At 34.6% G+C, this 72,089-nt stretch overlaps 3 protein-coding genes and 2 long non-coding RNA genes across 5 annotated transcripts in view; all 5 read right to left on the bottom strand.

The window, feature by feature from the left end:
- The window catches only part of LOC136974951 (RNA helicase Mov10l1-like), a 15,559-nt gene extending 10,633 nt beyond the window's left edge, over window positions 1-4,926 (bottom strand). The window contains exons 1-2 of the mRNA XM_067269947.1: window positions 4,912-4,926; window positions 960-1,205 (exon numbers count right to left, since the gene is read on the bottom strand). Of these exons, the coding sequence (XP_067126048.1) occupies window positions 960-1,205; window positions 4,912-4,926 (261 nt within the window). The remainder of the gene's footprint in view (window positions 1-959; window positions 1,206-4,911) is intronic.
- Window positions 4,927-11,644: 6,718 nt separating this feature from the next.
- On the bottom strand, window positions 11,645-12,058 carry LOC136974925 (uncharacterized). The gene is made up of 2 exons (XR_010880718.1): window positions 12,009-12,058; window positions 11,645-11,836 (listed from the first exon to the last, which is right to left on the bottom strand). It is a non-coding gene; the product is annotated as an uncharacterized lncRNA (long non-coding RNA).
- A 3,555-nt stretch (window positions 12,059-15,613) lies between these two features.
- On the bottom strand, window positions 15,614-44,354 carry LOC136974915 (RNA helicase Mov10l1-like). Its single transcript, XM_067269913.1, is given in 22 exon segments — window positions 15,614-15,865; window positions 15,937-16,077; window positions 16,154-16,261; window positions 18,409-18,549; window positions 18,615-18,788; window positions 18,878-18,994; window positions 18,996-19,043; window positions 19,156-19,221; window positions 19,339-19,494; window positions 19,562-19,639; window positions 19,722-20,161; window positions 20,240-20,298; window positions 25,955-26,046; window positions 27,822-27,968; window positions 28,046-28,144; window positions 28,231-28,342; window positions 28,413-28,616; window positions 28,729-28,899; window positions 28,983-29,117; window positions 33,058-33,194; window positions 33,266-33,424; window positions 44,158-44,354. Coding segments are annotated over 22 exon segments (2,940 nt in total). The 5' UTR covers window positions 44,209-44,354; the 3' UTR covers window positions 15,614-15,760.
- Window positions 44,355-48,999: 4,645 nt separating this feature from the next.
- Window positions 49,000-66,339, bottom strand: LOC136974982 (uncharacterized). Its single transcript, XR_010880726.1, has 3 exons — window positions 66,272-66,339; window positions 66,078-66,194; window positions 49,000-49,504 (listed from the first exon to the last, which is right to left on the bottom strand). It is a non-coding gene; the product is annotated as an uncharacterized lncRNA (long non-coding RNA).
- An 858-nt stretch (window positions 66,340-67,197) lies between these two features.
- LOC136974950 (general transcription factor II-I repeat domain-containing protein 2-like) lies at window positions 67,198-68,742 on the bottom strand. The gene is made up of 2 exons (XM_067269946.1): window positions 67,802-68,742; window positions 67,198-67,291 (listed from the first exon to the last, which is right to left on the bottom strand). The coding sequence occupies exons 1-2, from the start codon at window positions 68,740-68,742 to the stop codon at window positions 67,198-67,200; spliced, it is 1,035 nt and encodes a 344-aa protein (XP_067126047.1).
- Window positions 68,743-72,089: the final 3,347 nt, after the last annotated feature.

Here is a 72,089-nt window from a genome sequence, read left to right as displayed (position 1 = left end):
GTCTTCATTTTCCTTGTTAGGTTCTAAATCGTCACTGGATTTAATGCTCGTATTTAATAAGCGATCGTCGTCGGTGCTCTTTAAAGCATCACAAATGCAAAACCTCTCGAAAGAATACTGCATAACTTTTTCTGGGATTTTCATTCAAGTATTTATAATGTCACAGTAACAGACTAACAATACAAAGCTAAGATTACCTCTTAAATATTTTCTATTAGGAATACCGTATTTTACGGACTATAAGACGCACTTTTTTCTTCGAAAAATTGCCTCCAAAATTCAGGTGCGTCTTATAGGTATTTTTTTAAAAAACTGTTTAAAAATTAAGGTGCGTCTTATAGTCTGCAAAATACGGTATTGGTCTAATGAAATCATTATAACAATACAATGGAATCAGTAAGTTCTAGTAATAGAAAAATAAGACCCATGGCATTAGAATTTCCTAATTATCATGTATCAAATCATATCTAAGACAAACAATTTCCAGAAAACTTGAAAAAAGTCTCTTACATTCAACTAGATACACTTTACTTTGGGCTGCAATTTTAAAAAATTATACGCCTATAAATTCCCATTGCTGTCCATCCATCTTTCATTAATCTCGAGAACAGAGTTATATAGACGAAATGCGAGACCTTACGGGAAAGATTTATCTACGTTAGAACTTCCGACGCAAACACGAAGTGGTGTTATTTCAATTCAAAATTTCTCCAGATAGATGACCGGCACGACTTTATTCTTAAAGGAAAAGTGTGACGTACAGTAGCAAGCCACTACTAATTTGAGGTAGGGAGCAAATTGCAACCTGGCATAATTCCTCGTTGTCTTTACCCAACCTCATACATCACAAATTTTAATTGATAAATCTTAAAGTTGATTATGTTATATATTTAATGAAATATAATATTTTTCAAATGCTATTCATACACAATACTACAAATATATAATAAAAAACTTACCTTAACAGATATTTCAAGGGTATGGTTAAATATTACTTTATATTTATTCATACGGGTAATATTAGCAGTAATAGTTTTCTTTTCTTTTAGTTCGGTTTCAAAGCACTTTATTTCAAACGTCGAACCGCTCCCCTTGCCGGTTTCCGACTCGGAACTTTTCGAAGACTCTTCTTCGTAATTTTCATCCGAGCTTTTCGAATCAAAGGATTTAATGTCCGACAATAATGCAGAGAATGTCTTATCGATCTATTTAAAAAACAAATAAAATGATATTTTTATATTGTTAGTTACAAAAGCAACAAACATTTTAAAACTTCATTAAAATTTTACTCAAAAATCAAATTTTAATTAAAGAGTTGATAGATTCTCAGAAATTTTGTTTCACTTTAATGTATATAATCAAACCTCTACTTAGCACCACTCTTTGTTTGCTTCTGAAATTAGAACTGAATTGAGTGTGACGACAAATTAAAGTATTTCAAACAATAAGAATTACAAATGGTAACAAACTCCACACACAAATTTCAAATATGATTTGATAATAACAGTTTGGTTTGATACAGTTTGAGTTATTGATAGATTGATACTATTTCCTTTCTTCGTCAACATTTCCGAAACATGTTTTAAATAGTCACAAAACTCTTCTGTTAAAATTCCAACCACAAATGTTTCAAACTTGATAATAAAGGCAGTTTTTGCTATTAATACTAAAATATCAACTGCATTATGCCAGAACACAGATATTCTTTCAATTTACAATTAATGGACCTATCACTAATTAAGAATAGACTAATCACTAATTAATTAATCATTTCATTAAAAAAGAACACTTCAGCTGTTTTCGTTGAATTCTAGAGTCAATCTAGTACGTTTCGGCACAGGAAATGTTTACCGCATTAATTCATCACAGTCATTTAATAACAATCTTACTTAACATCATCTTATCGCAGCAGCAATCTGTAACAATAAATTGTTCCACCTTGTTCATAAAATGTGCTATTTATTAATGATTACCTGACACTACATTTCTTTTAAATCACAGATAAAAGAACTGGATCCCGAACTGGATTTGAAGTGTTAGCTAACAGTGTAAAGATTATTTAAAATGAAAAAGAATTAATATTAAAACACAATTACACAAACACTTCGTGACTACAAAAGTTCCTTTATACAGTGGAATAAATTTAAATAATGAAATAAAAATCGATGGCATGTGGAAACTCATAATACACAAGCAAATTTCTGAAAACAACAGTACTGTATCCCTTTAGTGTTTAGTGTAATGTTACTTTCCCTTCAAGGTGGAGTGCTTTGCAGTGAAGTGACGGTGATGAAATGCATATTGAAAGACGACCATGAAAGAAAGTCAAAGTATTACTACGGAAGAAGTGTAGCATCGCTTTTCTTATTAAAATTCGCGGGTTTCGTTGTAGAATGTTACGGTATTACCGAAAACGTAACAAATGCAATATTTATCAAACTGTGGTTCGCGGTCACATCGACGTCGGAAAAGGTGCGGGAAAACACGTCAGAAACGTCACGTGACCCAGATGAGCCACATTCCCGGGCAGTCACGTGAACGAGTGAGCCTTTCTACGCTTCCGCCATCGACGCGATACTCCACGACGAAAACCGGCTTAAGCAATGGCGGGCCGAACGGTGCACGGCCGATAAGTAGTCCCACGGCGTTTTTTATATGGATCGGCGTCGAATAATTCTGTGTGTTTTGCAAATATCACATAATATATCTGGTTTAGAAACCGAATTGAGAGGAAAAGCGACGCTCTACTTCTATACTGGTTACATCTTTTTAATAAAAAAACATTTGAAAAGAACTTTATATTTTAGTTAAAGATTCTTATATTTAGACCGAATGTGTTAGTTGCGTATTGTATAAAAGCTACAGCAAAAATCTTCAAATTTACAAGGCGAATATCAATTGCAAAATGTCTGTAAAAATATTAAAAGCAAAATGTTCCGTCGCTGCCGCACAGAAATAACGTAAATTTAAAAATTAATTTCATTTACAATTTGGAAATTTCAAAACAACTTTTAAACTTTTAATCGTTCTTATTTTTAATATTTATTAATTATAAGCGATTTCACATCCATTGAACTACCGGGCTTCTATTGTCTAATGTTATAACACGCATTTCCAGGTGCATTTATCGACACAACTTTAACAAAGAGTTAAATTGTTTCTTCCGTGTAAAAAATCTAGCAACGAGTTGCATTATTTTCCATTACTTTATAAAAACTGACTTTTATATTACAGAATTAGTCGTAATAAAATAGTGTGAAAAATTCCTAGGGTCAAATTTTATACAATTCCAATACTTTTCCTTCTTATATACACACAACAGCCGTGAGAGTAAAATACAATGCGTGTAAAGAGGGATAGGTCTATTTATAAGTGAGAACTAACGAGGGGCGTCACACCCGAAATGCATATTCTATAATATATAAAGTCAATTTTTTACTCTTTGTCTGTAAAGTTCCTTTATGATAAGCTCGTGATAAAAGCAAATTTATGTTAAATCCAGCAGATTGTTAATTTACTGGTATTTTATTACTTAGACAAATAATAATGATATTTACTACACAACATTGATAACTATAGATTTTTAACTAGAAAAAAATAAATATATGGAGATAAATATAATAATTTAAATAACATAATACAGTGGTGCCTCGCACTTCGAATTCGATTCATTCCAGGTTGCCCATTTGAACAACTTATCAAATTTTCCCATTAGAAAATAACGGTAAGCGACGGCCAGATACTAAACAATAGCCATTTCGATAAACTTACGGCAAAGACACATAAATTGAGGCAAAAATTATACAATTAGATGTCCTAATAACAAATTAATACTCGAAAATAATCGTTGTAAATACGACGAAAATTTCATTTAGACTATTGGTGGACGCGGCCACTTTCGACATCTTAAACATGGCCGCCATGTTGGCCTTTGTCGAAACGACAACCTTCTTTTTAGGCTTCCTTGTTTCTAAACACCTGGCGGATGCCATGATTAATAAGTAAAAGTTATATTGGGTCGGACGGATAGATTTTGCGTATTTTAGCAACTGTCGTAACACAGAATCTGTGAAATTTAAGATGTTATTGCTATTGTAAAATTATATTCTATGGGGCACCCAAAAGCTATCGGTGAAGTAAAACTACGTCAAGAAATTGTTTAAAATCGACGAATAACGCAATCAAACACTCCAAAAATAAAGTTAAACAGGGATTAGAAACAGGAACGTAACACTCCAGCAAGAGACGACTTGAATGCACATAGAATGGAAAATCCTGTCGTTCTTCGAGAACATTCTTTCCCCTCCAGACGAATTTTTGTGGAATTCGTCGTTCGAAGTACGAGGTACCATTATATATAAAATACGGAATGCGGCCCTCAGTGGCGTAGCGAACATAACTGGCGCCCGGAGCCCGACACTTTGTTGGCGCCCCCGTCCCCTCCCCCGCCACTGGAGGCCCTATTTCTGACCGCGATACACGATTTCATCGAAAGAAGGCTTGACCATACCAAATGTGTGATTTCAATAAGAACAAAAAGGAAATTCTTATTACTCATTAATAAATCGTTATGTCCGTTACAAAAGTGTTAGTTGATTGAATTTTTCCCTCGATAAATTTCACAAATTTTATTAAATATTAATAAATTGGAAGAAATACCCTTTCGTTATTCGATCAAAATTACTAAAATAAAAATTTAACCATGATAAATGACACTATTGAATGCGCGTCTGCACTTTATAGTGTTTAGGAGACAATAAATTACAACTAGTTGAGGTACCGTAGCTGGCTTGACTCGACAAAGTTATATATTAAATAAAGCTATTGTTTTATCCGAAGTCAATTCTATATTCAATGTTCTTCTACGGAAATACAGACGCAAAAATGTTTATAAGAAAAAAATATACTTACCATTTCCACAACCATTTTGCAAAAAATTAATTTCGTAGTAGAAGAACGAGCAATGAACTTTACAAGCAACACTGACGAGTTAAGGAATGAGAATACTTGTGTTTAGCTCAAATAACAAACTAGCCAATCAAATTTCACGTTACCAGCTCTAACATCCAATCAGCGACCAGAAATTAGCCTATTGTGTTTAAATTTCACGTTCCGCTTCACAATCCATTAGCAGAAATTTTACCGGATTTTGTTTTACTGGAATTGCAGGTTCGGGGACTGAATAATGGGTATCATTTGTCTAAATACATTTTCTGTTACTTAATTTTCGTGTTATTCAAAGAAAGGGATTAGGACCGTTTAGCCTCGGGAGATTCTCGACACATTTAAACAAAAAAAAATTTTAATAAATTAATAAAAATTATTGTAAAACAGAGGAATGGATTTTTTTCTAATAATTAATGTAATATATATTAATATAATATATATATAGTATTCTATATACTGTATATATAAATATTTGCCTGAGAATAAGCAAGGCTACTGAGGTAACGTTTGCTCTTTGCCGTCCGATTTTTTAAAAAAATTCCCACGTTAGATTTTGACGATTTTGGTGTCGAAATGCTTAGCAGAACCCTGGCGTGTCGATAAATTACTTTTTGGAAAATATAATTTACTCTGAGGAAAGATATATTCAAAAAACGAAAGTGTCGACTATCGCCACTTTGACGCTTAACACAAAAAAAGTAATTTGACATTTTTCGGTGCTGTTTTCTGAAATATAAAGCTACACAGTTGCTTGATATTTTTTCAGAGGTTGGTTTATTTTGGTTCAACTACGGAAAAGTAATCCGCGTTCTAAGAAAAAGAACCAGATTTACGTCCCTCGTCCCCACTAGATGGACGCCACGTTACCTTAGATCCTCCCATTGCTTCTGCTATAAACTCCACGGCCAGACCTTTACCGATTTAAAGGAAGTGTCTTTTTTTTATCTGTACTTTTCATCATATTTTTTTCTTTTCTCAACAATAAACCACCTTTAATCGTTTATTTGTGACATACTGCTCAAACTGGTCGCCCAGGCTAATTGCATAAACATGGTCTCCAGTTTCTCCATGTCACCTATCTAATATATACACAGTGAAACCTGTTTTTGTGCGGTCTTTTTCTGTGCGATTTTTATTTGTGCGATTTGTTTTGTGCGGTATATGAAAATTTCAAATTGAAACATAATTGACTTCTGTAAAATTTTTAAAAACTCTATTGGTTGTATTCTATGACATCAGCAGGTTTTTTCATTTTTTATTCAGTAAAATTTTTTTCTCATACGTTTATTTCTATCCCCTCTTATTTTAATAGCATAAAAACCATAAATATTATGTTATATTTGAACAGATACGGTAAGTTAGCTCCCCTCCAGCTTTAGACTGCAGGTGTGAAATTTTACGCCTTGTTAAATGAAATAACACTTCCTGCAGCTATATTTATCAAATAAAATCATTATTTAACGATTATTTTTAACTTTTTAATGTTAGATTGGTATTTAAGTGGAAATAATTAATTAATATAAAAATTAAAATTCTTAGAGGATTTTTTTCCCATTAGGTGTTGCAGAAAAAGGCCCAAGGAGTTAAAAAAGCAATTCCTAGTTATTTCGTAGGGTTTCGAGTTATTTTCTACGTGAGACTTTTTTATGTGGTCCCTATTCACCGCATAAAAAATATTTTTTTAATTGTGTTGCGAAAACTATTTTTTATAGCCACTCGTGAAGTTTCGCGCGATTTTTTTTATGCATTTTCTTTTATGAGGTCCCTATCCCCCGCATAAAAACAGGTTTGACTTTATATAGTATAATACTAAACACTAAAATAGCGTGATTTGTACCTCTAAAAAACAAAATAATGAACAAATATACTGACAACGAGATGCTCAAGTTTCTCAACAACAATTAAATTTTGGTAGGACTAGTACAGGTGGAACAGGTGCACCCGCACAGGGCCCACTTGAAAGGGGGGCCCAAAATATGCATGTATTCGTTTACTATTTTTTCCAAACCTAATTAAGGGGCCTAAATGAAATTCTTGCACAGGGCACGGGAATGGCTAGTTACGGCACTGGGTGGGACCATCTGTAACATTTTTTTTTTTTTAATTTTTAAACTTTTAACATTATAAAATGGCAAAAGCCTTAATTCTGAGTTTAGAGATAAGTTTTATAAAAAAAAAACTGTAAATGCTAATAAGCAGTAAAACTGTCATTGTGTCCGATCTTACTCTTCCCTCCCCTCGGAACAGGTGTTGTTAACCGCGTCCCAATGTTGATGTCATTTATGTACACCCCATAAGGGTTCTTGGAAAATAATTGTATTGTAGATCAGCAATGAGGAAATTGCCGCGGGGTAGTTTTCGTTGCCTAATTTATTATTATACGAAGTAAAAGTAATTTTCCCCTATAAAACTGTCTAGCGAAATTATATAATCCAGAACATTATTTTCTGGTACAACTATCATATAAAATTAATTTCGATTCGTAAACAGCATACTTTGGGACAGCTGTTTGAGTGCTGTCTGCGGATCAACGTATAGAGAAAGTATCAGTTCTAATGTTAGCTGTACAATTGGCTCAAAGAAATCAAAGAGAAACTCCTTTTAAGCTTTAACTGGCTATCTACTGTATTTGTTGACATTACTTTAAAAAATCACAGACTTGTGAAAGCAATAAATTGCCGCTGAAAAGCCCAGCCCCGCCTCCAACTGTCCAAGTGAAATGTAAATAATTGCTATAAATTCGCTTCTTTAATCGTTTTCTTATCTCTGATTAACTAATTAATGTTTTTAGACAGTATTTAGGCGAGTAAACATCATTTTAGAACCGTCAAGCTATAAATTTTCCGGGAAAGTCAATTCCCCCCGCCGTTACGTAATACGAGAAAATATGTAAATAATCGCATAAAACATTACGTATTATACTTGAACATTGTAAAAATAGTCGAAATACTATAAAAGCAATGTATAATACATATTATCGCGAAGAAAACTTGCGTTAACTTCGACCCTCTCACTCCTCTCCCAGGAGAGTAAATAGATGGTGGCAATAACTTCTCCCCTGGTCTAGCTAGAAAACTGCCGTTTGTTTTGTTTAAAAGTAAACAGACGTGTGTAAGTGATTAAATCGGTAAGCGTTGTAAATTCCAAGTGTGCAGTTGAAAAAAATCGCAATCGTTATGTTTCCTGCGCTTCATTATAAAAATGTCGGGGGAATTATTTCCTTTAAAACACATTTAACAATATTGGAAGAAAAGATTAAAAGTTCCTTTCCTTCCTTAAATATAGAAAATTACGACTGGATACGAAATCTATTCGGCACAATTGGTACTTGGAATTGTGAATTTTCGTTACAAGAAGAGCAGTCCGTTACCTTCTCAACGGATCGTAGTTTAGAAATGAAATTCTCGGTAAAAGTCTATCCTGTGACGGAACATTTTGCTTTTAATATTTATATAAATTTTGCAGATGATCCCGGCATTCCTCAGGCAAACAATAACAACAGTAAAGATTACATTTATTAGATTATTTCGTACTTCTGTCCCTTCTACTATACTATATTATAGTATTTGATTTATATTTAGAATTTATCACACCGAGTGCCCAATCTGACACATTTAAAAGGTTTTTTAAACTGTGTACAGTAGAAGAATAAAGCATTTTTAAAATGTGTTAGATTCGGTACTTGGTGTGATAAACCCTTATCTGAGATGACCTTTGTAGTTACATCACGCAAATACTATAATATAAGAAACACTAAAACGAAAACTATATAAAGAGTTTGGTTATTTTAGCCTATCATTGTTACGTTTACCGCCATACTCGGATGATACGAAATGGTACAATTTCATTGGTCAAATGGACAGATTTTTTTCTAACGTCGAGCTTCTGTCTGTTTATTTCATTAAATTTACACAATTTTACAATCAAACTTCCACGTTACGATCTTCTATACAGCGAATTTCTCCATATAACGAATTTTTGCATCGTACAGGTACACTGCTCTTTCAGCCAAAAAATATATGTAAAATTGCTTCTAAATAACAAAGTTCCGGATTTAGGTTCAATTTCAGATCTCAATCTGTAAACCCTTTGTAAAATGGCGGCCCAGGTGTGAGAACTAGTCGCTAGATTTTAAAACAATTTTGTTATCCGCTCCCTGCGGCTACCAGTTGTAAAGAAGGGATTATCTGACAATGAGCACATTTGCACTTAAACGATTTACAGTATTTATGTATTAAAATAAATAAATTTAATACAATATTTCTTAGTAATACTGTACTAAACGTTACTGTATTAAATTTATTTATTTGTTTTAATACATACATACTTCAGTTGTTATAGAAAAAAAATTATTGTACTGTAATTTAATTTTATCTATATACATTTTAAATATATTAAACTTCATATTTATACATACATTTCATTTATAGTTGAGTACGTTTGACACTTTGATAGGCTAAACATTTTTATACTCTAGTTTATCTTCTTTCTATTATAATGTCATTGGCGTAGCCAGGGTTTTGTTATGGGGGCTAGTAGAGGCTGTAATTTTCTGGTGAGGGGCACTGTGTTAACTAGGGGGGGTCGGGCTGTAATTTTCTGGGGAGGGGCACCAGGTTAACTGGGGGGGGAGCATGCCCCTTCCTGGCTATGCCCATGCATAATGTCTAAATAATATATACTATTTTGTTCTTGTTTATTTCAAACTGTATACTTTCTTTTATTTGATTTGCTTGTTTTTCATTTGTTTCTGTATTGTCAAATATAGTAATAGTCATCTACATACCTATTATAAAATCGAATTCCTTTTATATTTCTTATTTTTCTATCTATCGGTACCATAAATATTTCTGCCAATCTGGGACCTATACATGTTCCCATCGGTATACCTTCTATTGGGTGCAATATCCTTTGTCAAACTGAAAATAATTGTTTTCTATTAATATCATACATAAATTAATTATCCATTGAGGAGCGTTTGCTCTTATTAAATTAAGCAATTTTTAACACTTCTTTTATTACTTGTTTTGTCTTATCCCCTTGCAACAATTCTAAGTTATTTTGTAATAACAATGTTTTTACATTATTTAATTGCCTTTTATAAGTTCTTACCTTATCTATTGTTTTTTATTTAGTTTTTGATTTTTTTTACTATATTTTGCATACCTGATCTTATTGTTTCTCTTTCTTCTTCTGAAATTTTCAACGACAAATGTTCTGTAAATACTGAAAAATCTTCTATTTTCATTATAGTTGGCCCATTAAACCTTATTCCTAATTCTAGTGTTCTTTTTATTGGAGTAGGTATTTCTATATCTGCTGTGTTTACTATCAGTTTTTTCTCTATTCTTTTTCTGTAAGAGATGGATATCCTACTTGTTTTTTTAAACAAATTTTCAATATTTATCTACGAAAACTTACCAGGACTTTCTTTTCTGTTTCTGTTTTCTTTGTTTTCTTAAACAATTTCTTTAATTTGTACTTATTACTATTAATACACAAAGTTCATTAATAAAAAATAAAATGTATGCTTAATTTAGGAAGACAGAAATCTACTTTTGCTGCACAGCATAAATGGTCTGAGATAGAAAATCTTAAAAGGCAAGATTGAGTTGTTTGTGATACTTTGAACCATTTGCCCGATACTTATATTCTATTAAAAACTTATGCACTTGTACTTCTGTCAATTTTCAGATCGACATATTTTTGTGAACAGGCATTTACAAACACGAATTTTATCAAAAATAAACTAAGAAATCAGCCGAACGATGCGAGTCTGCCGTCTTGTATGAAAATAAAAATAATGTCGTACTTACCAAATTTTGACAAACTTTCTCGAGAAATTGAGCAACAAAAATCACATTAGAAACTATATATTATTCTTATTTTTTATGAAGTTCTCTATTTTAATTTTTTTATTCGTACAAGTTAAACATATTATAAAATATTTGAAATCCCAGCATACTGTTTGACCAAAGAAAAATGTTAATTTATATGTAAGGATGTTTAAAATGATTTATTTTTTACTTTAAATTAATAATTATATTTTATAATTATCACTATTGTAACATTGATAATAAATAATTGAATTGCAATGTATTTCATTACAGTACCTTTAAGCAAAGCACAAATAAACCCATTTTAACAAAAAAGAAAGACATTTTAGGCTCAATTTTCAAGAATGTATGGTAAGTATAATTCTTAAATGGCTCTTTACGAAAAAAAGGTTGCCGACCCCTGCCCTACACCTTCAATCACCAAAATTTAATAGCATCAATTCCTCTAAGAAACAAACCTCCCTGCATAATTTCAAAAATTTTCAACCAAAAGAACAGGAATTATTATTAAGCTTCAAACAGGGTGAACAAAATCATGCCCCCCACACACTAATACCCATAGAAAGAAAAAAACTGATTTTTTAATCTATGGATGTTAGTTTGTGAGGAGCACGATTTTGATCACCCCGATTGAAGCTTAATAACTCCTGTGCTTTTTGTCGAAAATTTCTGAAATTACTTAAAATAATGGAGTCAGATTACTTATCCGATTCTTACTTAACTGTATTATAGAAAATTAAAAAAAAAATCAATTTTTCTTTCTTTTCTGACTTAAGGAAAGTAAATAACTTAAAAATTCTAAAACATTATATCAATAATGAAATAAAAATTAAAGTTAAAAAAGATAAAAGCAAACCCAATTTACAGAGAAAAACACTTTATTACACGGTTAAAACCCCTAAATGCATTATGCCAAGAAAATTAGGCCTCCTCGGTAGGGTTATTAACATACAGTTCAAACTCCGACAATATTCCGTCGCGAGTTTCCATTACGAATTTCCATCTATATATCCGACAAAACTTTCCCAGCATGCATGCAGCTGTCAACACACCTGTATTTAAATTAACTGTATTATTTTGCATAATTATGGCAAAATGTTCTTTAACTTTTCTTTTTACATTATTTTTTTACTTTTAAACAATTTTTACATTATTAATGTTAATTTCACAATTATTAATACTACAATGATGAAAGATGGGAGAATTATTAATTTTTAATCTTACAGCTGCTGAATGTTCCAACAAACTGGTCTTCGGTTTTCTCTTCGTTTCACCAATATAAAAACTTGAAATATTACTTGTGCATTCGAGTCTGTAGACCACGTCGTCTTCTTCTTATGGATACGTTTTTTAATACTTCTTATAACCGTCAGATTGGACAACCTATTATTTTGAGTTGAAGCCAGTTTAATTAAATTTCGATTGAAAATTTTATTATATTTTTTATATAAGGAAATAATACGTACTGTTTTGTTTCCTGTTTCTCTTTCACTTTATATCTTCTTTGGATACCCGTTTAGAATATACTTCTTGTGCATTGCTTTTATTTCCTGTTCTCTTATATCCATTTTTGTTGTCTGGAAAGAAAAATATCTTTCTTATTTCCATTAAATATACAATATGTTTTTGCAATATGATTTAAAGTTAATAACATTTTTAGCACGACAATTCAAATTTACAATATTTGAGACAATCTATAAATTGTGTAATCGTTATATCTAAATAATTTATTTCATTATACTTCTCAGATTCTTAAGTGAATTTAATATTTGAATTAATTTCATTGGATTTTTTCAATATTTGAATAGGTGTCGTCGTAACACTATTATATGTAATCAATATGTCATCAACAAACCTTTCAAAAAATATAACGTCCCTTAGGTTTGATAAAGTTTTGTTCGTATCTAACATGCAGATTTCTGCTAGTTTTGGTCCAATTACCGAACCCCGTGGAAATGCCACCAGTTTGGCAATAAAAGTTTTCTTTTACTGTAAAATAATTATTAGCCAGAGCAAAAAATAATTTGAAACTCCATACTTACTTAGGCTCTGCGTAATCACATCATTATTGATAGAAGGGTACACCGACGTTATATCCAAACTCATTAACTTATATTCAGGCAAATTTCTTCTTTTTCTAATTTCGATATTAAATCGTCTGCATTTTTCAACTCTGTATTCTGAATTTCAAATAACCTGTAACGACTTTTTAATAAATACTTCTACATTATATAATAACGTAAACTTAAACAAAATAAGTTGACCGACCAATTATTGAATTTGTGTGTTTTAATTATAATGTTCGACTTAGGAATCCTTACATTTTCCTTAGGGAGTATTTCTTTACTTTCATGTATTGAGATGTAGCCTTCATTTACTAATTTCGTCAATTTTCTGGATACCATTCGTTGTATTTCCATAAACAGATCTCTTCCAAGTTTTTCAAAATTTCCTGTTTCCTGTCTTCTAAATCTTGTAAGTTCATTATTACTATTTGATGTGATTTGTCTGCTTTTATTAGGTAAAGGTTATATTTTAAAAAATTTTTTATTCTATTATATTTACCTATGTAATATCTTGCTTTATATAACCTTTCTTGGTATTAACCCTACTGAGGAAGTCTAATTTTCATGGCAAAATGCATTTAGGGGATTTATAAATGTAATAAAGTGTTTTTTCTCTGCAAATTGGGTTTGCTTTTACCTTTTTTAACTTTTATTTTTATTTCATTATTGATATAATGTTTTAGAATTTTGAAGTTATTTATCCTCCGTAAGTCAGAAAAGAAAGAAAAATTGATTTTTCGTGTATTACTCTACAATACAATTAAGTAAGAATTAGGTTCTGAAATTATGCATGTATGTTTGTTTATTAGAGGAATTGATGTTATTAAATTTTTGTTTGTTAATGGTGGAGGTGGAGAGATAAATGGAGGTCGTGTATCATATCTCGAGTATGGTCAGTCGGTCTTAATGACGATTTTACTCATTAGCATTTACAATTTTTCATAAAACCCATCCCTACCCTCAAAATGAAGGTTTTTGCCATTTTATAATAGTTAAAAACATGATGTTTTTAATATTTTAAAAGATGGTGCACACGCAGTTTTAAATGTTGCTGAGAAAGTTAAGCAACTCATTGCTCGATTTTTCTGTCGTGTAAAGAGATTTGATAAACTGATGAACTTTGTTCCCAGCATAGCAACATTCGGGAAAGAAGGAAAATCATTTTTTTTATACAAAATTAACCGATATCTAAGCATCATTAGGTTTAAGAAAATGTGACCTATTGTAAAAGGTATTTATTTTGTTGCATACCATCTATCTTTTGTATCTTAAAAACTGGTCATTAGTCCTTCCTATCTCTAATTATTTCCAGTAAAAAACTACTGAATGGCACCAGTCAAACACCCTATACAGCAGTGTGTCTACAATTTATTGTCAGATTAACATTTTTAGTTAAACAAATCATAACAGATAAAGGAAATGATTTTTTGTAGCAACTCAAAAAATTGTTTTGTCACAAAGCCGTGGGCATCCAACAAAATTTAGTAAACTTTCTCATAGGCACCTTCAGAAGCACACAAACTATCCAAACTGCAATTGATTTCTTGAAAGTTTTTCAAGCATAACTTTATGAAAGCATTATTTTCTTTCTCCCATCTGTTTCATTACTGCAATGTCAGTAACCTTCTTTGCATATACCTCAGGCAGATCTACATGGGGACTAATAGGGCATAAGCCCTGGGCCCCCAAGTGTCAAGGGTCACAAAAATTGAATTGTCATAAATTTTTAATACTTTTTCATTAACAATGAGCACTTATCATATAATAAATAGTTAATATTAATAATATTACTAGAAATTATCATTATTATTATATTTGTTTTATTGTAATCAATGTAACATAATTGATCAGTAATTACTCAACGTAAATATTTCTTTATTTCTTTTGTTTTTTATATAAGATATAAAGTTTGTCATTCAACACCATTTCATAAATAAATATATTTCAACTCTGATTTTGATGTTATTAAAAATGAATTTTTAATCCCAATTTAAAGATTCTTAATCTAAGAAAAATTGGGGCCCCATTGGACTTCAATAAGCCCTAGGCCTCAAAAATCCTAAATCTGCCCCTGCATATACCCTGTTCCTTTAAATAACCTTCCCAAAATAAATCCAAAAGTGTCAAGCCATGAAATAGGACTACTTCAATTATCCATCAAGCAAAAAATCTAGCTAAGAATTTATTCACATTTAATCCCAGTAGGGTGATAATCTGTATTCCTGGAAAAACAGATTGGGTTGTGTTCCTTCTAAGTGAAAAATACCATGATGAGTCCAGCATATTGAGTAATTGTTTTATCTGGAAGGAAAATGGTCCAAAAACTTCCTCATGGAGTAGTGTGCCCCCACACACTTGCCTTGGGACTGTCTCGCTCCTGCTCTCATAAATTCACATCTTTTCAGATTCCAATCATGTGGGTTAATTTTGTCCAACACATCAAAATGTGGCTTTGTTGCAAAAGACATTGTCTGGCAACAGATGGGCCTCTGAATATAGTCAAGAATGTTAACTGTAAATTTCAAAAAATAAATATACAGGTCTGACCAGACTAACTTATCAGAACACACTTTAAACACTGCCTATCCATGTAAAAAATTAAAATATATATTTTATGACTTACTTCTTTGTAGTGTTACTCTATAAATATATGTTGTTTTGTTTTATGGTAAAAATTAGATTTTAAATTAATTACCTCATTATATATATAGAACAAATTTATATTGCACCAATCAATTCATATAAATACATTTAAAATACAAATTCATTTAACAATTCGATTCATTTGTCTGTAAGATTTTTACAAAATTTACATATGCATAATGTATAAAAGGCATATTAAAATGATTATTTACAGATGAAACTACATCTGAAATGAGAAATATTAAAACACTATTGTCCTACAATTAATTATTCTTCTAAAGGTATATCTTGTATTTTTCCCAGGGAGATTGCAGAACCACAGTACGATTTTTCATCCAAACAATAAGAGATTAGTTCCCTCCAGTGTTTATCCTACCAACACAAACAAGCAATTGTTAAAGTTTAAAAACCAAATTGATAAATAAACTAAAGAAATTACTTACATTAGACAGGAGGTACGGATCTCCAACGATGATGAGCAGGGCTTGTGCTCGGGTGAGTGCGACATTAAACCTTTTTGGATTGGTCAGAAAACCTAAGTTGTGTCTGGCGTCGAAGTTCAGCTGATCTTCTGAAGTTCGAACCTACGGCATTGAAAATTAATATACACAAAAAGGACTCTCTACATTAAAATTAATCGTACAACAAGAAAATAATTACCGTAGAAATAATTATCACTAATCTCTCCTGGCCTTGAAACTCTTCTACAGAACCCACTTTGCACATTTCAATTCCATTCGTGCTCATCATAAATTTGATTTTTTCCACCTAAATAATGTGATATTAAACATTTTAGGCAAATTTCTTGATACAAAACTTTTCTTTAGTTATTGTATTAATATATGTAATGACATTTATAAATACAAATTATGTCTTGATTTTAACACTATAGAAACTTTTTCCCCGCTTTGCTCCAGCAGACACAAGATCTTATTTTATAACAATTTGCATTGGTCCAAGTATGATTACCCAATAAATAATTCATGGTAATTCCATCATCAAATTAAAATTTCTAGGTAATATTTAAAAATCATCAATAAATAGAAAATTTAAATCAAATGATAGATAACATAGAATAAATAAGCCAAATACTAAAGTTGCCTTATATTTACAGGGTTTCTAATAAATATTTTAAACTAATTTACATACACTGGTGGACAAAACTTCAGGACAGATGCTATTTTCAACAATTACAACTAGAAATTGAACCACAGCAGCCTGTTGAAATATACTTGAAATTGCGATGTACTCTGTTATATAAAACTTATGCAAATATTTGAGTTCTGCACATGATGATGATGCGAAAACGTGGGTAAGAGATTTCAGGCAATCTGCAGCACATATGGTCAGTTTTCGTTGCATGTGAAATTTGAACAGGAACGAATGAAGTTACAATAATGAAATTCTGGACTTGTCTTCCAGTCATCATTTAAATGATTTTACTCATGAAAGAATAATTGGAAATCTGGAAGAAGGGTGGCAAATAACAGTTGTTGTCTATGAATTTAACATTGTGCACAGTATCATTTTCTAGGCTATGGGCAGCATTTCAAACTAGTGGAATGTGCAGCGGTGTAAGAGAGGAGGTCATTCTAGCAGTATGATGCGCCAAGATCAGTATATTGTTCTTTCAGCAAAAAGGAACCGACGCAGCACAGCTGGTGAGCTGGCAAGTCATTTACAGGCAGCCACAGGAACCGATATCTGCGAAGACCTTGCAATCGTTTGCGAAAGGAAGGACTATACGCCCAAAGATCTGTTGTAAGTGTCCCACTCTCGAGAGTTCACTGAAGCGCCCATTTGCAATGGTGCCATCACATCACAATTGGACTAATGACAACTGGGCTATCATACTCTTCTCAGAGTCTAGAGTCAGATGAGAGTAGATTCAGTCTATCATCTGACTCTAGACGGCAACTGTTATGGCATGAGGTTAGCAATGCTTATCATCCCGAAAATATTCAGGAAAAAAGATTGATATCGGACTTGCAGTATCATGGTGTGGGCAGGCATCATGGTCAAATGGCCATACGGACTTGTATGTGCTTGATCGAGGAACCATGACTGGCCAATGGTACATTTACGGAGTTCTGCTCTCATATATTTGATTTTTCCGAAGGTGCTGTCAGTGAGAAGTTTCATTTTATGGATGATAATGCATCTTGTCATCGCGCACAGACTATAGAGGAGTGTCTTGACAGCAAGGATACTCATCGCATAGCCTGGCCAGCCTGTTCTCCTGACCTGAATCCGATTGAAAATGTATGGGATGCCTTGGAGAGACATATTACTGATCGACAATATCCACCGACAAACCAGGAGATCCTCATCTGTGCAGTGAAAGAGGAGTGGGACCACTTGCCTCAACAGCTCCTGGATCATGTTGCTCTGAGGATGCCATGTCGTGTACAAAGTTGCATCACACTTCATGGTGACCATATCCCTTACTGTCATGATGCTCAGGATAGCATGTAAGTAAGTATTGTGCATTTTTTGTACAACCATGTCTTTGGACAATATGCACCTTTTACAAAAACACCCTTTTTTGACATCCTGTGTACTTCCTTTGAGCATAATTATTATATTAAATCATGTTGAATATGTTGTCAATACTATTGTTCTCCTCTTGTCTACAACCACATGTAGTTTTTCATATACATGCCCATTTCTTCTTCGTCCTTAAGTTTTGTCCACCAGTGTATATTTAATATGACAATCGTGTCATAATATGGTTCAATTACTACTATCTATCAGAAAACAATAAAAACTTATTAGAGACAACACTGGAAATTGAAGTATATTATGATAAGATTGTCATATTAAATATATGTAAATTTATTGATAACATAAATTGAGTAATTTTTCTTATCATACCACCATAGGTTTATACCTCTTCAGATTATTTTCCAACATACCTGTTTGCGATATGGAGTGATGATACCAATGTCATCTGGTGAAATTCCCAGGATATACAAATTTTTTAAATATTTAACCACTTGCAGAACTTCGTATGGATTAAACCAAGAAGGGCTGTCACCTTCTCGAAAGTTCTCACCCTATTCATACAAAAACTTTTAGAATTCTGAATATAAAATCATTTTTAATGACAACTTTGACTTACCCTAATTCCGCAGAATATCATTGGAAACGTCCTGTTCGGTAATTCTTCCCAGTTGCAAAATGTATTCTGTAAACTTTCGGGAGCAGAACAGACGAGTTCGGAGTCGTAGAAAATTCGTGACGATAACGAAATGATGCAAGAATGGGATCTATAATTATCTACAAGTTTAGTTACCTATAAAAACAAAACAGTAAAAAGTTATAAACGTGAGCCTTTGGTACTTTTCTAATTCAAGATGTGAATCTGACAAGTAACTATCGTACTAGTAATGGATTATAGTTTCCTTGTTCTCGATACTTTTCTGGATTTCTCTGATACAGAGGAAGAGCCATTATCCTTTCTAGAAACGAAATCTCAAGTCCATTTTCTTTAGAGTGGAAAGGAGCGTACGACCGGTCCGAGCTGCTGAGGATCTCCAGCTAGGACAACCTTGAAAATTATAAAAGCATACATTTGTCATTAAGACCCAACAATATTTCTAATAAAAAAACTACAAGAAATCCTGCATTTCCTTTGCCATATCATAGAAAAGCCCGGTTACCTGTCCGTTGCCTGTTGCAACTAATTCAATCGCTAACATCGATTCTGGTTCGGTAGCCTGTCCAGCCTACAAATAACAAAATAAACAATAAGTAAACTCATTTTATGCAAACAGAAAACACTTACTCTTACATTCAGTGAAATAAACAGTGTCATTAAATAAGAAATACAAAACTCAAATTACCTCATCTAAAAATAAATGAGTGAAATGGTCTACTCTCAAACCTAGACTATAAAAGTTTCCAGCAGTTATACAAGTACAAACGATAATACGATGACGAGAAATCGTAGACATATCATCTACTTTTTTACAGAATGGTTTAACGAGATCGGGAATAACCTGAAAGTAATCACCACCATTAAAAGATGCTACAGCATAATCATTATTCAAATAAACAACGAGAAACCTCATCAGATCTGTGGAAGGCATTGAGTCTAACAAGGTCAGCTTCGGTGAATAAGTTACTTTCTGCCAGACGTTGAACCTAATATTTTAACATGTAGAAATGAAATTATATAAAGAGTTCGAATATAAATTTTACTTTTTGAAATTAATATTTCACTTACAATTAAGTCTGCAGCACTATTTGATGGAGTACAAGCTAAAATTCTACTAGACTTTACACGACTGAATATTTGAATAATACACTCTACCACGGTCATCGTTTTACCCGTTCCCGGAGGTCCAAATATAACATAAGGCATGGGTCGGCAAGTTCCGTCCAACACTCTTTTCACCGCAATTCTCTGTCGATCGTTCAGAGACTTGTTATGCCACTTAATTGTCACCGACTTTCTGTTAATTGGTGACCGGACTCCCGTCTTTACCACGGGACAACAGAATGTGGCATTATGGTTACAAGGAATGAAATTTGCATTTTTGTATTCTGGCTCTTCCTTCTTTTCCAATTCTTCTTTCTGTATACAAGAAATTGAAGGCATTGATGCCTCCACTTCCACAAGATGAACTTGAGGTGTTTTACAGACTATTTTATTTGGAAAGAGAACTAAAAAAAAAAAATCAATAACAATTATAATAATATAGATCTTCACAATTTCCTTTCCCAATGTAACCTATCACTCACCATTTTCAGGAAGGTTTAATGCCTCTTCAATAGCTTGATGACATCTTCTCATAGGCACTCTGAAATTTGGAATAATTCATCACACAATTAATATTAATATACTTTTTGGGCTGCAATTTGAAAAAATTGTAGACCTATAAATTTCCACTGTCATCTATGTCTGTCCTTCCTAAATCTTGAGAAAAGAGTTAGATACATTAAAGACAACATGAGTTACGGAAAACTTAGGAGCAGTAGGCCTCAATTAACTATATATGAACTTCCAGTTTGTACCAGAATGTCACGTTATTTCAAAAGTTTTCCCTGAAAGGTGTCAGATAGGTGACTGACATGACTCTGTTGCTAGCAGGAAAAGTATGATGTACAGGGGCAAGCCACTACAAATTTGATATTGACATCATATATTTTAAATTAAATAAATTCAAAATGATTAAAAATTGCAGCCTGGCATTATGTTGATGTCACAATAAATACTTGCTCATTTGTTTTTATTCTTTCTGCCTATGGACACTAATAAGCCTCTTTCTCATGCCAACTATAGGTCTGACCATGATTGGCAAGGGCAAGGTCCAACTATGAAAATTTGCAAATCAACCCAAACCCAGTTTCCTAAAATGAGCAACTAATGTCATTACTGCTTTGGCCAACTGGCATTAGCACATTAACATATACAATCATACCTGTCTGTAATGAAACCTGTATATAGCAAACACTTGTCGTTAACTAAACATTTTTTCATTCCCTTGAATTTTTCTGCAAAAATCAATATAAATTAACCAGTGTAATGCAGAATCAGAAATGAAAATCAGAGTGTTTAACAGAAAATTCGGTATCCTCTTCCATGCTCAAAGGAAGAGGATACCAAGTTTTTGCATGTATTTTTAACAGTTGTCTTTACTTAACATAGATTTAATTATAACAGTTGTGAAATTTAACACATTATTGCAAATGTAAAATTGTATTCTTTGTAGAGAAGACTATTTAAAATTTTTTACATTTTATTTTGTTTGAATAAAATAAAGTTGAAATGTCTGCAGATAAAACGCATATTGGAAATATTATGCTTTTTAAGCTTCATAACAGATATAATGTTATATAAACAGTACAAAATTCTCATAGTGTAAATGGGGAAGATGCTCCTGAACTTCAAACATGTCAAATGTGGGTTTGAAAGTTTAATTCGGGAAATTTTAAACTAAAGGATACAAAACATACTGGCTACCTAAAAGCTGTTGACAAAGAGAAATTGCAGAAAGAAATTGTTAAAAATTGATGCATAATAATTCTTGTAACAAAGCTTAGTGTGTCACAGACACTTATTGTTGATACACTTCATCCACTTGAAATGGTTGTAAACTACAATGACGATTGTGTTACGCATGCATGAAGTAAAAAAATGAACCACATTATGTACAAGTTTGTGTGTTGAAGGTAGACAGCTGTAACGTTTTCTTTTATTTTTAAATTAGTTACTCGTTTTTATCATAGAAAACTTTTTTCATGGATGAAAAATTAACATCAAAATATTTATTATTAATGGTTTTTGTTCTAGCGGGTGGCAATTGTTCTATCAAGTACTGAAGCATCACTGTATTTGATTAACATGATTTTGATGTATATGGTAGCATAATTAACTGCATCAATTAAAAGATACCTGTAGTAGGTAACCTGTCTACTACAAAAGACTTGGTCAGTTCCATGGGATTTTGTTACAAACAGGTTTGACTGTAATAATAATAATAATAACTCTCTCGTGGTCACCACCTGGTCGTGGTGGGAGAGCCCAGTAATTTTACTGATCCATAGGGCAATGCAGGCTGGAGCACAAGCTCCTGGTAGGGACACCCATGCCAGTAAGGTCTATGGGGAGAAATGAAGCTAAGAGTGACCACACACCCACATTCTGTGGAGATATGTATCATGGTAGTAACCAGATCTAAATTTGATACCGGCTCGGATGTTGCCCGGGTTAACAAGGTCCGCGTTCATGAGTTAGGCAGAGGCTCACGTTCGAAAAATAGGCCACAGTCTCCCTTGGTTACCGGTGGCGAAAGCAGCACTGGCCCAAGCATGGCTACTGCAATGCCCTCAACAGATGTGAGGAACCAACCTAGCCTTGGTGTTTCTGTGACAATGCATCCACAGACCACAAAGGCTGGAAAACCACGCCAACGAATGAAATGGACAACGAGAAATGAACAAGTTTATCATCTGTACTTATTACACCATCACAAAACTCGAAACAAACATGACAGCATACAGACAACAACTACACCATAAATTCACACAACAATATCCTCACCTCACTGTCACCGAACAAAGGGTTGTTGATCAAAAAAGAACAATTATACACAACAACCTTATCTCACAAACAACACTTGAACTTATCAAACAACAGGTTGCTGATCAAATACATCAAGAAACAGAAACATTTAACATTAATGAAGATCATGTAACCTGTCAGAATAATCCAGCAACAAGTACTGATTACAGCACACACACAACAACTACCACTATTGATACTACAAACACTTCCTCATTTATCACTGATAACATAGACATAGATTTAGTTAATACGCTCTCACTTATATTTCAGGAAACACTCACAAAATATACAGGCACAGATCCCACACAACGACCACGAATACCAAAAATCAACACGTCAAAGGAAGTAGGAAAAACACTAAATTATGTAAACACTCACTTACTACCACACTACATTCATTCAATTTCTACACTCTCAGACATTCATACATTAGTTTATGCTGGGGCAGTCACAGTAGTGACACACCATGGTCTGAAAGTACAATCACAGACAGATACACAGAAAACACAATTCTACAACAAGCCTGCCTGGCAGAGAAGAATAGAAACACAAATAAATGACATTAGACAGCAATTAGGCAGGCTGACACAATACACTAAAAACAACATAACACCCAAATTAAAGAAACAACTCAAAAACATTTTCAAGAAAATAAAAACACACACAAAACACGAACATCACAATGCACGCATTACAGAATACATCGATACACTAAAACAAAAACTTGCTGCCAAATCATGTAGACTCAAACGATACAAAACATGTACACTACGAAAACAACAAAATAAACTGTTTACAAACAATGAAAAACTCTTTTACAGACAAATTAATAACAAAGCAAGCACTGATACACAGTACAGTGGCACACCAACAGAAGAACTCACAACATACTGGTCTTCTCTTTGGTGCAGTGCTGTCACGCACAATGCTGATGCAGGCTGGATCGAGGAGGAGAACAGAAACTTGCACAACATACCAACTATGCCCTGTGCTGAAATAAACATACATGATTTCCAATACACTGTTAACAGAATACACAACTGGAAGACACCTGGTGTAGACAACATTCACAATTTCTGGTACAAAAAGTTTACATCACTGCACCAGGAACTAGCTAAACACCTAACACACATCATCATCAATCCACAAGACATGCCAAATTTTCTTACTCAGGGCATCACCTACATGAAACCTAAAAACAACAATACCACAGACCCCACACAATACAGACCAATTACATGTCTTCCAACACTCTACAAATTATTGACATCCTGTATTGCAAACAAAATATACAAACATGTTGAAGAACATGACATTCTAACGGAACAACAAAAAGGTTGCCGTAGAAATCACAGAGGTTGCAAAGAACAGTTACTCATACATTCAGTCATTCTACGGCAAGCACACAAATAACACAGAAACATACACATGGCATATATAGACTACAGAAAAGCATTCGACAGTGTTCCACACAGTTGGCTGCTACATATTCTACACATGTACAAAATACATCCATCACTCATTGCATTCTTTCAAAACACTATGCAGCACTGGAGAACAACACTACATCTCAGGGTTAGTAACACTTCCATACAAACAAACCAAACATTTATTAGGCGAGGAATTTTTCAAGGAGATTCCTTGAGTCCTCTCTGGTTCTGCTTAGCCCTGAACCCATTATCCAACATGTTAAACAACACGCAATATGGTTACAATATCAGACATGAAAAAACAACACAGTTTACACTGTCACATCTCATGTACATGGATGACATAAAACTTTATGCATCCACTCAAAAACAACTTCATCAACTCCTACAAATCACACATTCATACACCAAGGACATACAAATGGAATTTGGCCTAGATAAATGCAAAACACTTCACATAGAAAAAGGAATCCTAAAGAAAGAAGATTTTGCACTTGGAAATGGAGACGTTATTGAATCCATGAAAGAGGGAGAGTTCTACAAGTATTTAGGATTCCAACAAGCCAAACTAACAGAACATACACAAATAAAGTAAAGATTAATTAAAGAATACCAAGGTAGGTTAAATGCTATTCTCAGAACACAGTTAAATGCAAAACACACAGTTAAAGCAATAAACACATATGTCATCCCAGTACTCACATATTCTTTTGGAGTTATACATTGGACTCACACAGATCTTGAGCAACTCCAAAGGAAAACAAGAACAACACTTACTAAGCATAAACAACATCATTCTAAATCCGCCACAGAAAGATTAATCCTTCCATGTAAAGATGGCAAACATGGCCTGATTGACATAGTTAACCTTCACTACAAACAAATACAGTCACTGCAAGAGTTTTTCTATAAAAAACAAGAAACATCACAATTACATAAAGCAGTAACTCTAGCAGACTCAAATAACACATCCATTAAACTTACACTCACATCATATGGACACAACGCAACATATAAAAAGCATAGACACCATTAAGCAATCGTGGGCTCGAAAGGCACTCCATGGCAGGCATCCTTATGATCTGGCCCAGGATTTTGTTGACAAAACTGTGTCAAACAGCTGGTTAGCTCGGGGATGCCTCTTTGGAGAGACGGAAGGATTCATGATCGCCATACAGGATCAGGTCATAAATACTAAAAACTACAGAAAACGCATACTCAAAAATGCAACACTCACAAACGACACATGCAGAAAATGTCACATCATGCCAGAAACTATACAACACATCACCTCTGGTTGCAAGCTCTTGGCACAGACAGATTATTTACACAGACATAATCAAGTAGCAAATATAATACACCAAGAGCTTGCAAAGAAACACAAATTAGTAGACATTCACAAACCATACTACAAATACATTCCACAGACAGTATTGGAAAACAACACGCACAAAATGTACTACGACAGAGCCATAATCACAGATAAAACAATTTACCACAACAGACCAGACATCACACTCATTGACAAACACAATAAAATCACATACATTATAGACATATCCATTCCAAACACTCACAATATACAAAACGCATGCACTGAAAAAATTAGCAAGTACACAGAACTTGCCCAGGAAATAAGGCATCTGTGGAGGATGGATAGGGTGCTTATTGTACCTGTTGTTCTCTCCTCTACAGGTGTGATACCACACACACTACACAAAAGCCTGGGCACATTACAATTGAATAGAAACACATACATCACACTACAGAAGGTCACTATATTGAATACATGTCATATTGTGAGAAAATTCCTGAATACAGACACACACACACACACTGATACACTTCTTTAATTTCTGTTTTGGTTACTATGCTTTGACTTTGGTCTGGCATAGTATACAGCCACTGGTATTAACCGAGTATATCTCACTTAACCCAACATAATAATAATAATCTCACCTGTTAAAATGAAACTCTACATCATAACTTTCCCCATTATATTTACTGTGAAAAGTGTTATTGAATTTGACAAATATCCTTTCTTTATGAATCTGAAATAGACAAATTTCAGATTATCTTTAAATTTAATTATTCCATATAAAATATATTAAAGACAAAAATTATACTTTGGTACCAAATTCGGTATATAATTAATATATATTTATTTAAATATATGCTTAAAATTTATTTAAAGTGACATTGTAACTCAAAATTAGGGTTTGTCAGTTTTTAAAACCCAGTTTTTAAAAACTGGATTTTATAAGAAATTTATATAATTTGAAAACAGTTTTTCCAGCTAAAATACCAGTTTTTGAGCCTAGACTTCAACATAAAAATTAATTAATTATTTGATTAAAAACATCAACATTTTGACAAAAAATCATCTCTGGCATAAAACAAAGCTAAACAAACTAAACTTTATGAAACTTAGTATTTAACTAGTTTCATAAAGGTAACTACAAAAACAAAAAATCCCTCTACACCTAAAAAAGCATCCAATTCTCCTTACAATAGAGAGAAATCTTGCAATAACAGAAAAATGGTAGAAAGATTTGTGCACTTAAAAGAATGTGTTGTTTTAGTTTTGAATGACATTGGTGCTTCTCACACGTGGAATAACGCATAGTATTGTAAAATTGTAGATCTTCCTAAAGTTTTAGGACTAATACATTTAGCAGCTGATGCTTTAGATCTTGTCATTCTAATTATTAATAAAGAATGAAGGCATATTTGAATTTCTGTTATGTGAATTGAAAAGTTTGAAAACTGAAATTAGTTCCAAGTTGTTACATGCTGTAGAGGTACAAATTCAAGAGCGAAGACAATCAGGATTAGTAACACTTCTCCTTTATTTACAAAATCCACAGAACGTTTGGACAAAGTCTTCTATCATATTTCTTCCACTAATTGCAAAATCTGATATCTTTAAGTTATCTGGACAAATATTATCAAGATTATATCCAAATTATTCTACAGAAGATGACTGTGATGATGAAAACTGTGGTGAAAAAGAAAATCAAGCCATGGCTTTAAAAAATGCTATGGAAAAATCAATACATGAATATCTTTTCAAGACATAGCTAAAAAATGCTATGGAAAAATCGATACATAAATATCTTCAAGAACCTGAAAAAGTGCCTTCATCCAGCCCTAAGACACTAAAAAGGGAGTTTTTAGTATTAGAAGGTACAAACAGAAGAACGAAAAATTTAGATTTATTATTTCATGCTTTAAAGACGATTAAACCCAGCTCAGTAGCAAGTGAGAGTTTTTTCTATTTCTGCCAATTTTGTCTGCAAAATAAGGACACGGTTGAGGAACAGATCCATAGACGTTCTTTGCTTTCTAAAATCATATTTTCTTAGGAAAAATAAAAAATAAAATAATATTTTGTAGGCATTCATTATTATTTGTTTTTCTTTATGGTTTTATATGGAGTAAATTTTATAGTTTAATGTGATAATCTAGCATTTTATTTTTTTTGTTTTGTGTAGATGTTTATCAATTTTATTTTGTTATATTTTTTAAAGTACAGTATTATACATATTAAATAAATTAAAAAGTTTTAAAATATTTAAAATAAGTTGTAAATATCCCTTATCCCTTTATCTCTATTTGGGAGTGTGAAAATTTGAAAACCAGTTAAAACTGGTTTTGTAGAAAGGTTGAGATTCGAAAACTGGTTTTTGTATAAACCCTACTCAAAATCTTTTAACAAATAATAATGGTAACAAAAAAACAATCTGCTTTGGTTCCATATCAAACTATTAATTTTTGATTTCTAATAAACAAATCTCTTATAGGTTTTTAATACTGTAGCACATACCTCGTGAATAAATCCTTCATATATGGGATTGGATTTCTCTACTGGGTCACTGGCTGTAATTCTGTCGCCTATCAACAGTGATGGCCTGTTTTCTGCTAGTCCTGGTACCTCTAATGTTAAATAATCTTTGCAAGGTTGAAAACAAACCTAAGGATGCCAAAAACTGTTATTTCCAGAATAAATTTTAAAACTGGTGTTACTGTTTATCAAACAATATATCATACCTGATCCATACTAAAGTCTTTCATGTCAATATTCATTTGTATTTCTTCAAGATAAAGCAGTGTGTGAAATTTCTCTTTATAATTTGTTACAGATAACTCCTAATTTTTTAAATAAAATGAATCAATCACAAATAACTTCATGTTAAATAAGATTAAATAATGTACAATGTATTTTCATAACTAACCTCCGTGAGAAAGGATAAAGTACGCATGACGTGTTTTTGTTCGAGGACAATGTTCCACAATTCTTCCGGAATGGGAAATGGTGGCAGTGTTCGAGAGAATCGACTTTTAACCCTGTTAAGCACAATGATTAATATCAAATGGTAATCAAATTCTCATGTAAAAATTAGACAGTATTATAAACCTCCAAGGTTTCTCTCCTGGAATCACACAATTGGAAGCTTCTCTACAATTTTTCAATCTATTAACAAGCATATTTCTAGGTATAAAAAGTGCTTTAGGTAAAAGTGAATTCTGATTTGAATCTTCGACAATCACTTTCAAAATTCTTCCCAAGGTAAATCCTTCAAATTCAAAAAGCAGAAGCTGTTCAGTCAGACCTAGTTGACTATAGAAAAATTTTTTTTATTAAAGTTTCATGTCAGATAATTATTAATTCTATTAATATCATCAATGTTTCATAAATCAATTGCCATAATATATTTAATAAGTTAACTAACCTTGCATTGCAGATTACATTCACATAAAATGACTTATTTGGAGAAATTAATATTGGATAGTTGACTTCTTTTCCTTTACACTGTACTTTGCCCACATAAAATTGGTTAGTACCATGGGAATTTTCATTCAGCCTGCACATTAGCAACTTGCAAGATGAAGTACCCGTATTACTGTAAAATTAAACTGATTTTAAATGTAGCCGCAATAAAATGAATAAACACGATCATATTTTTTAAAATTTTGATTCACATACCTAATCCAAACTGTTAAATATTTCCTGTCACCCAAATTAACGGTACGAAAATCTACATCGAAAGATATTTTTATTCCATTTTTGTCACAGAGTAATGAGCCAAAATGTTGGTTTGTCCACAATGATGTAATGACCCTTTATAAAAATTTAAAATATTTCATAATTTGAATTCAACTTAAATTAATCTAACATAAATTATTGTTTCATAAAAACAGTTGAATTTTTTGTCAGCACATTTTTCAAGCTAACTGGAATGCCAAATTTTCATATTCCTAATTAATAAATATAATATAATTATAATAAGAAAACTAATATGGCAACAATGCCTACATCACTCATCTTTCTAATCATGTTGCACTTTAATTGATGAATTCTAAAATCAGCCATATTGTAAAATTAGTCATTTTTATATTTACAGCGACTCAAAAAAAATGTTGGCATACTTTTAGTTTTTACTTTTTAAACTATAAAATCCAAATATACACGTAAATGTGAAAATTTTAATATATATTAAAATTTGCATACTGTAAGCATTATTTTCACAAGTTAGAACATTAATAACTTGTGGTTAACACACAATATTAGGATTTTTACGATCAGGGATTTGAACATTTTCTTTGCTGTTCAAAAACGTCATTTTCAAAAGATGAAAAATTATCTTAAAATAAACAACTCTATGCAAACCCGATACATTATAAACATAAAGCCAACCACTGACATATTCCATTGGGCTACATCAGTGTTTCCCAAAGTGTGGTACGCGTACCCCCAGGGGTACGGGAAGAGTTTAGTGGGGGTACACGCTGCACCGTGCTTCAACTGTTCCTGGTCAACAAGCAGTTTACTTTTTTTCGATTACAAACATAAAAAAATAATAAAAAACTTTGTTACTTCTTAGCGGTTTTGCCGGGTGCTGTGATTCTGTGTATTCCTCCACCCTATGGCCAAGACAACAGTGTCACACAAAAACCTCCAGTGTCTACACATTAGGGGCCTTTTTATGCTCTCTTTTGAGTGGTAAAGGGCCTTAAACCACAAAGAAAAAAAAAAGGATCTACACATTGAATTGTTACAATGTGCGCGTGCGTATTTTTAGCTTTTGTGTGATTTTTCTAACAGGAAAGGTTCGTTATGTGCTTTAGCATTAATAAAAAGCTAAAAATGCCGAATAAACCAATTTTTCTGTAGCTAGTTACTACAACTAACAATTCTTAGCAGAGACTTACTTTGACAGTGCTTCTAGAAAGACGAAAATGAGACCTAAAGTCCATATCACTATATCTAGGAACAATATTTTCCACATAGTCTTCTATTTTGGCTTTTTCGATTTTTAATTGCAGCAGCATATAGAAATGGAATATCCTCATTATCTTTGGTTTTTGATTTAAAGTATATGCAATTTTTTTGACGAGGGGTACTCAGCATTAAGAAAATTATACAAAGGGTACACAGATGTCAAAAGTTTGGGAAACACTGGGCTACATAAATAATAAATTACCAAATAATTGCAGGTTCGAGTCCTTGTCTGGACTAATTCTTTTCTTCCATTTTAAAAATTTGCTAGGATGAATTTACTTTTACAAAATATGTATTTCTTGAGACTATACATACAGGATGAGTCAATTTCATTCAATCCCTTCATGTACTGGTGAATGAGTAGCCTACATTAAAAGGTCGACTCCGCCGTGGAATTGTTATTAACTCAACGGTGCATGAAGGGACCGAATGAAATTTACTCATCCTGTATGTATAGTCTCAAGAAATAAATCTTTTATTCCAGTTTAATCTAAATTATTTAATTAAAATTATAATTACTAAATTTAGTATGAGATGAATAGTAAGATATGGCCTAACACCATATCTTACTATTTCCAATAATTTTTTTATTCATGTTGAAGAGTGTTAAAAAAAAAAAAAAAAAAAAAAAAAAATGGTACTGTAATAAATGTTCTATTTTGAATAAAATAGATTTTCTTAGCCAAGTAAACAAAAACAGGTTTGGCCTGTGATTGTAGAGCAATTCAAACATCTGATTTTAGTGGACCATTCTACTGTACTCAGAAAATAGGGGTTACAGTTTAATGACTCCTATCCATTTAAATAAATGTGGTCTCATGCAAACATGTGCTATTTTGCATATTAGAGGTGCATACAGTGATGCATGTTTGGCTATTTTGCTAACCCTTCATCACTGTATGCACCCCAATATGCAAAAAAAATAATAATAATAAAATAAAAAAACCAAATTTGGCTCCTTTTTATTACTCTTTTAGTGCCAAAAAATATTTCCTACTTTCCAAACAATCTTCAGCAGAAAAACAAAAAAAAAGAAATCACAGATTTCTTCTAGCTTTGTTTTTGTCTGATATACAGCTCCACACTTAAATGGAAAATACTGTCTCTCCTCATCTTGATTGATTTAAAAATCATTTACATCATTAATTTGTTTTCTAAATAAATTTAATTTATCTTTATTTAGTAAATTAACTCAAAATGTTAGAAATTAAAGATTTCAACTGCCTATTAATCCTTAAATTATACAATGTTTACCTTGACCCTGAAAACATATTAATACATATTTTTGATAAAGAAAACTTACTACTGTTTCCCTAGTGATTCATATTAATGTGAGTTGACTGTACAGTACTTCAACAAAGAAATTAAAAACACAAAATGTTCTCCGTTGAGATACAACCCCTTGACCACACAAAATTTAAATATTTTTTGTATTTTGATTCAGAAAATTTTTCAACTAAAACTTTATTTGTTTAGTTGATTTCTTAAAGTTTGAAACCAATTATCTTTCCATTTTGCTAAAAATAAATTTAATTGACAATACACTCTAACATTCAATTCTTTGATGATGAAGCCATAAAATTAGAATCACTGTTATCAAATTACCATCGTGATTTATTAACTTATGAAATAGCATTACATTAATATAAAAGTTATTCACATTTGCATTTTTTTTCAATTACAGTTGTCCCTTGATAGTCTGACGTTTTGTAACCCGACATGCTCAGTAGTCCGACGCACCTCCCGTTAAGGTCACTGTAGTCCCCGTCTTCAAAGTGTGAGCACAGTATGTATACATATGTAAATATATACAGGTAAACCTCCTACAATGCGGTACCTTTACAACACGTTTTCACTCCGACGCGGTTGGAAAAATGCGAAAATTTTCTTACAATGCTGTACTTTTACAACGCGGTTTAGGGTATTTAGAAACGAATTATCTTTCACATAACAGAAAAATCGCAACAGATCACATAAGTGCAGCGGAACTTGATGGAACAAGCTCAGATCTTGAAATAAGACCAGTCAAACATTCTCGAACAACTATAATAAGTGATGATGAGGACTGAATTTGAGCATAACATTATGTTTCTTTTTGATTTTGACTTGAAATCATAATCTTTTTAGTTTTTATATGATGTTGAATTTTATTTAAGTTTTTTATGTACATAAATTTAAAAAATGATGAAAATGTTACACCATAAAAGGCAGTTTTTCTCTTTTCAGAACTGAATCCCAGTTTTTGTATTAAGTTGGTGTCTCCTATAACACGATTTCCCACAACACGGTATTTTCAAGGAACGCATCTACCGTGTTGTAGGAGGCCTACCTGTACATAATTAATCTACCTACGTTGTAGCATTTAGTTATAATGTTTATAAATTATTGTACATACTGTATTATTTATGCCTGTACATACTGTACATTTATTGGCTTCCATATTTCTTTTAATAAACATGTTTTAGTTAACCGAAATGGGCGTTTCATTTCCATATTCACCTAGGCAGCATTTTACTCATAACACGTAGGAATATTATAGGCTACTGCTAGCAAAACAATGCCAAATATGTAATCACTTTCGGTAATCTGGACACCCCTTTGGTCCCATACCTGTTGGATTATCAAGTGACAACTGTAGTCATAATTGAAAATGCAGCCCTAAAAAATGACTTCAAAATATTCATTTTTAAAATTGATTGATTTATTGCTTTTCTTTAACAAATATTTCTCAAAAGGAAACAATATCTATATATAAATAATTAACATCAAAAATTCTTACCGTTTCATTTCTACTTTCTTTACACTAATTGCTCTCCACTCAAAATTCATTTGGTTACTTTCTACAGCTTCTATGTCGACAAGATCACCTCGTTTTGGAATAAAATCATCCAAACAGACGTCTTTGGTAAAAAATATCTACAATATGAAAAGTATTTGCATAAATAAATAAATCTCTTCTCAAATAATATCTCATTTAAAATAATTACCTTATGGTCGATGATTCCGCAATCGCTGCGTATAAGCCTAGTAATTTTACCCTCCGATATTTCTAATTTTCTTAGAGGACGAATAATATATTTTTCGTCGTCTATCAATTCTACTTTAACCCAATCGCCTTGCTTTGCCAAATATTCTTTGGTTATTTTCTGTTGAAAATTTAATTATATTAATAAAACTATTAGTAAACGTTAACTGTACAATTTCACACAGAAAAATGTTTGTGAAAATGCACATATTTTAACAAATTTAAAACAGTTTCTCCTTAGTCACACAATACTTTAATGTATTTTTAGTCAGACAATTTAGTTCTTAATCTTAATCACTATTATAGATAACATATCAAATAATAATAGTAAAACAAATAATTCTATTCTGATATTCTGATTTCTGTATTCTATATGATATTCCGATACCTTTATCTATCAATAATATTCAATTCTTTTTGATTTCTTGTAGACTTAATCATCTCTAACTACAAAGACATCTGCTCTATATTTTCTCTCTAATACAATGATTCTCAAAGCACAGTCCATAGATCACTAGTGGGTTGCAAACATGCACTAAGTGGTCTACAGAAAAACCGAATCAATTAGAATTCTATGCTGTTTAGATAGAGAAATGAATGCTTTCATGCATCATACATTTCTAACATTAGTTTACCAAATAGATAAATTATTCTGACACACATCTAATGTGATATTTACAAACTGAAAAGTGGATAGCAGTGTGGCCGCCAGCGCCAGAGATCCCGAACACTGCCTGGCAACACTTGCCAACGAGATGTTGGCTGGCAATGTAAAAAAAGAAGCGTGAAAGTTCGCGGGTTTTTGCCTGGATGTTGGCCGAGGATGTCGGTGACAGTTCTCACCTTTTTAATAAAGTTTTTTTGTTACTGTTCATGTTTGTCTGCTTAGTTCTAAAGATCAGTAGGATCGAATGACAAAGTGGTGACCCGAACGTGATGCGATTAACGAACTACCTGGACTTTCGACTGAATTGGATAGTGAACAACTCTGTGTCTATGAAGGAACATTTTTAACAGGACATGCAGGTATGATCAGTTTCTGAATCGTAAATTCAATAAGACGACTAAGAGTGCGTGACTCGCGCTAAGCCTAATCAAAGACTATCCCGCTTTCCTTCTACCCGCATAGTTTGGCGCCCGAAATGGCGGAACAGAACGAGTTGGAAATCGGACGTGTACAGGCAAAAATGCCTATCTTCACTAAAACCAACATCAAATTATTTTTTGTGCAGCTAGACGCAGCTTTTGCCATTAATCGGATTACAAGTGAGAACACTAAGTACAACTATTTAATCAATTCCCTGGACGCGGAGATTCTATCTAACGTCAGTGACTTAGTATTTGACCGTCCAGCCGAGGCTCCGTTTACTAAACTCAAAGATCGACTCCTCGAAATTTTTCAGAACTCCGCTGCCAAAGAGACCAAAATTCTGCTTGAAGATCTGGCATTAGGGGATCAGAAACCCAGCGTTTTACTCCGTAAAATGAGGGAGCTTTCAGCGGGCAAGATTACCGAAGAATTTCTTAGAAACTTGTGGCTCCAATGTCTCCCCAAAAATATTCAGACGGCCAGTTCTGGCTGTTAGCGGTGGTGAACTAGACAAGCTAGCCATCCTTGCTGACAAGGTTGCTGAACTTACAGAACCAACCCAACTGGCCAGCATCAACTTAGAAGCCGGAAATCCCGTAATCAAAAATCTCGAAATGCAGATTTTAGAACTCACAATGAAGGTTGCAGAACTTAATGTATCGCATACTGCTCGTCCCCGTTATCGTAGTAGAGAGAGAAACCGACATGACCCGAATTCGAGGTATCGCATTAGTTCACGCCCTCGAGGAAGAAGCCTCAATCATCAGGAATATTGTTATTACCATGCTAAGTTTGGATCAGCTGCTAGGAAATGTCGTTCGCCGTGTTCCTTCGACCGAACTGCTGATCAGGGAAACGAGCGCAGCCAGCCGCAGTAACGGCCTGTGGGTCTAGCCTGGCTCCTAAATATAGCCGTCTGTTTGTGTATGACAACAAAACTGGCCTAAATTTCTTAATTGATTCTGGAGCAGATTTATCGATCATTCCCAATCGCACTAAGAATCAGCCTACAAAGGTTGAATTGTATACTGCCAACGACTCTAAAATCTCAACGTATGGAACAAAGGTGCTAGAACTTGACCTCAACTTAAGACGTTCTTTCAGATGGGAATTTACCATAGCTGATGTGCAGAAGCCTATAACTGGTGCAGACTTTTTGGCCAACTTTGGACTCATTCTCGACATCAGAAACAGATTACTGGTCGACCCCCTGACTTCCCTTACTACACGAGGAAGATATTATACAGGACCACCTATTTCAGTCAAAACTATAATCAGCAATTCCCCAATGCAGGATATTCTCAAGGACTTTCCACATCTCACTTGTCCTCGACCGTTTTCAGATAAAGTCAAGCACAACACAGTGCATTATATCGAGACACACAGTCCACCCGTATTTGCTAAACCCCGTAGATTGCATCCGGCTCAGCTGCAAGTAGCAAAGCAAGAATTCCAGCACATGATGGAGTTAGGTATATGCAGACCATCAAAGTCCAACTGGGCTTCTCCCCTCCATATGGTGCCGAAGGGCTGTAACGATTGGAGACCTACTGGAGACTATCGTGCCCTGAATAGGATAACTGTTCCCGATCACTATCCAGTGCCACACATCCACGATTTTGGTCAAAGTCTACACGGAGCCCGAATATTTTCCAAGATCGATTTGGTTAGAGCCTTCCATCATATACCAGTTAACCCAGATGATGTGCCAAAGACAGCCATTACAACGCCATTTGGGCTATTTGAATTCGTTTTCCTCCCTTTTGGTCTCTGCAACGCAGCCCAATCATTCCAACGATTCATGCACAAAGTTCTGAAAGGCTTAAACTTTTGTTTTTCATACCTAGATGACATCCTCATTGCTAGCACTTCGTGGGAGGAACATAAGATGCACATGCGGCAAGTGTTTCAACGCCTTGACAAGTACGGTCTGCAAATCAATGCATCCAAGTGTACTTTTGCTGCCCCACATGTATCATTCTTAGGATACATGGTGTCTCCCCACGGCGTTATGCCACTTCCAGAACGTGTATCTGCCATAACTCAACAGAAGCGACCACAGACCCTCAAACAACTGAGAAGGTTCTTAGGCATCTTGAACTTCTATCGTAGGTTCCTACCCCATGCGGCCCATCACCAAGCTCCTTTACACGACCTACTTAAAGGAGCAAAGAAAAACGACCAGCGCGAGATTAAATGGACTGACAATTCGATTCAGGCATTTGAGTCATGTAAGTCACAATTAGCAGATGCCACCTTACTACATCATCCTTCACCAAGTGCTACCCTTGCACTTCACGTCGATGCATCCGATTCTGCTGTGGGCGCTGCCCTTCATCAAGTTACAGCACAAGGTCTCCAGCCACTAGCGTTCTTTTCCCGCAAACTGAGTAACTCTCAGCGTCAGTATTCTGCATACGACCGAGAACTTCTGGCTGTGTATTTGGCTGTGAAACATTTCCGGTTTATGCTGGAAGCACGACAGTTCACCATTTACACAGACCATAAACCATTAACGTTTGCCTTCCAGCAACGACACGATAAGTGTACACCCCGTCAGTTGAGACATCTTGATTTTATAGGACAATTCTCAACAGACATCAGACACATAAAGGGGATCGATAACGTTCCAGCTGATGCTCTTTCCCGTATTGAATCAATTAGTAGCCCATCTATAGATTATAGCAAAATTGCAAAAGACCAACAGCAAGATCCTGAGCTCCAGTCTCTCCTGACTTCAAGTGACTCATCACTTGTACTTAAGAAGTTTAAACTTCCTGATAGTGATGTCGAAATTTACTGTGATGTATCGACAGGTCGCATTCGTCCATACATTCCGCCTAGTTATCGTCGCACTGCTTTCAACACTGTCCATAACCTGTCCCATCCAGGTGTAAGGAGCTCAACAAGATTGGTAAAAGCAAAATTTGTTTGGCCATCCATCAGTAAAGACTGCCAGACATGGTCTCGCACCTGCATTTCTTGTCAACGATCGAAGATCCAGAGACATGTCGCTAGCCCTTTGGGAACCTTTCCTATTCCAGACGCTAGATTTTTAAATATTCATATTGACATTGTTGGTCCATTGCCACCTTCCAACGGCTCAACATATTGCCTCACAATCATCGATAGATTTTCTCGTTGGCCTGAAGCAATCCCGTTGCCAGATATAGCAGCTGAAACAGTAGCTTCAGCCCTGTACTCAGGCTGGATATCTCGCTTTGGAGTGCCTGCCCAAATAACATCTGATCAAGGACGGCAATTCGAATCTGGCTTATTTAAATCCCTCACTCAACTTCTTGGTACCCAAAGAGTTAGGACAACAGCATACCATCCAATTGCAAATGGCATTGTTGAACGCTTTCATCGTTCACTTAAAACTGCCATCAAGTGTCACTCTACTGAAAGATGGACGGAAGTGCTACCTACAGTCTTGTTAGGATTGCGAACTGCGCTCCGTGAAGACACCAATACTACCGCGGCTGAGATGCTCTATGGCACCAGCCTCCGACTGCCAGGAGAGTTTTTCGTCCCAGGTTCTCAGGACGTCAATCCATGTTCTTTCGTCGAAAAACTCAGGACGATGATGGCAAACTTAAAACCAGTGCCTGTGGTGCACCACTCCTACCGCAACCCATTTATCCACAAAGAACTGCAGTCATGTTCCCACGTATTTCTTCGCAATGATGCTGTACGGAAGCCCTTGCAGCCTCCATACGATGGACCCTACGAAGTCGTGTCACGTGGTAGCAAGACATTCACTCTATGCATAAAAGGAAAAGAAACTGTAGTTTCTATCGATCGACTGAAACCGACTTTTATTCTCGCAGCGAGTGAGTCGGACCAGTTACCCCCAACATCTCCAATGCCAAGACCAGCGCCAACTAGACGTACCACAGACAATCCAGCCCCAACGCGACAAACTACCACACGCTCTGGCCGAACGTGTAACCTTTCTCGCTCGTTTCGTGTCGCAGACACTGGTGGGGGAGTAGCTGTGGCCGCCAGCGCCAGAGATCCCGAACACCGCCTGGCAACACTTGCCAACGAGATGTTGGCTGGCAACGTAAAAAAAGAAGTGCGAAAGTTCGCGGGTTTTTGCCTGGATGTTGGTCGAGGATGTCGGTGACAGTTCTCACCTTTTTAATAAAGTTTTTTTGTCACTGTTCGTGTTTGTCTGCTTAGTTCTAAAGATCAGTAGGATCGAATGACAAAGCAGCATAGATTATCCCCAGGTCATATATGACTCAGTTTAAATGGTCTGCAGATCAAATAACTTTGAGAACCGATCTCTAGCACATTGTTCTTGTTAAAATCTTTCTATTCAAGATAAAAAAATTCACTTTTACTTGTACCTACCACTGAACAAGTTCAAAATAAGGCAACTTAATGATAAAGAATAGGGCCTAATATATCTGAGTGAAATAATCAATAAAAATTTCTGAAGATCATAGGATCCAAATTCACCAAAAAACAAGTAAAAGTTTACCACCTTAACCAACTATCAGATGTATTTTCTTGATGCATCAGCCACCACTTGCCAAAAGGTTTCTTTATATAATAGATTTGAACTGAGAAGATAATTTGAACTAATACAATGCAATATGAATAGAAAATACCCTGTTACTGTGTTTCTACTCCTTCTAATGCAAATTAGCTCACATTCAACTCAATGACTAATAAGAGCCTACAATATTCCATAATTGCAAGTTTACAGCCAATGAAGAAATTAAACTGAGAGATAAGAAAATGACAATTTTGAATATAAAATTTATTAGAATTACAACATGTAAAGAAAGGCAAATAAAATAAAGCATTAATTTAGTTATAACACAGTAATGTATAAATTCAATAAAATAAATGAATGACACAGTTTTAAGCAAAAAGATGATCACAAATTAAACTAATTATCTTTATAGTACAGAAGTATTTTCTTTTAAATGCAATGGCAACTAACAAATGTTCAAATCTCTTAATTGATTATATTTTGAGACTGAATAGACTACGTATTCTCTCAGCTCATTGTGTAGTGTAATAATATATTTACCAGTATGCTTTTTATAATGAACATAATAATATATTAAGTATGTTATTATCATATTTACTTGAATGTAAGATGCCAACAAAACTAAGATGCACCTTAATTTCTATATGCTCACCCATGGGACTTTTTATTTGAAAGTAAACAATTTGAGACAAATTTAAGTCAACAGAACTGATTCTTTTGACATAAATTTGTTCAATATAAATGTTTTGCTGTATAGTAGATATCATTACAAATTTAGTCTCTGTAATCCAAAAACTATTGGTAGACCAATCTCAGCAATATCATTAGCAAATTGATTTTATTTAGAACTAGCAAGTAGGCCCGGCATTGCTCGGGCAAAAGTAACGATAGCTAAGATTAAGATTATTACATCATAGTCACAAAAAAAAAAGAGTAATTTCATCGACAAACTAAATTTTTCTAAAGAAAGGTCGAATTTGAAAATCGAATGTTCTAATATTGTTCAATTTTCACGACGTGTTCTGATTATATCCTTCGATTTTCATTGAATGTTCTAAAAAAGAAAGGTCGAGAAAAACCGAACTAATCTGTTTAAATTTGAAAATCGAATATGTTCCAACATATTACTCTTTTTCTTTTTTTTTTTTTTTCCAGCGCCCGTAAATCTTGCACGTCGCTTTCTCTTGTTCTCCATTGTTACTTAACACTTTGGAACTTATATCTGGTACCCTAACTGTGCACCAAATTCCAACTTTCAACTCCTAATCATTTTAGCGAATATTAAGATTATTATGTTAGAGTCAACCTTAGCCGTTTTCACAGAATGCAAGAATTGGGTCCTTCTTGTTTCCAGACTAATTACAGAATTTTTAGATAAGTCTAAAAATATGTTCGATTTCGAAAAACTGCATCTGCGTCTTGCACTTCGCTTTCTCTTAACACTTCCATTGTTAGGTAACACTTCCATCAAAGATGTTCCATTGTTATGTAACACTTCCATTATTGACTCTTCCATTCTTAACGCTTCCATTGTTGACACTTCCATTGTTACTTAAAACTTCCATTGTTACTTAACACTTACATTGTTACTTAACATTTCCATTGTTGATGGAAGTGTTAAGACTTAATCCTGTCCCTCTCCCCCGTGGGGAGGAATTTCGAAAAATCCCTTCTTAGTGTGCGTTCTCATGACGTACCCTAACTGTGTACCAAATTTCAACTTTCAACTCCTAACCATTTGGGCTCTGTGCTAATGATGATGATTATTATTATTATCATCATCATCATCAACTCGTCTCAATTATATATGTAGATTGGATCATATGCATTTCGGGTTGGTCTAATTTACTCCAACCCCTCTTCAGTGAATATACATTGGTGTAAATTACAACATTATATGTATTATTATTATATCAATAATATAATAATAATAATATAAATTTGTTCAGTGTTTATTGTACAGTAAAGTAAATTATATATCATCATTTTCTGTGGTATCAAAGTCACAAACGTCTTCATTTTCCTTGTTAGATTCTGAATCATCATTGGGTTTAATGCTCACATGTTTCACAAACAATCGTCCTTAGTGGTCTCTAAAGCATCAGAAATGCAAAACCTCTTGAAAGAATACTGCATAACTTTTTCTGGGATTTTCATTCAAGTACTTATAATGTCACAGTAATAGACCAACAATACAAAGCTAAGATTACCTCTTAAATATTTGCTATTAGGAATATTGGTTTAATAAAATCATTATAACAATGCATTGGAATTAATTATAGTTCTAGTGACAGAGAAATAAGGCCCATGGCATTACAAGTCACTAATTATGATATATCATATCAATCTGACCAGGGAATGGCATTGTGGGGCCGAGATTTCGCTCCCCCATTTGGCAAAGTGGTTGTCGAGCTAAAGTCGTTAAATCGGTGATTTATCCGGTAAACAAGATCGAGATGGCCGAGGAATGGGTGCACGAGACGATTTAATTGTCACATTCCCGACCTAATTGACAGATCCCCGATCGTACATCTTGGGAACGACTGAGAGATCGTCCGTCAGGGTAATTTTGGGTCATCGGGTTACACCGGGATCAAAGTGGAATTTGTCTGGCTCTCCATCAGAGGGGGCAGTAGTCGGGGCTGAATGGTCCCGGCTGCACCTTCTCCGAGTCAGAAAAACACATTTAGAGTGAAATTTACGGGCCCGTCGTCCGGGGAAGGGCTTGAGCCGACTTGGACGGGGAGCGGCCCGGGTGGGGAAGTTTGGGGATTTTCAGTGACCCCGCGACCCGAATCGCATCCCTGGCAACAAACGAGGACCTATGAGATAGAGGTTAGACCCTCATTCAGACCAACCAGATCTCCAGAATTTCGGAGGAAAATTTAGGATAAAAACCCGGAGTCCCCAGGACCCGGGGAGGAAGAAGTTGAAATATCGAGTGCACGATCGGACAACCGGAGATTTCGCTACGAACACTTTGGATTAAACTCAAATGTAGATTATCTCAAAAGAAAGAGAAGACCTAGAGATTACAACAGACAATCCCAGAACGAGTCACCACCTGGACCTTACTGAGACAATCTCCACTGCCTCGAGTCCAGCGAGACCTCCCGCTTCTGGATCTCCTGACCACCACCGGAGGGGACCGAAGACGTTAGCAGCAGATCATCCCTGCGGACCAGTTTGCGGTAGGAAACAAACTTTCCCCCGCAGAAATCACATCAACGGATCGACGTTGACCTCATCCACCAGGACAACTGTCAGCTGTGATTGTAAGCACGTTTAGTTAAAATAAATGCGGAAAATTAATGGAAAATACGGTCTTTGTGTGAGTCTCTCTCTGCGTCCGTCTAACCACTACCCCCATACGGTAAAGGCCCTTTCGTGACATCCTGACAAACAGCGAGAGGAGCGAGTCGGGTCAACTTAGCCCTTTCAACAAGGGCAAAATCCTTACACATTATGTCAGGGTTACTGATTTTTATTAAACTCAATGAGGATATAATGCATCCTCAACAACTGATATGTGCCAAGCAGTAAGGTGCAACACTCAAAATTAAGAAAGAAAATTAAAGTTAAAAATTGTGATTGTGCAAACTTTAACACAATCTCTTAAAGCCTTTAAAATATCTTTTATTTACAGAGTGGATAGTGACTCATTGGGCATGTCAGTTTCATAATGATGAGATTGAAGTTTAGATTCTCGTTGGTATTAATGTAATTTAAAAAAAAAAAAAAAAAACTATAATTTCTACTTTATTCTTGGTAGTTTTAAATTTATTACATTTATTTAAAAATTATTTTTGAATATTCATGTACTTACGGGATTCATACATAATATTTACTATAATTAGAATTTATTTGGGAAGACAATAAGATATAAACAAAATTGTTGTTATTCAAAACCAATTTTGTTAATAATAAAACATTTTTATTAATGTTATTCAATCTGTTTACTCTTTGGGAGCATAATTTTGTGAATGATAGTTGTCTTTAAGCATGTGAAACAAACATTTCTCCAGTGTGTACATTGAATAAATGCAGCATTTTTACAATAAGATGATTTACACATGTCGCTGAAAAAACAAACTTGATTGACATTTAAAAACTCTTCTCTGTCAATTAATTTGAAGGAGAATCAAATATACCATATCACATTTGAAAATATTGTAGGACTTTATGTTTTCTCCTTTCACCTTTGAAACTTTTGAAATTAATGAAGAACCCTTGACTGCAATTAGATCTTGATTTTGAAGGATACTTTCACAATACATAAAAGGATCCTTTAAATGTAATTTTGCAATACTGCCGTGCAGTGATTCTTCTAAAGAACAATTTTCTATGCTATCGATGTTAGAACAAAATATTAAAGCCATCTTTTCATTCTTTAGAAAACAAACACACAATTATAGACACCTTTAGATTAAACAATGACTTTGTTGCCAGAATAAGTACACACTGTACTGTACATGAATATACAGAAATAAATTTTTGTTTTTAAATACAGATTTTTTATAATATAAATTTTTTGTTTTTAAAATTTGTTTTTACAGAAATAAGTTGTTTTTAAATAAATATTTTTAGGTAGTATTTTAATTATTTGATGTTGACTTGTTACTTGAAACAGGCCGATTTTATTGTTTTTACCCTGTTTATTGTATATTTGTAGTTTTCTAAAAATAAATCAGGCTTTTTTTTCTCTGACAATATTATTCTTGATATTTTTTAAGTTATTAAGTAAAAATTAGCTTTATAAAAAAAAAATAATAAGAAATACATTAATACCAACAAGAATCGAAACACCAACCTCATGATTATGCAGTTGGCATGCCCCCACCAAGCCACCAGTCACTCAGATATTCTAAGGGCTTTAAGTGATTGTGCAACTTTCAATTTTAACTTTTTCTTTTAATTTTGAGTGTTGCATCTTACTGCTTGGCCCATGCCAATCCTCATCAAGTTTGATCAAAATCAATGTCTCCAACATCATGCCATCTTGTCATAAGACACACACTGTTTTCAGAAATACTAACACCTGTTTAAATGAGTCTTACATTTGAATGTTAGACACATTAAAACATCAAGTAAATATAGTGTATTTTTTTCAATAGTTATGGCTTTCAGATAACCTCATATATAACAAATTTTAATTGATAAATCTTAAAGTTGATTATGTTATATATTTAATGAAATATAAATATTTTTTATATGATATCCATACACAACACTACAAATATATATAAAAAAAACTTACCTTAGCAGATACTTCAAGAATATGGCTAAATATTAATTTATCTTTATTCATATAAGTAATATTAGTAGTGACAGCTTTCTTTTCTTTCAATTCAGTTTCCAAAGACCTTATTTTGGATGTTGAACCAGTTTTCTCGCTGGTTCCAGATTCCCAACATTCAGTAGACAGAAACACAGACACTGCAACCCAATTCTGATCTTTGCTGTATCTTACTGAAGTACCAGTGACATAATCGCCTTTTTTCAATTGCACGTCTCCAATTACTACTTTAAAATCAAAATAAACATCCTTGTTAATTAAGCCATACTTCTCAATGTGATTAATAGATGAAATAGTTCCAAAAAATGTGTTTGTTTCCACATTTTCTTCTTTAAATCTGACAGAAAAAAAAAAATTGTACATTTTATAACAAACAATTACAGTATAAATCATTATAATAATGATGATATATTTTATTATCTCCATACTTATATTTATTGAGAATATCTTCGTTTTCTATATTATCTCCATACTTATATTTATTGAGAATATCTTCTTCATTTTCTATATCAAAAGACTCTTCTTCACAATTTTCATCCGAGCTTTTCCAAAGAAAAGATGCAATGTTTGATAATGCAGAGAACATCTTGTCAATCTATTTAACAAACAAATAAAATTATATTTTTATATTGTTAGTTACATCAAGCAAAAAAAATTTAAAACTTTAATTTTAAATTTAAAAACACACATATATATATTTTTTCTTTTACAAAATACAATTTCAGTTCTCCAAAGGTAAAACACAAATCTTAGATACACTTCATTTAAATACCTCATTTTTTGTTTTTACACTTACAACTCTTACTTTATCATCCTGGGAAAACGTCTGTAATTCTTCCCAGTACTTAACCACTTAAGTGATACTTGAAAAATTTAACTCCTGCCTCCCATAATCCATCAAAATTTGGAGCTCTAGGGGAAGTGAAGTTCCACTGAATGTTTTCAGATGATAAATAATTAGTCAATTTTTCATCTGGCTTATTTACCATATTGTACAACTGTTTCAATTCTGTTTCAAAATTCCAATAAATGTTCTTGCATTGTCTGTAAATATTTTGGCACTTTTACCATGTCTCGAGAAAAATCTCTTTAATGTTGCAATAAATGAATCAGACGTGAGATCAGATACTATTTCCAGATGTATGGCTCAAGTCACAAAGAAAATGAATATACACACAAAGATTTTATCATATGTACCCCTTCTTTGATTCTTATATTTTATAAGAAAATGTCCACAAAAGTCAATTCCTGCACAATTGAACATATAATTTTGGTTCACTCTCTCATAAGGTTACCTAAAAGTTGCTCAGAAATGACTGGTTTAGCCTTAAAGAAAGTAATACATTCATGAACAGGTGATCTTCCATTTAAAGGCCAAAACATCTGTCTTACATGATACAATAAGGCCTGTCTGGTAAGATGTAAATAATTCTTATGCTTGTCCTGGGATTCCTGGATAAAAGTGAACTGTTTCCTGGGATCCCAGATAATCCCGGGATGGAATTAATTATATTTAAGATATACAAAATATCTTGGAATCAAATGATATAATTATTTTTCATTTTTTTAACATAATTTAATACATTCTGCAACCTCCAAAATCATATTAATAATGCTGTGTAAGATACATTAATTACCTTTACCTTTACCTTTGAATTGAAAATTACCTTTGAATTACATAGAAATTTTCACAAATAGAAAACATTTATTAAAGTTTGCTGGAAACTGCAAACAACAACAAAAAATGCTTTGAATTGAGTTGAAAATTTTAAAAACATGAACTTAGATCAAACTTCTAACTCAGTGGTTCTCAATCCGTGGTCCATGGAACACGGGTGCTCCATGAAGCAACTTCAAGTGTTCTGAAAAAAAACAAATATACAATTAAAAATTGTTACACTGTATTGATTTTTCTTTTGCAACATAATTTTTGTATGGGAATGTAATTAGCAAACGCCATTGTCATCATCTACTACACCGAGTGCACTTGATTTCAAAAAGGCTTGCCACCCCTGCTTTAAAACTGATGTATTGTAAGTGTTCTGCAGAAAAAAATGTAAAAGTTTAGTGTTCTAGCTATGTATTGATTATTGACCATTTGTGACAAGCCATAACAAGTGTGGGTACCAAAAAGGATCGACAAGGTCAGACCTCTGTCTAAATTCGGCTAACAAGTCAGAGGGACTTGTCCACGTGTCAGAGATGGCTTATTTGTCGTTAGGGATCCCGTAGGGACGGGACTACGTTTCATCCGGTCGAGTGTAGGAGGGAAGGTGGAGTCGTGGTAAGGCGATAAGCAAATATTCGAGCAAACAAGACACCATGTAACGGGATAACAACGATTTAATAAAAAAAAAATACGTTACAAATATCTGACATTAAAGGGGTGACATATACAAAAAGCTATATATCCCTACCACGCGAAGAGAGAGAGAACTCACATAGATGGGTTCCATACCTCTTAGAACATCCGTATTTCAATTATTCCGTTGGTCACAAGGATCAGTACTTCCTCTAAAGGACAAGACTCTAGAGGCACAAAGTAAAATTCTTCGTTAGGCACAAGGATAAAATGGACTAGATCATGACGCGATCTAGGTCGGTGATTGACTCTCTCCTCGGGGGGAAGGAAGCCTCTTATATAGCTTTCTGCTGGAAAAGTTGGTCACGTGAATGTGATTAGGTCACAGGTGTTCCCGAGATTTGAAACAATACGGCGAATTCGGGCGCTAACTATAAACTTAAGTTGCAAGATGATCTGTACTCAGCGTAAGAACAATGGATAGTTGAGAGTTATATGGCCGGGAACGCATCTTTTCTCGGCCAGGACCTTTTCTAGGCAGGATGTTTTAATAGGAAAATTTTCAATTCAATATAGGGAACAATTTATTATAATTCGGATTATATCCGGATATAAGTAAGGGGTAATTATATTAATTCGGATATAATTTATTATAATTTTATGTTTAAGGGGATTTCCAGATCTCACATTCACTTTACGCTTTGTTTAAAATCATACTTTCAAATTCAAGCGTTCTTGTGTTTGTGGTTCGACGAGTCATTTCTGGAGTAGCTGAATTTCTGTTCAGTTCAAGATTTGCTCGATTTGGGGAACCACTAGGTGTTGCGCAATTTCGAGTTGTAAGGTTGTTTGCATTTGGAAGTGTGAGGTGAGGATAATTCCAGGCAGGTAGCCTGTACATGCGTTTTTCAGCTTGATTATCCCTGTATTGTTTATTTTATGCACGGTAGATGAAAAGGGCAATTTCTGATGTCTAGTAGGACAACGGATAGTTAAAGTGAGAGGGTCAGAAGTGGAATAGATCTATATCCCTTGTTGATCCACTCTTTTAAAAATGGGTGCATATTTTGTTACTATCTAGCGAGTACAGAGGTCTTTGACCTTGTTTTCATTTCCGCTAAACAGCGCATATTCGCAACTTTGTTGAGGGAATCTTTGTATAGAAACGTCTAGGGAACAAATGGGTAAATGGGCCATTTGGCACAATATTAATTCATGTCGTTGCAATAACATGTAGGATTGTCTATCCATAGATAGAGCAATGATAGAATAATCAGTTTGAAATTGAAAGGTTTTGAGGAGAGATATATATGTAGGAAATTTTATAATCTCATACATATCAAAGTACTCCACTTGGGTGATCAAAGGAATCTTGGCAAATATTCTTAATTTGCCAGGCAGAGCTACGGCAATGGTGGTAACCCATTGATAGTACTTAAACAGGGTATCTGGTTTGATAGGTTCGATCATGGAGTAGCCTTCTGGCAGCTGAAGTTGAATATCCCGGAGAGTACGTAACAATCTCTCGGGAGATAAAATAGGAGCGTAATTGGCTATGTTCCAAAACATCAATCGCTTCCCGCAATGCTACTAATTGGAGGTGGAATTCTTGGATAGAGACTTCGAGTATTCGGAGTATTATTTCAAAAGCAAGTTCGTAGCTATATAGATTCATTAATTCTTCAAAAGATTCTTGACGTTTGAATAACACATAAATCTGATGTCGGTTGGTTTTGCTTATATTGAGAGTATCGTTTAACAAGGTAGCCTGCGAGCGCAATAAATGAATAATTCCCACATTTTGTTGATTGAGATTCGATATTTCGATATTTAAGGCCTCGATGTCATCGGAGGTGGCTGTTCCAAAGAGGAATTTAAGAAGTTTTCCTCCGCCGTCAATTAGACCTCGTTTTTCTTTCTGTGGCAAGGGTAAGGTGATTAGAGTAATGAGCTCCTTATATTCTCTATGATAATTAAGAAATAAAGCTCACATCAGCTCAAAGCGTTTGGTAGGGACATGTTCAAGTGGTTGAATCCTCATTTCTAAATAGCTCAGAGATTGTGAGATGAATTGAATTTGGCACTCTAAATGTTCGAAGGAGAGTTCGGTGACCAAGGTCCAATGACTGACGGTCATTAGGAAATTTCCCTGATGAAGGAAGATAACACCTTTCGTGAGTTCCATGGAGGTTTCCGTTGGCATGAACTCGATGTGAAGGAAAAGAAAAAAAAACTGGGGATACTTCATCCTGAGTAGAGGGTGAGGCGCACGTCTCGCTAAAGTCGTTGGGTTCAAGCTTCATTTCTTGAGCTAGGGTGTCGTTCACTAGAACAGGGGGAAATATTTTTTTATTAATATGGCGGGTCCCTCATAGTCTTTACAAAATAGTCTATCTTAGGGTAACCAATATTGTCCGTAATATCTGTTTAATGTCACGTCGGGCACGGCAAGAGGCGGTCCGTAGGAAATTGAATTTGTCACCGAAATCAATTAAGGACACTTTTTTTTTGGCTTCCCCTTTTTTTTATTAGGAAATATACATATTGATTATATTAAGATATATAAAAATATAACGATTATCATGTATGCAGATAACAAGGTGATTAGTATATAGTCTCCATTACAGATATAGGAGGAAATGATATAGGCGGGTTTACGGGCAAGAAGTGTGGCAGCGGTTGCCAGAAGGGAGAGTTGGTCGGGAGGCTCCTCAGGAAGGTGGTGGATCAAACAGCGAAGTGCAGGCGACGTGCGGAGTGACGTTATTTCGTTGTTGGTAAGCCATCTCGCTGTGATGATTCGCCTCCCGGATGGCCTCTTCAAATGTAGATGGACATTCACTGCCGACGAGAAGGATAATAGTAACTGGCGTGCTCCTCTTTTGCTGCTGCGAGCGGGCGAAATGTAGCGCAGCTCGCAGAGAAGTGGTCGGTACCTCTTCTCTAGGTGGGGGTGGAGTTGGGGACGGGAGATCTGTTTCCCACCAGTCGTCTATGTCCGCCATTCTGCAACAAGGGAGAGGAGATTAGTTGGTTGCAATATTAAAGAAAAATTTAAAATTGTTGTGGGCGCAGAAGAAATGCACCAGGTCTGCCAGCACTTCTAAGGGTTTGCAAGAGGGTTGTGGGTTGTCAGATCCCCACACGTAAATGTGGGTAGATCTCCAATGGAGGGTGTGTGGCCCCTTTTTAAATGCTATAAGATAGGAAAAGGGGGAGGAGCTGAAAACGTGGTCCGTGAGGCAATAAACATTGATAAGAAAGGTTGGATGATTGGGGTGCTGTTTGGTAACCAGAAGAAGGAATTGTTGGAAATGGCACATTAATATAACGGCCCAGGTTTGAGGTAGGGTGTCGCCAGCAGGGACACCCAAAAAGGTTAAGGAAGACTGAGAGTTTGGGTACTTGGGGATGGGTTTGGAGAATATGGAATGTTAAGTCGGAGCACTTGCCTTCCCACCTGCAGTTGAGATGAGTAAAGGGGCAGTTATCGGTCTGTATTGACAGCTGGTTTCATGTGTCACTCATTCTGCCTCCCGCAACACCACAGAACATCCATAGGTGTTATGGCAGCAAGGCAATTGCAAGGTGGCAGCGATTTGCTCTAGAACAAAGCTTTGGATATGGCCGAGAGTCTCCCGGCATGTGTGGCACATGGTTATCCGAGGGCGGCACTGCGAGCACACAATATGGCCGTTGATGCATTGGAACACCGGTGGTTTGATGATATTATAGCAGATGGGACATGATAACAAAGTTGTCAGAGTCGAATCCTGTTCCAAAGAAGCCATAGTCGTCTGGAAGGAAGAAGAAACTGGGTAAGAAGCAGGGGAAAAAAGTATTAATTAAGTTGTTAAAATTGCTCTAAAAATTGCCATAAGTCCAAATTATGGGGAAAAGGACCTACTAGAGGCGGGTGAAATAAAACGTGGTATGCGGCTGCGCGTGGGGCAAGGCATTACCCAAGGGAGTTCCGCAACCGGCCCTTGGCTTCGAAGGGTGTACGGTGGAGTAGATTCCAGTCCCTCATCTGATTCCACCTCTGAAGCTTCGCTTTCCCGTTCCTCGCTCTCACTTATGCTTTCTGGTTCTGGCTGCTCCTCCGGTAGAGGAGTGGGGATGGAAGTCAAGATAAACTCGTCCCAAGGATCAAGAGAAGGGTTTTGTTGTGGTGTTGCAGTATTTGTGTCCTCTTCCGGAGATGGAAGTGGCACGGCCATTACATCAGGATGAAGGTTAAATTCCTTTCGTGCTAGGGTAGGTTTTATTCAATTTGCAGGTACGTGCAGCTTCCGTATAGTCTTAATGTTTTCTATCCTGAAGTTAACAGGACTAAGTCTTTCAGTAATTCTGTATGGTCCTGACCATCGCGCTGCTATTTTTTGTTTTAATCCTCGAGGGGTGACGACTTCCTTTAATAACACTCGGTCCCCTATTTTATAACTGGGAGGTCTATTCCGTCTGCGATGCCGCTCTTGCCTTATCTCAACTGCTTGTTCAAAGTATTGTTGGGCAGTTTGGTGCGCATGGCTCATCCGTTGCCTCAATTTGGAGGCAAAGTTATCTTCTATGTCATAGGATATTCTAGCGGGGCTTTCAACTAAGTCAAAAGGATATGTGGGGTCTCTCCCATATAACAAGAAAAAGGGACTATCATTAGTAGAGGCGTGTACTGATGTATTGTAGGCAAATAATGCGTAGGGAATCCATTTGTCCCAGTCATGTTGATTTTCCGAGACGTAATGGGATAGAATATCAATTAAAGTTTTGTTAAATCTTTCGACAACACCATTACAGGCTGGATGGTACGCAGTAGTGAAAATACGCTTTATTTGTAATAGATTACACACCTCTGCAAACATTTTCAAGATTAGGTTCAGTGCCCTGTTGGTTAGCAACTGTGTCGGGGTCGAGTGATGCAAGACAATATGAGTTACAAACGCTTTCGCAATTGTTTTGCTGGTAACATCAGGTAGCAGGACGGCTTCTGCGTACCGACTAAAATGGTCTATGAATACCAGGATGTATTTATTCCCATTTGTAGTGACAGGATGTGGTCCAACAATGTCCATAGCGGCGCGCTTGAACACATGGGAAAGGGGAGCAAATAATTGTAGTTCAGCCTGTGCTCAGCGACCACGTCGTCAATGTTTTGCACAGCTTTGACAACTTTGGCAGTAGTTTTGAATTTCTTTAGCTATTTCCAGCCAATAAAATGATCTAGCTATTTTTGTTCGAATTTTAAGTTCTCCCAAATGTCCAGCCAGGGGATTATCATGAAAGGTAAAGAGAATATATTCCTTGAGACTTGCAGGAATGACAATTTGTTCCCACCAATCCGTATGTCTTATTTGTTCCTTTGTGGCAAAGGGCTCTGTCTTCATTGAGATAAAACTCTTCTAAGTTGAGGTTGTTATAGGTTCCGGAGGTTTCACCATCCTTAAACGCTTGTATAATAGCGCTCCAGCGTTCATCCCTTCGCTGAAAATTAGCTATTTGAGCTATAGAGAAAATAGGATCAACTTCCTTTATTTGTCAGATTGGTATACGACTGAGGGCGTCAGCGTTTTTATGAGAATTTCTCGCCTTATGTACAATATCGAAGTTAAATTCTTGAAGGGAAAGGATCCAACGAGATAATCTCAAGTTTGTGGTAGAGTCTTTGCAATCTAAAAGCTATCGAAGGGGTCGATGGTCAGTAATGATGGTAAATTTGCGTCCGTATAGGTACAATTTGAAATATTTCACAGCCCACACTGTGGCTAAGCACTCTTTTTCTGTTGTGCTATAATTTAACTCTGGTTTCCTTAGTAACCGGCAAGCATAGGCGATAGGTTTCTCCTGGCCATTCTGTTCTTGGGACAATACCGCTCCTAAGGCGGCGTTTGACACATCGGTTGCAAGGAGGAAAGATTTTGTAAAATCAGGAGATTTTAATAATGGTGCCGACGTCATAATTTCCTTAAGTTTCTCGAAACTTTCTCGTTGATTGAGTCCCCATTCGAAAGGTACATCCTTTCGAAGTAGGTGTGTTAGAGATTTTAGCGATCTGTGCATAAGCGTCCACGTGTCGTCGATAATAGCCAGTTAGGCCCAAAAAGGATCGAATCTCCCACTCGTTCACAGGTGTTGGAAAATCTAGAACGCTTTTTATTTTGTCAGAGTCTGGCTTTATGCCATGTTCAGAGATTTCATGGCCTAAAAATTTTATATGCCGGCACAGAAAATGGCATTTTTTTGGCTTTAGCTTTATTCCAGCATTGCCTAATCTTTGGAAGATCTGTTCCAACCGTTCAAGGTGGCTAGGGAAATCAGGACTGAAAGTTAAAATGTCGTCCATGTATACAAGGCATGTCTTTCCCTTTAGGCCATGTAGGACAAAATCCATTGTTCATTCAAATGCTGCAGGCGAGTTACGCATTCCCATGGGGCATCTGTTCCATTGGTAGTGACCGTCTGGGGTGGAGAAGGCGGTCTTCTCCTTATCATACACACACTTAATTGCCAAAATCCGGAGATGGTGTCCATCATAGAGAAATATTTCGCTTGTCCCATTAGGTTGAGAGATTCTTGCACCTGAGGGAGGGGATAAGGGTCTACCTTAGTAATTTTATTTAGTTTACGATAATCTATCACAAGACGTAACGAACCATCTTTTTTCTTAACTAGGAGAGCAGCCGAACTCCAAGGGGAAGCAGAATGCTCAATAATGTTATGAGCCAAGAGGCCATCCACAATATCATTTAATTGCTGCCGTTGGGCATAGGGGATTCGATATGGAGAAAAGTAAATAGGTGCCGCGTCACCGGTATCAATTTTATGTTGACGATATTGCAATAGCCCAAGTCTTAGTCATTTAAGGCAAAAACGTGCCTGTATTTATACAATAGGGTTAAAAGGGCTTGTTTCTCATGTTTAGGAATGCCAGTCCAGTCAAACAGCTGCCCAAATTCAGCCTTTGGAAGGGTTATGGTTTCTCCTCCTTTTACGGCATCCACAGGCATAGATTCCTCTAGCGCTTCAAAATGTGCGCCAACTTTGAAACCTTTCTCTAGTTTAATCATTTTGTTAGTAGCATTCAGGAGACATACGGGGACTTGTCCCTTGTTATTAGGAACGACCAATAGATTAGCTCCCGATATCCCTTCCTGGGTGAAGGGGATAGTCTCTATCACTTCCGTTTTATGAGTCCGCTTTACCCCTAAAATCCTAGCAGTTACTATATTCTCTGTCAAAGGAGGAAGTCGACAGGGTTCCACAATCACTACGTCATTCCCTTCCTCCATTCCCGTTTGACAGTAAGGCCTCTTACTTGACCCCGTTTCTTCCAATAATTGGGTGGTATCCCTACTAACCCAGTTTCGGCTTCCTCTGTTCCTTTCTGTCGCCCTCTGTCTATCTAGTGCAGTCTCCGTCTCCCTCTTGCGGTTCCTCGCATTTTCGAAGGGTATCACCGTCCATGAGGGGAGGATTAATTCTCCAGCCTTTAAATCAATAAGGAAACCTTTTTCGGTAATCATATCCCGGCCAATAATGCCGTCACAAGGGTAGGTAACATCTATGTCCACAAGACAACATGCAAATGGGAAGCACAAGTTTCCTATCTGAAAGGTAGGGCTCATAATGCCATAGGTTTGAATAAGGTGCCCAGTAGCACTCCATAAATCAGTTTGCTTGGTCCGATCTATGGAAACTCGTTCGTTGATAGCATCCACAAAAGCTTTTGATAACAGTGACACCTTGGCTATCTATTTGCACTACGGCCGGATTTCCTCCGATATAACATTCAAAGGAAGCCTCGCATGGCGACATTGTATATTTGGTAGTGTTGATAGGGAAAGTTTTTCGAGTCCATCTCGGAGTAGTTGTAACGGTCTGCCGACCCGGATATTCGGCTGACCTTTGCCTATTTCTAGGATGAGGAGAATTAGAGGTTCATCCGAGAGTATGTCGAGGTCGTCGGCCTTCAACACTTCGCACATTGCCTTTCCATCAAGTCTGCTTCGCTTCTGAAAGTTGTGGTCGGAAACGGATCCGGTTACTGTCAGGTGCTCTTTCGCGCCTCAGTGGGGAGTCATTCCGTTGTCAGGTGCCGCAATTGTTATTGTCATTATCTCAGTGATCGGGCGAGTTCCTGTTCCGATTTGGATTGGGTTGACTATTGGGTCGATCGGATCGACGATTAGGAGGACTAGAACAATTTTCGCTTCGCCTGAAAGGCGGATTATTAAAGGTTTTATTAAAGTTCCCTCGATTATTCTGTCCGGAGATAGGTTTCCGAGAATTATTGCAAGAAGAGTCGCGTTTTAAACTATCCATTCGAGTTTTAAGCTCCTCCATTGCTGCGGTTAAACATTGTAGATCATCTAAGGAAGGGGGAGTATTGGTCAATCTATCGTTTTCCCTAATTGTACGCATGATCCCTCGCAGGTGCGCGGTGAGATTCTCGATTGTTTCTTTGCTAATAGCGGCCTTTAAGGCCTCATCGAATGTTTCCTCTTCGCGGCTCATTACTCTCTGCCGGATTCTAATATCGATCCCATTTAGGAATTGCGCCTGGAGCCTTTCATCTAACTCCTTTCTTTGAACTCTTTCGATAATCGCAGTTTCCGCGGCATTCGCGCCGGGCTCGGGCTTGATCTCTATCTCCATCGCCAGCGCTTGGAGTCTAGCGGCATGGGTCTGTACATCCTCGTTCCGTTTTTGGATGCAGGCATAAAATTTTGATAATCTAAAAGTAAATGGCTCGCGTTCAAAGCGGGCTATCATCAATCGCTTAAACTCGTCGAAGTCATCGACATCTTTAATTCGTCTGTCCTTTCGGACAAATTCTCTAGCTATTCCCGCAAGTTTTAGCTTAGCTACCGCTAACATCTGTGCCTTTAACCAGGCGGTGACTTTGGTAACGTCCACCAAAGAATCGAAAAAATCAGCTATTCTAAGACCACTCGCTTCTCCTGTGAACACGGGCAATAAGGCAGGCCTAGGAGTGCTATTTCCCCTTTGAAAAAGTGAAAAAAGTGAGTTGAAATACAGAAAAAGTGAATAAAAAGTGAGTGCAATAGTGACAAAACAAAGTGAAAACACAGAAGGAAAACTCAGCAAAATAGCGGTAAAAATTGTTATTTTCTTTTTATTCTGTTACGGTTAAACACATTTTAAAAATTTCTGTATATACTGTAATATAGTAGCCACTCGTTATATCGCGTTTTTTTGGTCCCCCAAATTTTAAAAGCATTTGAGTCAATTAATTTTAAATTACCAATTGCCACTGAATTTCTATTTGCAACCAAATACGAGAAAGAGCTAAATATGCAGAACAGCTGGATAGATCGATTGTCATTTGTTTCCTTTTGATATAAAAGTTGTTTATTTATTAGTTTTAAGTACAGTCTCCTCATTTACAAGTTTCTGTGAATTCGAAATTTCATACCTTTATGTGAATTAACGGTATTGCGTCAATTCACATAAAGGTGTAAAATTTCGAATTCACTGCATAATGTGTAAGGAAAAGATCGCTTTAATTCTGAACGAAAACTTTAAAATTTTTATACAGTAGTAACTTTATTTTGCTTTTTAGAGAATTTTTACTCTAATTTTATAAGTTTTGATGTTCTATTATATATTCAATATTTATTTTTTTAAATTTTCAATTACAGCATTTATAACTTTTATTGAAAAATATAAACTACACGAATTTCTAATAAGCGATTTATATAGTACTGTATAATAAAATCGCAATTGATGTTTTGTTTTTATATTGACAGTATTTGTCTTTCAATGTCATTGTTAAAGAAACAATAATGCTAAATGGGCGTTCATGGTTTCGATGTTTACGTAAACGTCAATTAATTCGATATAACCTACGAATAAAATTCAGGATTGAAAAACTAAGCTTATTTTATATCAGAAACACTTGCTGATGAAAGAATAGCAATTCCATAGCATGTATAATCTGTTCAGTAAAAGCCCAGAATTTTTATTACTCGGTTATATCGCGTTTTTTTTCTGTCTCTCGATAACCAGTGGCTTCTGTATTTCAAGTAAAACATGAATACTTGAAAAGTCTTTGGCTTCTGTAAATAATCAGTCATGAAAGATGATGTTCTTTTATTAAGATTATTCTGCATGTTATCAGCTTCCTTCTTTTTCGCTTCCTCTTGCTTTTGAACACTTAACACTAATAAGCATCACACGTGCTGCTTGTACTTCATTTCATGTTCTTGCTGTTAATAGCCTTCTCCAGTTTTTTTGTTTGCTGCTTCTAACAACACTTGGACTGTCGCATGTATTTCATTTTCTTCTACATTTTTCTGGTTTAAACTCAGTTGCAGTTCCATAATCTTCATGTTACGAACAGCTTTCTTTTGTTGTTCTTCAAAACATTTCTGTGCTCTTTTTTCCGTTTCTCTTATTCTTTTAACTTCTTTTCATTTTCCAATCGTTCTTGATAATTTCTATGCACCGAGGAAGCTAATTTCAGTCGTCCTTTGTAATAGGTACAAGGTGTGGGCTTTGGTCATACATGTTCAGTCCCTCCTTAACAATCAAAAGTGAATTAAGCATTCTTTCCAACACTGATGCTCTATCAAGAGAAAGTGCCCGGCATAAAATTGATCCTCTCTTTCATGGGAACGGGATTTTCGATGCTGATTTCACTAATTTGGCTATTCTCGGATATTTATCATTATCAGAAACTGTTTATTTTTTAATGCTTCGAGATGTGTAAATATTGATTTCAAAATAAAATAATAAATCTGAAATAAATATACAGTACTCCAAATAATATAAGTAAAATAATATTTTATTAATGGTTTCATAAATAAAAAGGAACTTTTTCCTGCAGATGAATAAAAACTAACATCGTTGCAAAGTTGTTAACCTTTGGGAAGCGTATGAAAATCTTTCTCACAAGCAATTACGTGTTGTACTTTTTACAACACTTCGAATATTTTAGGCTAATTTATTTGGTAAATTTTATATGTAAATATGAATTTACATTTTCGTTTACTTTTTTAGTTTCTCAATTAATGCACAATTATAATCGGCATAAGAGAAGATTAAAAAATGGATATTTCACAAGCAAAGTAATCACACATTTTATGAAAATAACACTTACTATATGGAATAATTATACTTGTAGTCAATTTAAACATACATTTATGGGAAGATGTAGATGTGATTTAACGTTAACAATATGCTATGAAATCATTAAAGTAATTTTATTAAACTCAAGTTTATGAAATTATTTAAAGATAAATCAAGTAAAAAAATATTTTTGTAAACGACAACTCCATAACCCAATTGTTAATTAAAACCAAATAATCTGCCAAATTATTGGGCTATAACCAGAATAACTAAATGGTCAGAAACGAAATCTTTTTTAGTGGTAAGAGGTTACGCTACTATCTCGTGTTAATTTTAATAATTATATATTTTGAATTTAAAAGCGGCAGCAGTGTTGTCAGCTTGAGAGAGTAATCCCTCTGCGTAATGTGTTTTCCGCTGCAAAAGGACTTTAGTGATTTTCTTAGAAAACAGCGAAAACTGCAGAGATGCTTAGAATACTTATTTTTAAACTCTGTAGAAGGAAATGCAATTCGGATAAGGTAGATTTTGGCGAATAATGAAAATATGGCATGAGTACATAACTTTACTCAACACTGGCTTCTGAATTTGTAATGAGAGGGATTTTTTAAGTGCATAAAAGATTTTTCTAAATACGTTAAATAAATTTTTGTTTCCTATAACCTAACGACACTGAGTTTGTCCCACATCTTAATTAAGCACGTGAAAATGACCAAAAAATTGAGAAAAGTGAGAAAATGATCTGAAAAGTGAGAAAAGTGAGGATACTTCAGAAAAGTGAGTACAAGTGAGAAAAGTGAGCGACTCCGAGGCCTGTAAGGGTATAATACCGCTCAGACCACCCAATGTGAGTGGGTTCAGCGCTGGATTCGGATTTGGGTTGCCTGGCCCAGCCGCAGGATGGGGATTGTCCTCCATTGCATTTACGGCTCAATTCTAGTATCTAAGGTAGGGAAAGAGACCTAATTCGATTTGGTTGTGTTGCTCGGATATGGCCTTTTTGTTCGCCTTACCAGAGTTCCAAAAAAGTCGAAACCCCACTCCTGAAAAACCAATTTGTGGGTACCGAGAAGGAACAACAAGGTCAGACCTCTGTCTAAATTCGGCTAACAAGTCAGAGGGACTTGTCCACGTGTCAGAGATGGCTTATTTGTCGTTAGGGATCCCGTAGGGACGGGACTACGTTTCATCCGGTCGAGTGTAGGAGGGAAGGTGGAGTCGTGGTAAGGCGATAAGCAAATATTCGAGCAAACAAGACACCATGTAACGGGATAACAACGATTTAATAAAAAAAAAATACGTTACAAATATCTGACATTAAAGGGGTGACATATACAAAAAGCTATATATCCCTACCACGCGAAGAGAGAGAGAACTCACATAGATGGGTTCCATACCTCTTAGAACATCCGTATTTCAATTATTCCGTTGGTCACAAGGATCAGTACTTCCTCTAAAGGACAAGACTCTAGAGGCACAAAGTAAAATTCTTCGTTAGGCACAAGGATAAGATGGACTAGATCATGACGTGATCTAGGTCGGTGATTGACTCTCTCCTCGGGGGGAAGGAAGCCTCTTATATAGCTTTCTGCTGGAAAAGTTGGTCACGTGAATGTGATTAGGTCACAGGTGTTCCCGGGATTGGAAACAATACGGCGAATTCGGGCGCTAACTATAAACTTAAGTTGCAAGATGATCTGTACTCAGCGTAAGAACAATGGATAGTTGAGAGTTATATGGCCGGGAACGCATCTTTTCTCGGCCAGGACCTTTTCTAGGCAGGATGTTTTAATAGGAAAATTTTCAATTCAATATAGGGAACAATTTATTATAATTCGGATTATATCCGGATATAAGTAAGGGGTAATTATATTAATTTGGATATAATTTATTATAATTTTACGTTCAAGGGGATTTCCAGATCTCACACAAGCAAAAATTTAAAAAACTAATAAGTAGGTTTAAAATTAATTAATACAAATGAATTCTGACAGTTTGAGTTAATTATACTTTCTATTTGCAAAATTTTCTCAACTTTAACACAAAATAAGAAAAAAGTGAATTTTTAAGAAATTTGTGGGATTTTCTGGGATATTTCCCAGGTTAAAAAACAACTGAGATCCCATTTGAGAAACCCTAGTTAAAATACATTAGTCAAATAATGTCTAGCACAGTGGTTCCGAACCTTGTTTTGACCAGGGACCACTTTGATTTCATTGTTGTTAGCAGGGACCACAAGATTTAAGAAAAATAAACTTTAATAATTAAAACTTTTAATATAAGTAATCATTAAACTCAAGACTTTTGCTTTAACAGTACCATTATAATAGAAAACATGACATTTTTAGTAAAAATTAAATTCAGTTTGTATCAGTATGGAAATAATAATTTAAAATAAATAAAAGTTTTAAATCTTTTGCGGACCATATTTTAGCTCTTGCGGACCACTGGTTGGGAACTGCTGGTCTAGCAGGTAGTATTGCAAGATGTTTCTTACAAAACTTGCAATCTGCCTCCAACTCTTAATATATTATCACTATTTAAAATGGGTATAAATTGCTGATTCTGGAATTTTTTGGCAATGATTTCCCAGACTGAATGCAATTTCTTCTGAAAAGCTTATTGTTTGGACATGTTTAATGATGCAGATTACTCCTTCTCTTAATTTCTTGTTTGTAAGATGCCCATAAATTCTATAAGGTGATAATTTTGCATGTTAGGAATCTTAGGCACCAAGCCATGATTCGCAAAGTTTTAGGAATGATGATATTAGAAATAACAGGCGGTTCATCTAAGCCTGTGCCAACACTACAGGCAACACGTTTGCACTCCTCCTGTAATGCTACATCACAAATAGGTACATTATTGGTGAATGGGATGTCATTGATGGTAGCCACTCTGGGCCATTCCACTATAAGTCATGTGCTACAAGTTCTGAAGGTAAGCATCCACATGATGTACTGTACAATCTGCAGGATTCTTGTTTCCATCCAATGTGATTCTAATTTTCCGCAGGCAAAATAGATTGTATCTCTGATACTCTGTTGGTGATGAATACTTGCCAACTAGAAGGATCACCCTTTAACCATGAGAGCACAATGGTTGAATAACTCCATGCAAATATGGAATTAATCTCAAACTGATATGCACCTTGTATTGCTTGCACCAGATGAACCAATAAAACTGCTGCACACAATTCCATCCTTGGAATTGAAACAGATTTTAATGGTGCTACGAGTCTTCAATGTTAGCAGTCTAGCCCAAACATTAGATTCATTAATGATCGCACATAAACAACTGCTCCATAACCCTTCTCTGATGCATCACAAAATGCGTGAAAGATCAACGATCGTGTAATTAGGTAACAGTGTTTTTCTAGGAATTTGAATGGACCTTAACTGTCCTAATTCTTTACAAATAATCTTCCAATTATGATCAATAGACTGAGGTACAGGTTCATCCCAAGATAGTTTAACACTTTAGTTCCACTAGTTGTATGAGACATGTCTCCTAAAGAACAAAAATACACATTGTTTATCTGTTGTTTTGAAACCGTGTTGTACTGAATTTTTGAGAGTATTAAACACAAGATCATGTTATTAATCAATCACGTGGCTTCTTTTCCATCTTTATTTAATTGATATAGTATTTCTACACGTTTCGGGCTTTTGGCCCCTCATCAGTCAACTAAAACAAGAAATAATGTATACAGCATTTAAATTATTATATTTTGCAAGTAAATTGCACAAAACAATATAAAAATATGTGTATGTAATTCATATGTACCATTAACCACGATATGGCACTTGTACTGTACACCATAAGTTTGCATATTACAAACGAGAAGAATGAGGTGGTTACACGGACATTATAAAATTCCGGTACATCTAGTTAAAATGGTAAAGTGATATATCTTCTCTTTGAAACCATATTTGATGAATTTGTTGGACTATGAACCCAAAGTTGAGTTTTAAAATAAACACTTGGCTTTATTTCCATCTTTATTTAGTTGATACGTGTCATTTGCACGTTTCAGGCATAGAGCCCCTCATCAGTCAACTAAACGATACAATAATTAAATTATTACATTGAGTATTTGACAAACTGAATTAAAACAAGGTATAGTTCTTACCATTATCATATTCAATCTGCTATGCGTACAAAGTTTAAATTCAATCGACACACACATCCTATTTTTACAATAAGCAGAGTAATCCCTTTTACACTAGTATTTATATCTGGTATAAAAACAATGTATAAAAATACAAGCCGTACACAATAAAAATTTTTTTAAATTGTTTAAAAATTTTTAGAAAAAATCTCAAAAAACATTAACAGGAAGTAGATTAACCAATTACCTGTCATACATAATCTTTTGCCTATTCCACAATATCCAATTATCACAATATCTAGAAGATGTAGACCATGGTTGTGTTTATATTTCGGAAAATCATAAGTGATTTTTCACAAGCACATAAAAATTTCTTTTCATTAACGTCTTATGGCTGTTTCCGTCTCACTTACTGTAAAGGTAAAGTGATATATATAAAATACACAAATCTATGGGTATTGTACAAATTTTGTGAGAAGCTTCCAAATTTGTAAATGTGCCAACAAAAGTGTCTGAAAGAACTTAGCAACGTACATTCGTCTTCTCTGATAAGAGGAAGGAATACAACAGTAAGACTTAATATTTGTTAAATACCCATAAATTTGTGTATTTTATATATATCACTTTACCATTTTAACTAGATGTACCGGAATTTTATAATGTCTGTGTAACCACCTCATTCTTCTAGTTTGTAATATGCAAACTTATGGTGTACAAGTGCCATATCGTGGTTAATGGTACATATGAATTACATACGCATATTTTTATATTGTTTTGTGCAATTTACTTGTTAAATATAATAATTTAAATGCTGTATACATTATTTCTTGTTTTAGTTGACTGACGAGGGGGCCAAAAGCCCGAAACGTGTAGAAATACTGTATCAATTAAATAAAGATAGAAAAGAAGCCACGTGATTGATTAATAACACGATCTTGTGTTTAATACTCTCAAAAATACACATCCTTTAATATTGATAGTTCACATGTGAACCATTTGTGGAGCTCAAATCCACCTCTCCTAATAATTGAACAAAATCATTAATCAGCTCAGTAACCATTTCAGGATTGTTTACACCAGTTAACATGTCATCCATATATACATACTATTTTTGAAGCTGTTGGAAATTCTACACACTCATCAATCATTACTTCAAAGTCTTGTAGCCAAATATGGGGCTGATGTGGTTCCATAAGTAACAGTGTTAAGACAAAAAGTTTGTATTTGCATTTCTGAACTCTCTCTCCAAACTATTCGTTGAAAATCAAATCCTCAGTTCTAACCTTTACTCGTCAACACATCTGCTTTATGTCAGCTGTTACTGCAATATTATGATGATGAAATCTTAAAAGAATACTAATCAGATCTTCCTAGGTTTTTGGACCAATCATTAAGGTATGATTAAGTGAAGTACCTGATGAGGATTTTGTGCTGCCATCAAACACTACTCTAAACTTGGTCATGAAACTTGATTCCTTTATTATGTAATGGTGAAGGATATAATAATGTTGATTTTCTAAGTGTCTACAATTAGGTGAGATTAACTCCATGTGTCCTAAAGACAAATATTCCTGCATAAATCTTTGGTACTGATTGTAGGTGTCTGGTATTGTGGCAAGCAGATGCAGCCCTAGCAAGGTTTTCGGGTGGTACGAGATCTCATTGTGGCACCCCCCTGTAGAGACTAAACTATACATAGAGACTAAAGATAACATATGTTTTTTACATTATTAATAACTTAGACCTCCAAAAGATTAGCATAGTAGTAGTATGGACTAGAAACAATAACAGTAAAAAGAAACAATATTTGTTTGAAAAGGTTTATTTAAATTACTATGGCACAGACAACACATCATGCAAAAGTAAAATTTACATCATAAATTAATTTAAAATTGAAACAAATTAAAAAATGAAAATGAACTAAAAAGTCTAGATTGCCACCTTCCTCGCTTTTCCTCTTGCAAATTTTTTTTATTAATTCGGAATAATTCAAGTCCTGGGCAATACTATTTTCTATAGATAAAATTGCTAGATCTGACAGTCTATCCTGACACATGGTTGAACATAAATAAGTTTTAATGAGTTTTAATTTACTGAAAGTTCTCCTTCAGCGACAGTTACAGGTATGGTCAGCAAAATTTGAAGTGCTGTCCACACATTCGGGAATATATCCTGCCAACCGTTTTGTTTAATAAGTTGAAGAACTTTTATTGGTTCTGCCGATTCAAGCTCTTTCAACAATGGATTCAGGTGTAACAGTTCCTCAACCAATTCACAACCACATACGTCACATTTTTCTCCATTGGTTAAACTTATTTCTAAATTTGCACAGGCTTTTTCCAATTTTGACTTTTCATGAATTGTTTTGATATTGTATAAAAAGGACCATGTATCATTAAATTTGGATAGTTGTGTAAATTGAGTGACCAACACATTCTCAATTGTATCAATCATAGAGTAAAAGATGTTCATTTTAAACGATTCTTCAGGATCTGTTGGTGTCTCATCTACGGCCTCGTAATCAAATAATCTATTCTTTCTTTTGGATCAGACTGGATTAAAAATAGGATCTATCCCAGAATGAAAAGCAATTTTCCTAGCTCTTATCAGAGCAGACAAATAACCCCGGTACTCTTTTACAAATTCCAAGTACTTTTTCAGCAATTGTGAAGCATTTGGTAAATCCGTAGTTACAGACTGCATAGCCTCACTTACAATGTTTACTTGAAATAATATAACATGCCAAGCCACCATTGTTACTATAAACTTAAATTGCTCCATGTTCTGAATCAGGGACATGGCTTCTGATGCTGCAACTGGATCATTCATTTCTTTGTGAAGATCTAGAATGGCATCACGAACTGAAGAGTAGTGATAACAAACTGCAGAGAGGCTGGAAATTCTACCTGACGAGTTTCACACACTTTTTTTCAGCGATAGTCCTTCAACGTGCAAGGATATCACTTCTCATCGCTTTGTTGATCCAGAGAATAAAACAAACAGTCTTTGAAGAAATCCAAACAAAGAAACCGATTTAACAGATGTTTTGGCAGCATCTGATATTACCAAATTTAAGCTATGACAGCCACATGGATTAAAAAATGCTCCTGGATATTGGTTCGGAATTCTTCTTTGGACACCTTTGTTTACTCCTATCATGTTAAATCCATTATAATATCCTTGGCCTTGACAATCGTTCATATCCAAATTGAACTCTTACACAATATCATCAAGAAAGAGGCCAGTAAGTCCAGTTCCCGAAGAGTCACTTACCAGCTTGTAAGCAACGAAACACTTAAGCACTTGGACTTCACCTTCATTAGTGTCAACAAAATGCAAAGTTAAAGATAATTGTTCAACGTGACTGACATCAGGAGTGCAATCCAGTATTATGGAGAAGTATTTAGATGACTTTGTCATAGTCAAAATTATATTTCGAACTTCACTTCCAAGTAAGCCAATCAACTCGTTTTGAATATGTTTGCCAAAATAGTGGACATTAGTCTCATCATTAACAACACGGCAGAGGTGCTCCATCATCACAGGGTCAAATTTTCGTAGCAGTTGCACTAAACCCAGGAAGTTACCATTATTAGGAGTATATAGTGTTTCAGATCACAGCTTCTTCTGAACGACAAATTATTGCCTGCTAAAAAGACATTCTTTTCAGCAATACTGACCCACCACATAAAAGGGAATGTACTAGTTCCTTTGTTCTAGGCAGGAACATCTCACCCAACATTCCTAAGGGATTAGATTACAAAAGACACACTCGAATCATGTGACAATTTCCATTTAGTTTTATATATTGAACTTAACAGTCATATTTAGAGGTATGATTCCTTTGACTTTTTTGCTCCTATGTACATATTCTATACCTCTGTTAAGGTTCCAATAGCATCATTACGTCTGTAATTGTACCAGACTATAACTATTACATATTATGGTAATTGTTTATAAGCCAACAACAAAATATGCTTCCAATACGGTTAATGTTACCTTAGGTAGCCAAGATGGCAACTCGTCTCTGATTCCAGCAAGGAAACAGTGGGACGCACGTTCTAACCTAACCTAAGCTAATAAATTACCATAATTATTAGCAACCAAATTGTTACAATAGGTTAGGTTAGGTTAGAACGTGAGTCTGTTTCCTTGCTGGAATCAGAGACAAGCTGCCATCTTGGCTACCTAAGGTAACATTAACCAAATATTCTATGTGTTTTGGACACGTCTAGTACGTATATCTCTATTGTAAATAAAATTAAGAGAGAAAACGTTGATTGAAACGAGAGAACGGCTTATAAATAATTACCAAACCAAATCGCCTATTATTTAAGATAAATACCTTAATGTAAAGCAGAAAACGTAACCAAAACTTACTCTTAAAACACGTCGTACTTACGCACGTGCACACATGCAGACAGCAAAGTGCATATGTATCAAGTAATAGTTTCAAATATTGTTTTCTTCATTTAGATTAAATTTAAAGCGACCAAACTGTAAAACGAAACTGTTTATTTAATTATTATTTATTTCAATTAATTTCATTGCAGATAATATCATAAATATTTTACGTTTAACTTGAGAAGTTCTTTTTTCAGCGGAAAGAGAGATTGTACTTTTGGTGTGATTTGGTTTTAAACAAAACATTACGGGCGCTCTCATTAAAGAAGCTAGTCGAAACAATCGAACCAATAACAATATTCGTTTCAAATGAAACGGGCTCTGTTATTGGTTTGTTTAACAAGCCCCTTTACCGTGGACGACTTTATTATTATTATTTTGATTAATTAAAATTTATACCAATACTTTTGTTATTATTTATTTTGAAAACAGAAAATAAATTAAAATGTAAGTTTGATTTTATAAAAATGCCGTCAAATTTTATGTTTAGCTTATGACGTCATTAACATGTGTGGAAGTTCAGCTGGGAAGTAGAGGCTGGGGTTGTCAGACGCCTTTCTTTATTTTAGCTAAATTGACCTTGTCCTTTATTTTTTATTTTTGTTAATATGCTGGGAATTTGAGTGAAAATCAAATACCCTAACCCAGTTTTAACTGATAAGCTGTAATGACACTTAAGAATTTATTTCTATAGTACACCAATATCTTCTTATAATAATTTTTTTTACTGTTTGTTTACGTTAAATAATAATAAACCGACAGACAATTAAAAGAATTTCTTTATTATCATTGTAATGACCCTTCAAGAGTGCCACAAAACATAGTGCTGAGCATCACTATGACACTTATTACCTATGTTACTAAAAGTATGAAAAGTGCAATAACTCTAATAAATAAATAGGGATTCCACAAGAAAAAATTCCCCAGCCGGGATGCCATTATTAGAAACAGATCGAAAAAACACTGTTCCTAATCATTAGACCGTAGAAAAACATTTAGTTATTGACTGAAACTTCATTTAATTTTACTTTTTTTCAGATGGAATGGGATGAAAAATTGAAGTGGTAAATTATTCATCTCTTAAGTGTCCTTTAATTTATCTAGTGATAGAAATCTGACAACCCTGAATATAACCCAAACGTATCCATTTATCTTTTCTAATTTGTATAACATTGATCTTCCATATTCTTCTAAAACAGGCATGTCAAACTCATATGATATTGCGGGCCACATGATCTATTTTGTATAAGTCGGGGGCCGCATGTTTTCAATGTTCAAAAAGTTAATAAAATACGGTTTTTAGGATGATTATATTATGTATTTATTAGACTCAATGTATTATATATTATACTTACATAGACATTTTATATTTCATATTATTTTTTAAATTTAAACTATAAATATTTTATATTTTTTATAAAAAACAAAAATAAAAGTTATAATAAAAAATAAACAAAATCACAGTTTAATATTACTTTTTAGAAGATATTTGACAACGTTTTTCACAAAGCAAGCCATCAAAATTTGGTTGAATATATTGAGCTGATGCAATTTTTAAAACTGATGATAAATGTTGATCGGTTAACCTCGACCTTTCTGAATTTTTGTTATTTTTCATTAAAGAAAATAGTTGCTCGCATAAATAAGTGCTTCCGAACATAGCCAGTATACGGGTAACAAACGATAACATTTTAGGAAACCGATCTACAGATAAATATGTATAAAAATCTGGAATTCCAACATCCATGTATTTTTGCTTCAGCAAATTATCACATTGGATTTCAATTAATTCCATTTGTAAGTTTTCATCAACAGTTTCAATATCGATAGATAGAGGCGAAGTAAAAAGACGAAATTGTAATTCACAGCTTTTAAAATCAGAAAATCTTCGATCGAATTCCGTTTCTAACAATTTAATTTGGTGAGCATATTCTGTAAATTTTAATTTAGGTGATTTAAGCAATAGATATTGACAGCTTTCAAAGTGAGACAAGTTTTCTTTTTCTATTTGTTTTCGCCAAAGTGATAATTTTTGTTTGAAAGCGTTAATATTATCAAATAGCGTTGTAACAACATGATTTTTGCCTCGAAGCTTAAGATTAAGTTGATTAAGATGACTCGTAATATCAACTGAGAAAGCCAGGTCCTTTATCCATTGTCCATCTTTTAATTCAGCGCATTCATAATTTTTTGTTTCCAAGAAAATTATGATTTCGTCCAGCAATGTGAAGAATCGTTTTAGCACTTTATGACTCGAAAGCCAACGAACTTCCGTATAATATGGTAGATCGGTGTATTCACATTCAATATCTTCCAGAAATGAAGCAAATTGACGATGATTAAGTCCACGTGCTCGAATATAATTTACAATTTTGGTGACTATTTTTAAAACATGTCCGATATTTAAAACTTTGGAGCACAGTACTTGCTGGTGAATAATACAATGAAAATGTTCAAAATTATTATTACCATGCTGTTTGCATGTTTCTTTTAATCTTGCAACAACTCCTTTAGTAATACCGGTCATGGTAGGTGCACCATCAGTTGCGAGACAAACCAACTTTTCCAATGGTAACTTATACTTCTTCAAAACTTCCATAAGTGCATCAAAAATATCAGCTCCAGTGGTTGTATTATGCATAGGAATGATTTCCAAAAGTTCTTCACTTATTTTTAAATTAACATCGCATCCGCGAATAAAAACGGCCAGCTGAGCAATATTTCGAATATCTGTACTTTCATCAATTGCAATAGAGTAGGCTTGAAATGTTGATATTGTTGAATTGTGCTGATTTCTCAAATTATCGGCTATTTCATCAACTCTGCTAGCTACAGTATTTCGACTTAAACTTACACTTTTAAATTTTTTTTTTTTTTTTTTTTTTTGTTCTGGACATAATACTTTCGCCGCTTTAATTAAGCATTCACTAATAAATTCCCCTTCGGTAAATGGTTTCGATCTGCTTGCGATTAAATGTGATAATATATAACTAACTTTTACAGCAGCTGTATTGTCTTCAACAGATTTAGTGAATACACTTTGTTGTTTTTGAAGGAGTGATTTCAATTCCGACAATTTGTCTTCACGAAATTTTGCAACGTATTGGCACAGCCTACAATAAGAAACAGCCTAGTCATTTGCTCTGAACACGTGTGTCGATTCCTGAGGCGGTTTGCACATAGTCCTCACTAGGAGCGCTGATGACCGGACTATTCGATCAAGTGATCAATGCTAATTCTGTTGTAAAGACGTGGTTATAATATATTTAAAAAATTAAAATTTTGAAAATATTTTACATCAAGATATTGGTAAATTTTTATAAAGTTTGATTTAAAATGGTTCATTGCTCTGTGCCGTTTTGTACATCAAATAAATCAAAAAAAGATGGAACAAGTTTTCACGAATATCCAGCGGAAGAGAGTTTACGTTTAAAATGGATAAAAGCTGTCAGTAGAAAAGGTAAGATTTATTTAATACTCCATAATTAAATAATGTAGGAAAAACGAATAATTTTATAACATCTATGCTACTTGCCATTGATGCTACACTTTTGCAATTATTTTATTATATGCTGTAAGGGTTCGTGCAAAAACCACGTGTCCCCATATTTCCCAAATCTTACTTCCCCTTCCCATTATGATCTTTTGTGGCTTTTATAAAACCTCCCTAAAAAAGCACATGGAAAATTTCAACCCTCGAAAATTTATATATTACTTCCTTTTATCAAATTTCTCGGATATTTCAAAAACGGTAGAAAGACATTGCTGAAAACTACATGGGTGTATTTGAAAAGCATTTAATTTCAGCTTTTTAAAATACAAATAAAATTAAATACATATACTCCCCCTTAATGAGGACAAGTACGGTTTTTGCACAACCCCTAACTTCAATGAGATTAGGCTATATTGCAATTGCATTTTAAATTTTTGTACAATTTATCTATTTATGCATACAAATTATTTATAGATGGTATAACTAATAGATTTACTGTATAAGCTAACTCTTTTTAAAATTTACAGATGAAAACAGTTCCAAACTTTGGAAGCCAAGTGACTGGTCAGTTGTCTGCAGTAAGCACTTTCTAGAATCAGATTATAAACCAGGATTGAAAAAGAGAATATTGATTCGAAATGCCGTCCCAAGCGTTTTTCCCGAATACCCATCCTATAAGCAGATTGTTTGTAAAGAAGCCAGAAGAGAAGTAAAAAAGGTTAGTCCCAAGAAAGGAGTTTGTACTGGTACCAAACGAAAGCATGTTCAATCTGAGCAACAAGTACATGATCAAGTTCCATTAATGAGTCCTGTGGACGGAGCTGTTTTTTTAGACTATGAAAGCAGGTTCTCTAGTTCCACAGCCAGATGTGAACTTTCAGACTGTGACATAAGGCCATCTAGTTCTGCATCTGGTATAGAAGTTTCTGTAGGGACAAGTTATACAATGTTAAAACTGAATTCTGACAAGAGAAGACTGAAAACTTTGGAGCAGAAATGCAGGAGACAAGATTACACTATCAAGCGCCTGTATGAAGAACAACGTAGATTGAAAGCAGAAAATAAATTGTTAGCTGGAAAGCTTGAAAAATATCATATAGAAAGCTTAGAGAATGACAGTGCCCAAGGTATGTTACAATAATTCATGTGATAACATATTAATATTCCTAATATCCTATTATATCAATATAGTACATTATAACACAAAATTGGTTTTATGTAATCTGCTATTGATTGTTTAACTTTTTTGGCAGATTTGTGTTAGTGACTAATAAAATTATATTGTACTTTTAGGTAACTGCAAAGCAGATTTCATACTTGAACAGCTGGTTGTTTACAATAAACAAAAGCCTCGTTGGAGTGACAACACAGTAAAATACTGTGTCTTATGGAGCAAAAAGTCTTCTAGGGCATATACATTTGCTAGGAAAACTCCACTTTTATCATTACCATCAAAATCAACATTGAAAAGATATATAGGCTCTGTTTCTGGGGTTAGTGTGGGTTCCCTAATTAAGCAACGATTAACTCAGGAGGCAAAAAAGTTGTCACAAGTGGAAAAATTAGGTTCACTTATTTTGGATGAAATGACCATTAAACCTAATCAACAGTATAACAAGCAAGCAGACGAAGTAGTGGGAACAGTAAAAATGAATGGCCTGGAAAAACAACTTGGACTTGAACATGTCACAGCAAATAGTCTCCTGTGTTTTGTGTTTTCAGGATTATCAAAAAATTTTCGAATTCCTGTTGCATATTTTTTTATCAATGATTTAAAAGGTCAGGAACTTTATACTTTAACTTTAGATGTGATTCATTCAGTGGAGACAGCAGGTCTAAAAGTACTCAGGATAGTTGCTGATGGCCATAGTAAAAATGTTAAGTTATTTGAATTACTTAGTGCTGTTAACCCTCCAATTCCAAAGATTCCACATCCAATGGATAATAATCGTTCAATATTCCTATCATATGATCCATGTCATATATTAAAAAATTTCTGGTCATTGCTTCTTTCTCCAAGTAGGGTAATGGTGAATCATGGAAAACATATTAGTGGTGTATTTCTCCGAAACTTGTTTCACCTACAGAGAGATCATGTTATTAAACCAGTAAGATGCTTAACTTTTAAACATGTCTATCCAACAAATTTTGATAAGATGAAGGTTAAGCGTGCAGTGGACATATGCAGCCAAAATGTAATTGCTGCACTGAAGTTTTTACAGAAGCACGGACACAGGTTTGGGAACTTGAACTTTGTTGAGGCCGAGGGCACAATTGAGTATTTGGAAATGATGCAAAAATGGTTTGCTATTCACAATATCAGCAATACTCAACACCACATTCATTCCAGAAATGCAACAGTGATGCAGTTTGTTTCTGCTAATGATGAAAGGCTCAATTGGTTGGATGGTGAGTTTTTGGGATATTTACAGTCCTGGAAAGATAGCTGTGACAGTCCCAATGTTCAATTTATCAGTAAGCAAACTTATGAAGCT

The sequence above is a fragment of the Centruroides vittatus genome, unplaced genomic scaffold (genome assembly GCF_030686945.1).
Source record: "Centruroides vittatus isolate TY-2023 unplaced genomic scaffold, ASM3068694v2 contig_359, whole genome shotgun sequence".
NCBI lineage: Eukaryota > Metazoa > Arthropoda > Arachnida > Scorpiones > Buthidae > Centruroides > Centruroides vittatus.
The sequence above is the reverse complement of the archived record's forward strand: the minus strand, read 5'-3'. Positions and strand labels throughout refer to the sequence as shown.

What these genes read in the sequence shown, in the direction of transcription:
- LOC136974950 (XM_067269946.1), bottom strand. Translation starts at nt 68,742, where the DNA reads ATGCATAATACAACCACTGGAGCTGATATTTTTGATGCACTTATGGAA. An exon ending in ACATATTTATCTGTAGATCG is followed by an intron (nt 67,292 to 67,801) that starts GTTTCCTAAAAT and finishes TGCCTGTTTTAG; the next exon opens with AAGAATATGGAAGATCAATG.